The following is a 72,089-nucleotide window of genomic DNA, read 5'->3' on the forward strand; positions in this document are numbered from 1 at the left end:
ATTGGAAAAGGATGGTTATGGTGTTGGGCCATGTGTGATGTTAAGGGATGAGGGGGTGTTATGTTAGTAAAGGCCCTAATCAAATTAAAAGGTTATTTTATAAAATAATAAGGAATTGGGAATAAGAGAAAGGAATGTGAAAAGAGTTTGGAACACGAAGAACGTGAAAGAGGAGCAATGGAGGGAGAGACCAATCAAGAACTCTTGGCTAAGGTAAGGGGGGACTCTTCCGGTTAATTTCTATTATGTGATTATGGGTAATAGGATAGATTAACGTATGATTCGATTCGATTGGGCATATTGGGATTTGATATTGTTAGGTATGTTATGATTTGGGATAATTGATGAATTTGTATAGATTGTTGGTTATTGATGTGTTGTTTTGATGTATAATGATGTGTGATGAGAAATTCGATGATTATATGCCTGTCTGCTATGTCTGGAATCGTTTTTGGGTGAAAAGGATGTGAAATCGCAGAGTCTAACGCAGACCCGTAATTCTGCAAAATTGCCAGGTCGCGCCGCGTCCATGTGTTGGCGCCGCGAAGGCGTACTTATTTTCTCGTATCGCGCCGCGTCCATGTGTTGGCGCCGCGAAGGCGTACTTATTTTCTCGTATCGCGCCGGGTGCATGAGTTGGCGCCGCGAACGTGTTTGTGTGGTTCAGGTCGCGCCGCGAACGTTGGTTGCGCCGCGTGCTGTAGCGTTAGTTATTTCTTGGGAAAGTTAAATGATGTGTAACTTTCGAACCGTAGGTCTGTTTTTAGTGTTGTTTTGAGTACGATGAATCTTATGAGATAGCCTACGTGTTTAAATGATGAAATGAGGTGTAAATCCAATTGTTTTTAAATATGATTTTATTTCTTGGTGAATGATGTATTGTACATATATGTGATGAGATGTGTTAAATACATGCTATGTTGAAATATTAATCATGTGACGATTTGTGTAAATGGGATGATGTATTGTTGACATGTATGATGAAATGTGACAATATAAGATGTTGTTTGAAAACATTATGATGTGATGATTGTTGAGAATTATATGATGATGATTGATGACTTGTGAATATTAATATGCTGTTAATATTAATATGTTGATTGTGGTGAATGTATGTGAATGATTGAATGATGTTGGGACATGTACATACTTGTTTGTGATGATATTGGTGAGATGAAATGAGACGATGTTAAGCATCGGATCGGTGATGATATAAGTATGTGATATGTGTGCATTCATTCATAAATCATTTACATTGGATCCCGTTGATGAGTGGATCGTTGGTGGCTAATTCCCACTGTGCGGAGATTAGTAAGCAGTCATCGTGTGCCCATGGGGGTGTGAGCGATGAGGTTAGTCGTGTGCCCAGGTGGGGTGTAAGCGACTGAAGGGCAGTATCGCAGAGAGAAGTCCTGTGAATGTGATTCACGAATTTTGGTACCACATGCATAGTGTCAGTTGTGTCATATGCGTTTTGTCATAACATGATTGTATGGATTTCTGTGTTGTGTTGTAATCTATTATTGTGTGAATTGATGAATAATAGATGTGGATCTGAATATATGACAAATTGGGTGAATGATATATTATGATGTTTTGTTGCTTATGAATGCATAACATTGATTAATTGAGAATGAGACTCACCCTTACTTGTTGACAATTTTCAGATTAAGGATAGCTGCTTTCGACTTGGTGAGGATTAACTCATAAGTCGGTTTAGTTGTTGTGTCGGTGTCATGCTCTGATAGATGTAACACTGGGGACGCGATGTTTTGAGTTTCGAATTATAACTCTATTGTTTATTTTATTTGAAGTCTGATACATTAATGATGTAATGTTGACTTGATGATTTGATTCCGCTGTGTAAACATGATTTTTATCTATGAGTTATAATTTCAGATGTCTCAGTGAATGCATGACATGTGCCGAACGTGTGTTTTCTTTTATTTTTGAATTGTGACACCTTTTGCATGTTTACTCTGATTTAATTTTGTTAATTGTCGTGGGGTATTAGAGGGGTGTTACACGTGAAACCCATTAGTTGCAAATGGATTTTTAAGACCAATTGAGATTCTAACGGTAATGTGGAGAGGTGTAAGGCTCGTCTTGTGGATAAGGGTTATACTCAAAAGGAAGGGATTGGCTTTAAATAGACTTTCTCCCTGGTTTCATCGAAAGACTCTTTTAGAATAATCATGGCTGTTTTTGCACATTATGATTCAAAACTTCATCAAATGGATGTCAATACGACATTCCTCAATAAAAACGTTGATGAAACTGTCTATATGGTGTGACCTGAAAACTTTGTGTTGGGAGACTCAAAGAAAATGGTTTGCAAATTGACAAAATCCATTTATGGACTAAAGCAGACTTCTTGTTAGTGGTACCACAAGTTTTATGAAGTAATTCTCTCATTTGGTTTTGAGGTGAATGTTGTTAAAGATTGTGTGTATCACAAATTTAGTGGAAGAAAATACATACTCTTAATCCTGTATGTTGATGACATACTGCTTATCACCAATGATATAGGCATGATGCACAAAACAAAGAAATTCATATCAAGAAAAATCGAAATGAAAGATCTTCGTGACGCTTCCTTTGTATTAGGAATTCAGATACACCGAGATCAGTCTTGAGGTATTCTAGGATTATCACAAAGGAGTCATATCAAAAAGGTACTTAAAACATTTGTCATGCAGAAGTGCAAACCGGGGCATTCTTCAATTGCTAAGGGAGATAAATTTAGTCTCGGCCAGTCCCTAAAAGGAGACTTAGAAATTCAAGAAATGAAAAAGATTCCTTACTCGTTAGTTGTAGGGAGTCAAATGTATGTCCCAAATTGTACGTGTTCAGATATTGCATTCATAGTTGGGGTGTTAGGCAGATATTTGAGCAATCCAAACATGTATCATTAAAAAGCAGCAAAAAAGGTTATGAGGTATTTAAAGAGAAAAATATATTATATGCTCACATATAGGAGGTCAGGCCACTTAGAGATCACTGAATACTCTGACTCACATTTTGCTGGATGCCAAGATAGTAAAAGATCCCCTTCAGGCTATATCTACATGTTGACTAGTGGTGCAATTTCTTGGCGTAGTGCCAAAATAATTCTTACGACTTCATCCATCATGGAAATGGAGTTTATGGCATGTTATGAGGCATCCAGGCATGAGATTTGGTTAAGGAACCTTGCCACCGGGGTGTGAATTGTGGATGGAATTGAAATACCACTTAAGTTATATTGTGATAATAAATCATTCATCCTATATTCCAACAATAATAAGAGATCCGCCAACTCAAAACATATTGACATCAAGTTCTTGGTTGTTAAGAAATGGATATAAAGTAGAAAGATTTCTATAGAACATTTAGGGGCAAACTCCATGGTAGCAGATCCTCTTACAAAAGGTCTTCCACCCAAAGTCTTTCATGAGCATACTATTGGGTGTTTTAAGGTTAGAGGAATCTTTAGTTTAGTGGGAGTTAGTCATTTATGAATTTTGTGTTCTATGTTCTATGATTTTGGATACTTTCCAATTAATAAAGTTTGATATTCAGCTATTTACATTTTGTACAATAAGGTTATTGAATGATCTCACTAAAGTAAAGTAAGACCAGTTGAAAATTGACATGTACAAATCAACTTCATGTGATTTTCATGCTATACATTTCATGATGAATATATGTCATTTAGTTATGTCACTACTAGTGGACAAGATAATTTTGTATGCTTAGAGAATATAATGATAAATTTTGAGCTCATAAAGTCTAACACATGTGTAAAGTTACATATGTGACCAATAAAATATTATTAGAATTTTTGGATATGCTGAAGAGTGATGACATTAAAGAGATAGTTGCTACCTGCCTGGAGGTGTACATGAAGAGGACGAGAGGTTGATTGTGTCTGTTTGCATTTTGTAGTGCTTTAGTGCTTTCCTTTTGTTTGTTTAGTGCCTGAATCTGCGGATCGGCTTTGTATTGACATTGTTTTTGAATTAATATATATTCTATTTTCTCGAAAAAATATATAATTCAACAAAAACTCAACAAAATTAAGCATGTGTTTTATACATGAAACAAAAATCCATATATTGCTTTATTCAAACTTATTTTATTTCCAAAGGCAAGGTGGATTTTACTAATTTTTGGGTTTATGTTGAGTGTAGATATAATCCAGATGTGCCATTAGTGTCCTTCTTGTCAAACATTCTTGCTCTCTTTTGATTCCTTCACAACTCTCATCGTCCAAATATACACTTGATACCTTGCTACCAACAATATCCTAATTCAATTCTAACATGATAATTATTTCTCAAAACCCAAAACAAATAGTAATAAACTTCACAAGAAAATGATCAAATAAGATAAGATCCAAGATTAGGACGAGAGGCATATGTTAAACTCAAGCTTAACAAAAGAGTAAAAGTGAAGAGGGTGCATAATTTTGACATAGTGATGAGTTCACTTATTTTTATTCTTATCAGCTAGATTCTTTGAGTTGAGTGGAAGACACAGAGTGTACTCTTTTATATATAGACAAAAATTGAGATTCATAGAGTATGTTACAAGTGTGTAAATGTCACAAACAAATGTGTTCAAACTTCAAAGCTTAAATTCTCATCTTTCATATTTTGTTGACTTTTTGTTACCATGGTTTTGTATATTATTTAATGTTTGAAATTTTTTTGATGAAAGGGCATACATGATGGGATGCACCAGAGTCTAAGATCCATGAAGAGTGATTATGTAAGACATTACCTTGATGTGCTATACCTGAAATGATTGCATCATCGGAGCTGGATGGCTTGGTAGTATCCTTCTTTGATTGTTGAAGTAAGAGCATGAGTTGTTGATAGTCTGCCTTTGAGAGAGAAAATTCTGTGTTTGGAGTGGAACCTTGTTTAGCCTCTGCAGTAGATTTGGAGTTCTTGGAACGGTATCCATGAGGGAATCCATGCTTGAAATAACAATTTTCAATGGTATGGTTTGTCTTATTGCAGTTGGTACATAACATAGGTGTTTTGGAGGGTGGTTTTCCTTTAGGTTTAGAATTGGAATGGGCAGCAAGAACAGTGGGAATAGCAGTAGAAGCAAATGGTTGTTGTTGTGCGATTAGTGAATATACTTTGCTGATGTTGGGTAAAGGATCAAGGAGGAGAATTTGGGTGCGAATGTTATGGTAGGTGTCGTTGAGACCCTTCAGAAAGCATGTCACATATTCCATGTGTTTATACATTCGCACCGCCTTGGCGAGGTCGCAAGAGCAGGGTATGGAACAAGAACAGGATGGAGTTGGACGAAGATCTTCCAATTCATCCCAGAGGATCTTGAGGTCGGTGAAATATGTTGATAAGGATCTGTCTCCTTGCTGAATAGAATGTAGATCGCGTAAAAGGTCGGAGAAACGAAAGTGATTACCTTTGGTGAATCTTTCTCTGAGGTCTTCCCAAAGATCGTGAGCAGATTCGAAGCAAATGGTGCTCTGTGCAATATGCGGAGAAAGAGTGCGGTTAATCCATGAAAGAACCATGCTGTTGGCACGATCCCATAGTTCAAAATCCGGGTTGGTAGGTGAAGGTCGAGGGAGGACGCCATTGATGAAAGAGAGTTTATTCTTTGAGGTTAACGCACGCCGCATAGATTTGCTCCAGTTGTGATAGTTGTGATCATCCAATGGAGGAGCAACGATGGTGGCACCGGGGATTTCTCCACGATGAAGGTAATAGGGGTTTCTTGGATTGAGACTCGGGTCGTCGATCTTGGATGGGATTTCTGTGGTTTTGGGTCTTTCTTCATCTGAGGAAGAAGACATGATGAAAAAGAAGTGCAGAACGGGAAAGGAGTGATGGGAAAAAAATGGCGGAAGATGAATGTTAGGGTTTGGTCACTGATACCATATTGCAATTGGGGAAGAAGAAGGTGTAGCCATATTGGCGCTAACACCGGTTTGAATTTACAGAATGGAAAAAATGTATATTATTTCATTGTGTCAGTTTACATAACCTTGGGCTTCTATATATATTGACTATCCTGAACTATATCAGTTGGGCCCGAATAAGTCAAGTATATAATAGGCCCATATAATGCTAATACTCTAATATGCAAGTCTATAAAATTTGTTGTCGATCCCCTATATGCTTTAGAAGTGGGTGAATGTATGTCACATATTATATTATATAGATTTTTAAATTTTTTTTATTAAGAGAATTAAAAATTCAATTACTCAAAGTAAGTTATTTATTTATTTATTTACTGGCTTTGTTATATGTCATAAAAATATTACTATTAAATTAGGAATAAGTTACTTCAAAATATGAAGAAAAAATATTATAATTTATTTAATTAAAAAAATTTAAATTAAAGAATAAGGGTGAAAAAATTTAAATAATACAATTTATTTTATTCCCAAAAATATATATACACATATATAATCAGCGAAGAAACTTAATTTAAAGCATTGGGATTTTTGCTTGGAAAAGCAGTAAAAGAATTTAATATTCCATTTGATGTTAAAAATTCCATTTGTTTTAAGTATCATTATTCAAACCAAATACATAGTGCTGCATTAATTGATTTGTGTTGTGATGTGATGCATATTGAGATACTGAGAGTTTTATATTTTCAAATACTGTTTGTGTCTTTCTACTTTACATATTCTTAGTTCTAACTATACTAATTGGATTACTAATTTTTTTCAGCTTCAAATTCCTAATTCGTTACTTAATACTCACCCTTTATTATTTCTCATTCAAAAACTAAATTAATACTCAGCCTCTTGTTGGAACTACACCATCTTATTTTTCTTCCTTTGAGTTATTGCACCTAATAAAACTATTTATTTTTCCACATTCAGAATATTACTATATTTTATCAATTTCGCACAAATTTGAATTTTTAATTAGTTTTGTATTGAGAAAGATAAATTATTATTTTACTTTAAATCATTATTCTTCGTTAGTTTATGAGAATAAATATTTTCAAAAAAGTATTGAAATAAGATATAGAGTAATAAAAAGTAAATAAATTATATATAATTAAAATATATTATCAATATTTCGTTATATGAGTGTTTTTATTTTCTTTGCAAAATTACTAATTATTTGAGACACGTGTACTAATAAATAGCAAATAGTATTATAGAAAAATAAATGTTAACTTTTTATTATTTTTGAAAAATAATTTCTAATTTAAAACATTTTATCTTTTAAGAGTTACTTAGAATTTTGCTAGCACTCTAGACTAAATATTATTTCGTTTGAATTGTGTTCGGCTGGATTTAGTAAAAGTGATGTCGTCCATGCAACGCCCGCAATCAATCTATTTTTCATAAGAATGTGTTCTTCCGATACACAATTATCATTTGCATACTCTTCTCCACGTAAATCACATTCCGTATTTGACTTACATTTGCTAGAGATAGATTGTTGGACACTAATTGTTTTATAAAGCTTCTATTTATACCAATAAAACAGTGTGCCTATTAATCTCTACCATCCCTTTCTTTCCTCGAGCCCTTTCACTTGTTAGATACTCATTTTGACACATATTCTCATTTAGCTCTTTAAATTTGTCTTCATTCTTATTTCTTATAGTACCTCCAACTGAAGCATCAAGGAACATTCTCATGGTATGTCAGATTTGAACCATTTAATACGTTTAACTTTTATTTTAATAACTAAATATGCATGATTAAGTACTTTATCTTGTGTACCCGATGTAAATATGTATGATTATTGGGTTGTCCGTGTAGCCATTTAAATATAAGGTACGAATTTGTGTGCATGACATAAATATATATTTGTTTCGTTTTGTCCATATAGCAATTTAAGTATATTGTATGAATTAATGTACCCAATGTAAATAAATAGTTTTTGTTTTTGTCATGTAGCCATGTAAATATACATCTTAACATTATGTATCCGATGTAAATGTGTATAGTTATTGGTTTTTCCGTGTAGTCATTGTCGCTTTGCAAAAAAACACTGAGTTGCCACCAAACTTTATTTATTTCAAAGGGAAGGGAAAATATCGATAAAACCCCTGAAAGTGATGGTGGAGATGGAGTGCGATCAAGACTTATAGAACCTCCCAACTCTTCTTCCATTTGTTTTCTTTTTTCATCAATCAAAATTTTTTAAGTCTTTGATATCCTCCACAAGACAGCCTTTGTGGATAGATATTTATAGCTCAATTTTCCTTTCTTTTTTGACTCTTTGCCACGAACTTATCAGTGTGGCGAGACTCTGCAGATTCCTCCCAAGTAGCTTGATCTATAAATGAATTTATCTCGCATGGAGATTGTTCTTTATTTACTTCAGTTTTAATATAATCATGGGTGAGTTGTGTCTTAAACCCCTCCAACGCTCACCATAATAAGCAAGCATTTTCTTTTTCACGTTCTTATCATCTGGAGTAAAAATGAACACATCTTTTATTTACATAATAAAGATGTTATTAGTATTGAAAAGAAAAATATACTTGTAAAACAAATGATAGAATACAAAAATAAATACTGTAATATTGGTCCATATGTCGTCTTTCAATGTTTCATCAACAACATGCCAACTATCTATCAAAATACCCACTTTACTTCTACCTTATAAGGCAATGTAACCCAAAAAATCATCAGCATGTTCACCATAAGCCCTGCCGGTTTGGGCATCAACTATAACAGGGTATTGAATACCAGTTTCGTTGGCTTTGTTCACATTTGTATACATCGTGGCACCTCTAGTTTTTCTTTTACGTTTATTGACAAGGTTTGCTACATATGTTGTATGGGAGGTGCTAGTCGAATCGACCATGACTATCAAGATGAATCAAACAATAACGTTTCAATCAAAAGAAAATGGTCAATAGACAAACTAACAAAGAAACCTTAAACAAAATGATAAATAGACAAACTAACGAAGAGACTATTTCAATGAAAAACTAACATTAATGAATATACAAAATAACGCTTCAGTGAAGAAGAAAACTACGTGCGAAAATGACGTTTGATGAATATCAACTTGAAAATCGCCTAGGTTTTTTTGTAAAATGACGAACTAACATTTGAGTGTTGATAGATAAAATAAAATAACGCCGTTGCCGGGCATCAAACCCGGGTGACAGGCGGAAATACTTACCACTATACTACAACGACTTGATGTTCAAAATTCCATTTCTTTTAAATATCATTATTCAAACCAAATACATAGTATATTTTATGCTGCATTGTGTTGTGATGCATATTGAGATACTGAGAGTTTTATATTTTCAAATACTGTTTGTGTCTTTCTACTTTACAGGAATTTACTAATTGGATTAGTAGTTTTTCCACCTTCAAATTCCTACCTAATTCATTGTTACTCCGCCTCTTGTTGGAACTACAACTTGTTATGTTTCTTAATGACTTATTGCACTTAGTAAAACAATTGATTTCTACGCATTAAAATTATTATTATTTATTATTATTTTATCAATTTCATACAAATTTAAAAATATAGTAGTTGCTTTTGTATGAAAAAAATATATTATGAGTTACATTATACAATTATTCTTTATTAATTTATGACAATAATCATTTAAAAGAATTGGATGAAGAAAGAGAGTAACAAAAAGTAAATAAATTATATGTAATAAATTTTTTTATTATTAATATTTAAGTGATATATAATTTGAGGGTTTTTATTTTCTTTGCAAATAAATATTAATATTTTATTGTTTTTGAAAAATGATTTATAATTTAATACTATTTATTTTTTAAAATTTACTTATAATTTATCTAGTCCAATAGATTAAAGGTTATTTCGTGATGTCGTTTATGCAATGCTCGTGATCAATTTAATTTTGATAAGAATGGTTCATTGTACAAGATGTAATATATTAATATCTAATTCATAAATATTAATAAGAATTTAATGAAAAAGAAATTTAAAAATTTACTCTCTATTTATATTCAAACGTTCTAATTATTGATCTCCATTCAAATTGAACATTCTTAACATGTTATTTCCACAATGGACACAACAGACATAATATATGGAGTTTTATTCTGACATAGTACTGCTTGGTAATTACATCTATTTTCTTATAATGATCTTATAGCATTAAGATGAATTAACATATTCATAATTCCCAGTTTTTTCGGAGCATTAATTTTTCAAGTATAAATAATTTTGGTGTGATGCATGCTTCATTTTCTAGTGAGTAATGCTTATTATAATGCGAAATTGGCATCCCAAATGTGTCACGAATTACATAGAACAGTTGTAATATATTATTTAAGTAATTAATTATTTATCTTATCACTTCAAATGATAAGTTACTCTCCAATATTATTTCACGTTTACAAAACCACAACCTCACACGACCACTTTATCCATCAATAATAATTTCATAATGGCTGTCATTGCATGAAAACCAGACTCACCTTCCATGGATTTTTAAATTGTTACTACAATGTTTATGAAATTTCATTTAGTTGAATTAAATTGATGATATAATTTCACATAATTTCAACTGGAGTGAGCTAAACGATCGTGCATAATGCTTGTAACGATGGTTTGGCGATGGATTCTTCCATTTTTCATCTAATAGCAAGTGGTCCTGATATTTACGTGAAAAAGTGTTCGCTACATATATCATCACTCTTTTCTAATTCATTTTATAGTTTGAGATAATGTTGATGTCTTTACGTAACTAATTGGATTAGTGTTTTTTCTTTCATGAACTAACGACAATTAACATATATGTTAACATCTATATAGACAATGAATGTGTAACGACCATTAGCAACATATGTGTTAACATCTACATAGACAATGAATGTGTCTCGAGAGTTAAAACAACTAGATACTACGTATTTCTATTAAGATCCATCTTTTTTCGATTTTCTCCTTTGTAAATTGATTTATCTTTACAAGTTCATCCTGAAACTTTTCAAAAATAATTCATGTATAAACTAATGATGCATGCTCCTCAATTTTTTATTTAAGGACAATGCTAACGAGTGCCCCGGGGGCACTCGTTAAGGATCATTAATTACATCTTGAATGCATTAATATTATTTAAAAAAAGAGTTTAATAATAAGACAAAAAGTTGAGACGTTATAATAAATTATTATATTTCCTATTGCTAATTGTTGCTGCATATTTGACTTGCAAATTTTTAATTTCAAAATACATTATTAGTTATTTTCAAATTATTCTCATACTGATTTTTAATTTCAAAATACATTATTTGTTATTATCAAATTATTCTCGATAATAATATTGAAATGATATTGTAATATTTAAATCCCAAATTTTATTTAATTTCACGTATATAAATTTTGTAATGTATGAAAGAGAAAATGAGTGAATGAGATAATTTAAGTGAATCTAATAATTAAATATATTTAATTATCATTTTTTTTATAAATAAAATTATAATTAAAGTTCATTTAATGCTTCTTATCCAGTGCCCCGGGCACTGGTTAGCAGGACCCTTTATTTAATATCAAAGATACGTGATTTGTGTCTTAATTCGAAATCCTCTCTTTTTTGTCTTCCATACCGACTATTCATCTCCTTGTCAAATTTCATTACAAAATCTTGTATGCAATATAGGAATTAACAAAATAATGCTCCCGCTCTTTTGTGTAGTGTTTATCCCAAAAAAAGAAAGTGTTTATATTATAAATAGGTATCCACAAGTGTCTCATATTGTACGATCGATGAAGCCACTCATCCTCCTTCAAATCATAGTCGATCGTTATATGCTTAGAATTCTCTTCAAAACTTCAATGGATGGTGAATCATGAATGGATGATATCAAGTCACACTCACAATCTTATTTTTTGTAGTGTATATATATATATATATATATAAGAAAACTTCTCATAAAACTTTTTGAGGATGTGCCACAAGCATAATCAGTGACGAGTATTTATAAATACCTTAACTATTGCAACTTGCATTACTAAATCTTGATATATTATTATTGACACGAGACTTTTTCCATTCATTGCCTCTAGCCAAGTTTGAAATTGTCATTCAAAAAGATTTCTATGTCTCGTCTTGCAACAAAGTGCATCCAAATAAGATAGATTAGAAATGAGAATTCAAGGGAACAAATGGCATGATTTACTTGTTAGTTTTATATGTTGTATCAAATGTAAGAACATATCAAAAAATATTGTAACCCATTTTAGATCTTTCATCCACCAAAAAAAATTAACCGTTCTATCTTCATCATCACATTGTATTACATTAAAAAATTAGGATTCTCAACTAGCTTTGTCTTACAAAAGTTGAAAACAACTTGAGCATCTCCAATATCCAGAGTCGTCTCAAACTTTTGAGAGGCCCTGTGTAAGAAGTTGAAGTTATCTACAATTAAATCATGAAATTTTTTTAAGGGGCCCTATTTAAATGTAAATTAGCAGTGAAATATATAATCGGAGGCCCTTTTTGTCATAACTTAAACATGAAAAGTGTGAGACCCTGTGCTGTAGGTCGCCTTGCACGCCCTCAAAGACGGCCCTGCCAATATCAATATTTCTAAGATAATTACAATAATATCTATTAGAAAAATACATATCATCACCACTATTTAATATTGCAACAACCTTTCCAGACACTTCTTGATGAAACTGCTCAACGAGACTTTTAGCGGTCATACTCATTTTGTTATGACACCGAAGATGACTCACACTCTTAAGGGGCAAACATGAAATGATTATGGGCATTATTGAAGGTTTTGATAATCCATTTACTTCTTTTCCATGCTTTTAGAAATATATGTGATAATCCAATTCTAAAAGTTACGCATTTTTTATTTGTTTTTCCCATGAAAACATCATATTATTCTTAATGATACTCTTTATTGTATGTTTACCTTCATTAGAATATATATATATATATATATATATATATATATATATATATATATATATATATATATATATATATATATATATATATATATATATATATATATATATATATATATATATTATTTGGTTGTACGAGCACGAATTTCAAATTCTTCTTTCTTAGCAAATGAAGTATAAAATTCCTTAACTTCACTAGGGGTGTCAAATTTCATTCTCACACAAGGATAGAGATTAGAATGTTCATCTAAATTTGACTCATGTAATGAAATGTTTTCAAAAGTGGTTTTTAAACCATTAGACATAAGATCTAAAATGCTTTGATCTTCCATTTCTTCTAAATACTACAAAACATAATCACTGCTTGCAACTCGGGTGTCCATGTGTCGGTGTCTGTCACGCGTCAGACACTCGTACGACAAGTGTCAAAAACAAAGACAAGTGTCCAAAAAAAAGAAGAAGACACATAATGGACTAGTGAGAAAACAATTTTAAAGCCCATAAAAATATTTCATGGGTTAAAACATAATTTTGAAGAAAAAAAAGAAAACAATGTAAATTAAACATTGTCGGCCCTAATCTGAATAATCTCTTCTAAATTTTATTTTGTGTCTTTTGACATTAACGCTCACCAAGTTCGATTATTCTTAGCTATTTTTTCTTTGTTGTGTAACATCAAAATGTATTTTGCTTATGCATTTCTATCTGTTTACTGCTTCTACGTTTTTATGTAAATTTGACATGAATTATTTAATTAAATAATAAATAATAATAATATAAATTCAACTTTAACATTTGAAAATAAAAATTTTGTGTCTCAAACAAAGACAATTGTTAATTATATAATGAATAATAATAATATAAATTTCTGTCAAAAAAAAATATAAATTCAATTTTGACATTTGAAAATAAAAATTTTGTATCTCAAACAAAGACAATTGTTAATTAAAATAAAATATGTATTTTGCTGATAGTGGCCCTTGAAAAAAATAGAAATTTTGACATTCGAAATTAAAAAATTTGTGTCTTAAATAAAAATAACTGTTAATTAAAATAAAATAGATATTTTGCTCATTGTGGCCTATGAGAAAAATAAAAATTTTGACATTTAAAAATAAGAATTGTATGTCTCAAATAAACACAATTGTTAATTAAAATAAAATAGGTATTTTGGTGATAGTGGCCCATGAGAAAAATAAACATTTTGACATTTGAAAATAAAAATTTTGTGTCTCAAATAAAGACAATTGTTAATTAAAATAAAATAGGTATTTTGTTGATAGTGATCCGTGAGAAAAATAAAAAAGTTGACAATTTAAAATAAGAATTCTCTGTCTTAAATAAAGACAATAAAATCGGTATTTTGCTTATAATGGCCCGTGAGAAAAATATAAATTTTGACATTTGAAAATAATTTTTTTAATAATCATAAAATAATTATGTTTTCGGTTGAGTAAATTTTTATGTGGTGCTCTTCGTTCAATTTAAAAGATTCAATTTATTTATTTTTATACTTAGAAAAATAAAAAGGGAAAGAGAAAATAGAAAAAGAAAAATTGAAATGAAAGTGAAAAAGTGTAGGAAAGAGAAATGCTGAGTGAAAGAGTGAGAAGTGAAGAAAAAATTGAAAGTTGAATAAGTATAAAATAAGAAATTGACACTTGGTAGCATTTGGTTCAAGTAAGAGCATCTCAAATGGTAGTATTTTCCAGGGGTGGACAGGTTTGAAGATAACCGTCCGTATCCGTCCGAGTCGTGCTACCCGAATGCAAGCGGTCGAGTCAAATACGGATGTTCGGGTCAAATGGGTTTGCTAACCGGTTTCTCTTGGGTGAAGCCGGTTCGGTTCGGTTGGTTGAATCCAACCCAAATAAAACTGAAACCGACAGAGTAGTAGTCTTTTTAAAGTGTGTTATATACATTGAAAGTGGGCTAAACTAAATTATTTTGAAGCTCAATAAACAAATCCTGTTAACATAACTTTCATCTTCATCACGTGAAACCCTACCGCCGTTTCATTTGGAAAATTGTCTCTCTCTTTTCTTCATGTCTCTGTCATCGGTAAAAACCTGTGTTCACTAATACTTCTCACAACTTAATTTGTCTTTTTGTTTTTGTTATGAACTAGTAACAAACCCGTGCGTTCGCAAGGGTTCTGGTACGGGATGCGCTTTTGTTTTAAATCTATAGTTTTTAATAGAAAAATGTCTGATACCGGTAAAAAAATAATTGAATGTATAGAATAAAATTTGGTACTCGTGAAAAAATAATAATTGAATGTATAAAAAAATGTTTGGTATCCGTGAAAAAATAATAATTAAATGTATAGAAAAATGTGAGACCTGTAAAAATATTTAGATTAATAAGATCATTTTATAAAAAAAAACTCAGAGATTTAACTAAAATGACATATATTTTTATAAACACGTTTAAATTTCTATGAAGTGTACATTATATATATATATATATATATATATATATATATATATATATATATATATATATATATATGCATCAATTATACAAACGATAATAATTAATTTTTATGTATACTTATAATACAAGTTGATATCCAACTACCATCACTAAAGTAATTCATTCGAGAGTATTGCTTTTTATCCCAGAACAAATTAGATCATTTTATCTACTCATTTAATAAAAATAATAAATTTATTATAAAAATTGTTTTAATTATAAGGAAAATTTTGAAGATAAAATTTTTCTCTCCTTTGTCGGTATAACATAAATCTATTTAAGTTAATGATATTTAATATTTTCCCTTGAAGATAAAGTTTTTATCTCTTAAACAATTTCTCTTTATCAACCTGAAAAAAAAAATACAATTCTTGTTTTGTCATCCTCAGCACACTTGTCTATGGCCATAAACAAAACTTTGTTCATTTTTTTATAATTCAACCACTACAAACTTCATATATAGTAACCGTTATTTACCAGCAATAACTTAATATTGATTAAATTAAATGCTTGAAAGTGTAAAATCAAAATATCTCACGGGTTCTAGTATGAGAAAAAAATTATAATTGACTAAATTTAAATATCTAATTAAATAATAAATTTGAAGAAATATGTGAAAAAATATTTTTAAGACTAATTATAAAAATAATAATCGAGCAATCAGACAAATTTAGTTCAAATATATACTCTTAAGAGTTTTAGCTTTTTTATTTTCAACTTCACTAAACAAAATTTGTTGAAATCAAAATATTTTATTTCCATAATTATAAAATCAAATCAATTTTAAAACTAATTATAAATATAGTAATTCAAAAAGCAAACATGGGAAGAAGCAAACATGAGAAACATAGTAGAAAAGAGAAAAGGGGAAGCTGTAACAAACAAATATTAATCTTAATTTGTAGCTATTGAAACTAATTTAGAATCTAATTTGAAAATGACAAAGATAAACTAAATTATTAATATAAATAATTAAAATCAAAATTAAAATTTAAAACTAATAACTACAAATTATTGAAACAACATATTTGAAATTTATAAATAAATATATGACACATATTTCTAAAATATGTATTTTAATTTTTAAGAGATTATTAATAACATATATTAATTTTTTTAGATAAAAATAACATATATTCTCAAAAACACTTTTAAATATTTTAAACTTTTCTGTCATTTTTTGTATTTGCATCAATTATACAAACATTAATAATTACTATCGTAATTACGATAGTAATTATTATTGAATACTATAAATGGTATAAAATGATACTACCATCTCATCATTCTTTTTACAATTTGATATTATTGAATATATGTGGACCAAATATTAGCTAACTTTTATCCGGGTACTTATCAATCATTTATTTTTATTTATTATAAACAATTTTTAATTTTTAATTATAAAATTAATTAGAGAAGTTTTTTTGTGTTTTAGTATTTTTGAAAATAGATATGAAAAAGTTGATATAGTATAGTATTGGTTTTTAGTTGGTGCCTTTTTAAAAAAGAAATTAAAATGTTATGTGGTAATCCCTGTTTTATGTTGGAATGTATAGATTAGAAAGAGTTAATAGTTTTGTCTATGAGTGAAAAAAATATTGAATATATAAGATGCACATAAAAATATACTAAAATGTGTGTTGTCTTGTCACACACTTTTTGAATAGTGATAAAGTTGGATAGAGTTGTACAGTTATTGTGGCAGAAAGACTTAAAGTAAGATTATTATTTTCCATACCTGCAAAATATTGTAGAGAAGAGATGAGACATGAGAGAAAAGAGAAGAAAATGATTGATGTGACGTGTCTGAAAAGATTAAAAAAATATTGTGTAAAAGTAAATCAGATTTTGTACCATTTTAAAGTTATATACAGAATAAATTGAAACTTTATTGATTTTAAAATGGTACAAAACCACTGGATCTTCAAATTCATAATCTTTTTGATACCTCTTGAATTTTGATACCCTTCTTCCATTGTTCCATTTCACAATCCTATTCAATACATATAACAAATTAAAAATCTCAAACATAAATTTTAACTTTTAAGATAAAAATTAATGTTGAATTTTACAACAATACAAACTTAAAAATATTTACAAAAAAAATAATTATTTGACAAATCTTTGCTACATTAAAATTACAGAAAAATAATTAGGATCAAAATTTTATAGTTGCTGATACAAATATAAATTAATTTTAACATATCAATTTATTCAACAAATAACTCATTGGATTGGCTACCCAAATATAAAAAACAATTGCACACTTACAAAAGGCTTTCTAAAGTGAAAAAAAATACAAACTTACTTTAAATCAGGGCCAAAAATCGTAACAGACAAAATACAAAAGTTGAGCAAGGTGAAATTTAAAAGAAGAAAATGGCGAGATCTGAAAAAACACAAAAGGAAAAGAATCAAAAAACCGCAACATCAAAGTTTCAGCATTGCAACACACACATATTGCTCACAGTTTGACCTTGAACACGATAAAATCGAAAATAAAAGCATAACCTCAGAACACAACAAAACATGGAAAACAATGGCAAAAGTGAATATACAAACCTTGTAAGTATGAAGAAGATGAGAGTTGATTTCAAATCTGGTGGTTTTGATATCAGATCCAGTGATTTCAATTTCAGATCCGATGTTCCCGACCCGTGGTTTCGATTTCAGATCCGTTGGAAGCCGTTTCAATTTTACACGGTCTCATTTCAGATCTGAAAGTTTTTTGTTTCATCTCATTATAGTCAAGATCTGCAAAAATTAGCACCAAAATTATTAGTAAAATGCAAACAAAATAATGTTAAAAAAACGAATAGAAGAAATGTTGCATTTTAAAAGACAGCATTTTTTATAAAATGTGTGTGGAAAGGTGTAAAAGAATTTTTTTTATGAGGTTGTATAGAAGAAGAAGAGGAAGTGGAGAAAGATAGAAGACGTAGAAGAGAGGATAATAAAGAGAGAGAAACATAAGCCATAAATGAGAAGGTTAGAATATTAGGTGATATATTAATTTGAGATTATATTAAAAAGCAACTAAAGGAAGAATAAACAAATGAACAAAATGAGAGCTTAAAGCAAAAGTCATCCACGTGGCCAATTTTAGGAGTAGAGGGGTAAAATGGTATTTGGCAGAACATGTTATTTTCTTATATTGTAGATGACTATAACAATAGGAGTAAAATAAGTTAAAGTCTTAACTATATATTTTTTAAACTATTTTCATAATGTTCTGATTTTTTTTACTTTATTTATTATTTTTAGATACCATTTCATCTTTAATCTCAGATTATAAACTTTTTTCTCTTCCTAATTCCTTGTAAAAGCAGCTACAAGTATAAAGCAAAGTCAGTCAGCATTCAAAATTGAAAATGTCACCAACAACTACTTGAAGTCACCAACACCAGCTCTAATTTGACTATTTTATTTTTAATAGTGAGTACATGATTAATTTTAATTTTGTTATACTAGATGATTCTAATCAATTCATTATCATAGAATTTATGAACTTTAATTTTGTATCTGTTTATAACTATGAATAATTGAGTTTTATTGGTTTGGCCTAATAAATATTAAACCGATGATATCCACCTGATTCAACCGCAAAATCGGCCTAACCGAAACCGATGAAAACCGAATTTTTACTGGTCGAAATCGGACCTTGAGATTGGAACCGTGGTTTAAGCTGGATCTAAGATTTAGGCCCGAAACCAACCCAAACCGACCACTGTCCAGCCCTAGTATTTTCCTTTGAGTTCTCCAGCTGAACATCAATATAATAATTAAATTTTGAAACAATTTGTCATGTCATAGTACAGTTGCATTGCAATGTAAGTAGTAAAAAATTGTGGTACCCAATCAAATTAATTTATAAGGTAAAGTTGTGGGACCCATTAGAATTACACCAATAAAATAAAAATTAAATAAATTATTTTGAGATGATATGGCTGGTGGGACCCATACAGAACTCAAAAATGGGTGCAGAGATTAGGGGTGGCAAAACGGGCCGCCCGCCCCGCCCGCCGCCCGTCCCGCCTTAAGCCCGCCAAAAAACGAGCGGGGCGGGCATGCCCGCCAAGTGAAATGGGCATAAAAATCATGCCCGCCCCGCCATGATGGCGGGTTGGCGGGCGGCGGGCTTGCCCGCCTATTTTAATTTATTATTTTTTTCATTTTTTTAATAGATTAATAAGTTTTTTTTACCTTTTAATTAAATTTTCACTTATTTTTTAAAACAATTTTTTATAAAAGCAACTTTTTAACAAATTTTACTTAAAATAATATTACATATATTTATAAATAAATATATAAAATAAACCATTAAGAATTGAAATTACTAGAATTAACTAAAAAAGAGGGAATTTTGGAGGAGGGGCGGGCTTTTGCGGGCGGCGGGCATTGGCGGGGCGGGCATGGCGGGCGGCGGGTTTTGGCGGGACGGGCTTTGGCGAGCGGCGGGCCTAAATTTCCAACCCAACCCGCCATTTTTTGGCGGGTGCGCGAGCGGCCCGGCGGGCCACGGCCCGTTTTGCCACCCCTAGCAGAGATGGTCTAAGGTGAATTAATTGAGAGAATATATTTTTACTATTTTAACCTTTTGCAAGAGACTTTTTAACCTTTTGATCCAAGTTTGCAAAATATTACAAGATACTTTTTAGCAGTCCATATCTATAGAGTTGCTTTAAAGTTTACCTTTAGAGTATCTCCATTGGTGATCTTCTTGTAATGGTTCTCAATGGGTTTCATTGTACTATGTCATTTTAAAATGACTCTTAAATTTTTTACTCCAATGATAAACTTCATCAGAACTTTATATCAAAATTAAAAAAAAAAATATTATATTCTCCAACTTTAATCCATGAAACGTTGTTTCAGTATGATACGGTAGTACCAGTTGGACAACTCCAATGGCTAAAATTTAAAAAGTTGAGTTCGTTCTTTGTGGAACCTTTGAAAAACCTCCCGCTGGAGGTGCTCTTGGTAGTTGGTACTAGTGTTGTGTTATAACTCCACAACATAGTAGATTGAAGAAAGACACTATATAAACTTTAATATACACTAAATAGTGGCAGATCCATAATTTCTTTTTTGTGGGGACAACAAATTAAAAAAAAAAATATTTATAATATTTTTCAAAATAAAAAATATTATAAGCTTTTGCATAATACATAGTTTAATGATTAAAAAAATTTAAATATTAATATGTATTTTTTTTCTTTAAACAATATAAAAAATATCATATTGTCTTTCAACATAACTTCAATAAAAATATATATTTATTATAAATTAAAATTTAAAGTTAATTTAATAAATGAATAAAAAATATAATTTCAATAAAAATACATGATAATTTTAGTTTTGATAGCTTTCAATATTATTATAAAAGACACAAAGTTAGTTTAATATGAAAAATAAAAACTTCCATATAAAATTAGTGAAGGAGATGTTAGGATATTAAAAACGTTGTGAGTTTTTACTAGAGTAATCAATATATAAATATAATATTACTGGGGAGCAATTTTTATCGGTTTATTAAAATAATATTTTTTTTATCTTGTGGGGGGCAAGAGCCCCCTCTATGTAACACAAAGATCCGCCCCTCACCCAAAATTGGCTCCAAAAAAGAAATACAAGGTAAAATATTTAATATTGAATTCATCTCTATTTATCATTGTTATAATCACTAGCGTTCAAACATGCATTCTCGTGCCCGCTTGGCCGCTCTTTTTATTGTATTCATCTCTCTCTCACACACACACGCACATAGACTCACATTTTTTTTTGAACCAATGAAATATGATTTGGTTAATTCAAAAAACCAGAAAAGTACAAGGCGATCTCAATCGATCCAGCCCCCAAACATCAAAACACCTAATTACAACCAAAAACAGGATCTAGCACAACCTTATACCATTAAAGAAGCTATGTGAGGCCTGAGCTTTAAGTACGCCCAACACCTGTAAATTATAATATCTATGATGTCCCTCTCAATCCTATTATTATTCACAGTGTTTCCATATATTGTATCATTACGAAGCTTCCAAACAGAATAAATTGTTTCAGCAGCTGCACACATAATGATTCTAGCTCTCCAATTCTTTCCTTTGCACCTTTGAATAAGCCACTCAAGTTCTCCATCCCAAGGCTTTGGATCATGCTGGATTTTCAGCCAGCCCAATACCTCTTTCCATATGTTCTTAATCCTGTAACAATCAAAAAGCAAATGATGTATAATCTCTTGCTTATTACAGAAGCAAAAGTTATCATCAGCCACCATACCAAATTTTTTAAGTCTGTCCTTGGTAGCCAACCTACCATTACATGCAAGCCAGAAAATGAACATGGCTCGTGGTCTAGTAGTGTTGTGGTAGATTATGCTCTTCCATCTAACTCTACTATTATGCCTCTGCAGAAGTTTGTATGCCTCTTTCATCTTGAATCTGTCCATCATAATCTGCTGCACCTGATTATAAAGGTCTTTCAGGTTAATCATTTGATTCATGACCCAAGAGAACCTAGCTTTGCTCTCTGCCTGCATCACATTGTCACCTTTCAAATAATAAACATGGATCCACTTAATCCAAAGATTATCTGTTTTATTACTTAAATTCCATAAGAGCTTTAGCAAACAGACTTTGTTCCAAATTTCCAGATCCACAATGTTCAATCCCCCATAGATTTTTGGTGTGCAGACCCTCTTCCAAGAGATAGGAGATTTCCTCGATGTAGAGTTAGCACCTGTCCATAAAAAAACTCCTACAAATACCATCAATTTTGTGAAGAACAGCCTTAGGAAATGGCAAGCAAGTCATCCAATAATTCACCACGGCAAAGACCACACTTTGAATAAGTTGAAGTCCTCCTGCATAAATGAGCATCTTTGCACTCCAATGGTTAACTCTCTGCATTATCTTATCTATCAGAGGCAAGTAATGTTTAACAGCTAGTCTTTTGCTTGTAAGAGGAAAGCCAAGATATTTGAAGGGGAGGGCACCTTCCATGAAACCAGTCCTATCCTTAATTTGCTTTTTGGCCTCGTCATCAATAGCACCAAAGTAAACAAAACATTTCTTTGAATTCATTTTGAGGCCAGTGGACTTAGAGAATTGTTCAAACTGCTTAAGCATTAAATCAACTGAGCCAGGATCTCCTCTAGTAAAAAGCAGTGGGTCATCTGTAAAAGACAAATTGGTGATGTTAAGTTTATCACATCTAGCATGGTAGTTAAAATCAGGGACATTTTTTAACTGGTGCAGAATTCTGGATAGGTATTCCATGACAAGAACAAAGAGTAATGGGGAGATGGGATCTCCTTGTCTTATTCCTCTCTTGGCTTCCATTATCTTAGTGTAAGCACCATTTATGTTGAATCTATAATTAACAATACTGATAGTCAACATAATCCACTCAATAAACTTGCTTGGAAAACCAAATTCCCTAAGGATATACTCAAGAGCTCTCCAATCCACCATATCATAGGCTTTTTGGAGGTCTATTTGCATCATACACTTGGGAGCTGCATTCTTCTTATCATACCCTCTCATCAATTCATAGACCAACAACACATGATCATGAATATGATGCCCTTTAACAAAAGCAGCTTGATTAATATCAACTAAGGACTTTAACACCATCCCTAATCTTGTAGTTAAGATCCTAGAGATGATCTTGTAGACTGTTGTGCAGCAAGATGTAGGTCTGAATTCCTTAATCATATTTTCCCCATTTTTCTTAGGAATAAGTGCCACAATTGTGCAATTAAACCCTCTGTGCAGTTTACCTTTGATGAAAAAATCCTTCACAGCAACACACACATTCTCTCCCACTATGCTCCAAGCTGACTTAGAATTTTTTGAACGCACTTACCCGTCCACGCCAGGGGTTTTATTATCTCTTATACCTTTAAGAGCATCCTCAATTTCCTTTGTTGTAACAGTCTTTAGAAGGAAATCCCTTTGGTCAGAATTCAACTGTCTCCCATTTCTCATGGCTGCTAAGTTGATACCTTCCAAATTCTCTTCAGTAGTACCCTGCAGTGACCCATAGAAACTAAGGACCTCTAGTTCAATATCAGCATGAGAGTTAAGGATAGTACCATCTTCTTTGATGAGAGTCCCAATGTGATTTTGTTTTTTCCTGGTCTTGATGGAGGCATGAAAATAAGCATTGTTCCCATCACTAAGCCTAAGCCAATCCAACTTAGCTTTTTGTCTAAGATCCATGTTCTCGATGTCCCTCCATTTTAACAATTGATCTGTCCAATGCTTAGCTTGTTCTATAATACAAGGGTTCATTCTATCATCAACAAGCTTGAGCTGAGTATCCTTTAGTTATTGTCTAGCCTCCTCTATTTTCCTTTGGATATCCTGTAAAGGCCTATTCAATCTCTTTAAAACAGGGATTAGCCTGTTCAATTTCAACCACAGAACCTACATAGAAGATCCTGTACACGATAGATTCCAGTTTTGAGCCACAGTAGCAAGATAATTTTCCAGCTTAGTAGTGGAGTTCCTAAACTTGAATTGCCTTTGTGGTTGTATGTTAGGAGTCAGACTCTTAAGGTGTAAGATACCATGGACAAATACACTTGGGGGCCTCACTGTCAGGACTATATCCACATATTTAGTCAGCCAATCTATGTTCCCTAGGACCCTATCAATCCTAGAGTAGATAGTATTGTCAACTTGCTTATTTGACCATGTGTAATAGTCACCTATACTATCCATCCCTGCCAGCCCAACATTCTCCATCATATTTTCCAGATCAATATACTCTGCCTCAGTCACAGTTCTACCACCAATTATGTCTTTTGCTCGAAGAACATTATTAAAATCACCCAATAAAACCCAAGGCCCTTGTTGATGTTGGTGAATCTGCTCTATATCCTTCCATAATATCCTTCTTTGATCTGGTTGATTCTTTGCATATATTGCTGTAAGCCAATATAAAAATCCTCCAGAATTATCATACACCCCACAATGAATGAGCTAGCTGGTACTTCTCTCATGTCTAATGTCATATTTAGTATCTTCCCACATTAACCAAATACGACCATTCTCATGCTTGTCATAGTTGTCTAAGAACACACCCTTAAATTGTAATTTATTACTCACTACATTAGCTTTATTCTTATTTACCCTAGTTTCAAGCAAAATGACAATTTCAGGCCTAAGATTTGAGAGGCATGAGCTTACCCCTAATATCTTGCCTGCTTTATTAAGCCCCCTGATATTCCAAGATAGCATCATGTGTTGTCATTGATCACCAAAGCGTCATTCAACAGACTAAGTGATTCAAAAACATTCTGGCTCAGGAGATTTTCAGATGTACTTTCTTTAATTATCTCTTTTCCTCTTCTACTTCTTTCAACTGTTGTCCAACTGGGTTCTTCAACAGTAGCTGTGTCCTCTTTATTCTCCACCCCAGTGTCCTTTCGCTCCTCCAGTTTAGCTTCCTTGGGTTTCCATTGTTTTGTAACCTGTTTTGGTTTATCATCACAGTTATGGCCTACCTTTTGACATCTTTTACAGAACTTGGGCTTCCATTCATACTCAACTGGCTGCTTCATTTTGTTCCCCTCAGTATCTCTAATAGTTATCTCTGTGGCTGGAGTTTGAGTAATGTCGATTTCCACAAGTATGCGAGCATAAGAAACCCTCAGCCTATTTGTTGTGCATTCATCAGTGACTATAGGAGTTCCCAGAGCACTTCCTATCTTGCTCAAGCTACGCTTTCCCCACAAATAGAGAGGCAAGTGAGGGAGTTTCACCCATATAGGAATTATACGCAACATATCTCTCTGCAAGTTGAAATCCGATTTCCAGTCCCTCAGTAGCATCGCCATATTACGAATAGTATAGGGTCCCTTCATAAGCACCAGATCCTTGTCATCAACTGAATGAAATCTTAGGATAAAATAACCCTCATCATTGTAAAACATATCAGGCATCTTTACAAAATTCTAATTCTTTATCATATACTGCTTGACTGTGTTCATACTCAAATCACTTCCTATCACATACATGATAAGTGCAGATTCTCAATACCTCAGTTCGCTCATGATATCCTCTTCCTCAATAGCTACCTCAATTTCACCATTGACGAGCTGCGGTGCTACAAACTCAATTTGCATACCGTTGGAAGGATTTCTATTTCCACTAATAACATCCACCCAGAGTTTCTGGGGCGTGACCGCCGCTTCTTTCCCCAGTGGAGCTCTCGACCATGAGCGACAAAGGGAGGGGACGACCGAAGAAGGTGGCTCCACCGACGGTAACCCATGGCAATCAATCATCCTGTAGTGGTACGGTGAAAGTGAATAATGACAATGGAGGCTTTAATTCAAATGGTAAAAGTGTACATAGACTCACATTAATTACATGTTGATTCCGTGTCCAATAAAAATATTTTTATTTAATTCTTATCCTATGAAATAAAAATAGAATAATGAGAGTAAAATATCTGTTATACTCATTCTAAGTTATACACATTAATATCAATATTAAATATATCAAAATTTATATTTTAGTTCCCTCACATATACGCAAGAAATTATGTTCATTGAAAAATTCTAAGTTATTCAAAAAAATATGCATGATTCAAAAATATATACATACTTAAAATTCGTTCTTCTTTGTTTGTTTCTTTGATCTCAATGCATGTATTTTCTTAACTCATATATAGTAACTTCATTTCTTGCATTTGGTTAAGAAAGAGTATACAAATTAGAGAGAATCTTACGATTACTTTTTAATGTATGAATGTTTTGAATAGAATGAGTGGTAATTATGAGTAAAAATAGCCAAACTAAATGAATGGTTTTTCTTTTTGGGCAGCAAGAGTATGGTTGTGTGTTAGAGTTTTTGTGAGAGGAGTTTGAGAATAAATAAATGAGAGAAGTAGATGGAAAGCAGTTAGATTGATTCTTAAGAAAGTAACTGATACTTGTGTTTTGAAATATGTAAGTTATTAAATTCAAATGCTTGCCATGGATAAGTTATCAATTTTTAATTGTATTTTTGTTATTTATTAGAAAAGAAGATAAAGGGTATTTTGGGAATAAAAAATAGGTCAGCCAAAAAACATGTATCTTCTTTATATATAATTATAGATTATAGATAATTACTTTTTAATGTACTTTAGTTATTTTATTTAATAGGTTTAGACTATTCAAAGACATTTACTTCATTCAAATGTGTTGGTGAGGATATGGATGATGATGATATAATGTAAATATTATTGTCGGCTAATATCTAGTTTTAGAATAATTTTTGTGTTTGAAGATATGGTTATGTGTTTAATATTTGTAGGACAAAGAAAGTGAAGCAAAATTATGGAATGATGATGAATACCTCATAAGAAAAGTCAGAAAGATGGAGATGATATCATAATTTTCTTGGATAATTGTTTAATATTTTTTCGTTTATTTATATTAAATTTATCCAAAGTAACTTTATTTGTATAGTGTTGATGGATAACTGCTTTGATATTTTAGATTATCATCCAATTCTATTTTGCTATGCATTATGGAATACTTATCAGCAGTTCTTTTTGTTGAATATTTGACAATTCTAGTTTGTTACTTTTTATATACATTATGGGATATATTGGTTATGAGATTTTGTATGATTACGCATGGTAGCAATAAGTTATGTTGTATGTTTTTTTTTGACAAAAAAATATTAGTAATTGCAAGTGCTTTTGCAATTTTTTTTGTTACTGATGCAATATGCGTTTTTTTTTTAAAAAAAATGAAAGATGCAAAATATATGTATTTTTTTAAAAAGGAAAAAATAATGAAATGTTAGGGTCATAGTTTTAATCGAAAATTATAGATTTTTTCAAGATTCGATGTTCATGGATCTCTATGTGTATCGTGAGGATATGTGGGAATGGGATAGGAAAAAACATTTCTTAGTGGCGGGGATCGGATACAGGGAAAATTGGAGAGTAGTGTAACGCCCCAGATTGCTTTCAAGATTATCGATTGACTCCATTAACTAACACGGGTCTTTTCAGCATGATTTGTCCTCACTCACACGCTTTCTGAGAAATTTCTCAAAAGGTTACCCATCCAAAAATTGCTCCAAGTCAAACACGCCTAACTGCGGAATTCTTATGGAACAGACTACCGAAAAGAAGATGTATCTTGTTGGTATAGGTAGTACCTATCAATCCTTATATGCATTCCTTCAACTATGCAGTCCCTTCCATGCATATCCTTAGGATCCCTTTCAATCTGATGTGGCGACCACCCTTGCCCCAGCCCTCAGGTCTTACATACGGTGCAACCACTCCTTACCTTCTTCGGCCTCGGGTGTTACATGCTCACCAGCTTTCGCATGGTTCATCCTCGAACCACATTGTACTAGGAGAGGTCTGGCTCTGATACCATTTGTAACGCCCCAGATTGTTTTCAGGATTATCGACTGACCTCACAAACTAACACGGGTTTTTCAGCATGATTTTTCCTCCCTCATACGCTTTCGGAGAAACTTCCTAGAAGGCCACCCATTCCAAAATTTCCCAAGTCAAACACACTTAATTGTGGAATTCTTATGGAACAGACTACTGAAAAGAAGATGCATCTTGTTGATATAGGTATTACCTATCAATCCTTATATGCATTCCTTTAACTATGCAGTCGCTTCCATGCATAGCCTCAAGATCCCTCTGATTCCGATGCGGCAACCACCATTGCCCCCTTCGCCCTCAGGTGTTACATGCCCACCAGCTTCTGCATGGTTCGTCCTCGAACCACATCGTACTAGGAGAGGTATGGCTCTGATACTATTTGTAACGCCCCATATTGCTTTCAGGATTATCGATTACCCCACAAACCAACACGAGTCTTTTCAGCATGATTTATCCTCACTCACACTCTTTCTGAGAAACTTCCCAGAAGGCCACCCATTCCAAAATTGCTCCAAGTCAAGCACGCTTAACTGTTGAAAATTTATGGAACGGACTACTGAAAAGAAGATGCATCTTGTTGATATAGGTAGTACCTATCAATCCTTATATGCATTCCTTCAACCATGCAACCCCTTCCATGCACAACCTTAGGATCCCTCTCATTCCAATGTGGCGACCACTATTGCCCCCTTCAGCCACAGGTGTTACATGCGATGCAATCACTCCTCGTCTTCTTCGGCCTCGGGTGTTACAAGTAGGGCGGGAAGCCGAGAAGCATCCTTCCTGCATTTGATGCCCCGTTGACATCCCTAAGAAAGATAGTTGACCTATAAGGTTAACACTCGAACACATAATCCAATGAAAGAATGAGAAGTAAGGTGAAAGTGGGATTGAATCTGAATACCTAAGAATGATGTGTTTTCTCTATTATATAATGGGAGCACTTAAAATCGTATTCAAGGATTACGTTACATAGTCTGGACAACTGTCTAATTAATTTGGAAAATTGATGATGTCTATGTGTTGGCAAATTCTTTAAAAATTCTCTCTCCCTCTCTCTCTCTCTCTATATATATATATATATATATATATATATATATATATATATATATATATATATATATATATCTTTCTCTAGGTCCCCCGCTTTCTAAGTGTTCAGGGAAATGTAGGCTTTAAACACTAACCATGGTCTGAGTTCCCATTCTCCTTTAAGTCGGGCACTATCTATTTTTTGACCTAATTGTGACCAATGTCCCCTGCTCCCCGGTCTCTCGCTCCCTTTTTGGCCAAAATATAATCTGCATAGTTTATATAGGGTTGTGGTCTATTCAGTCAACCACTTAGGCTACAAGCTTCTTTGAGCACTAACTTTTTGCGGAATATATAGTTTTAACTCTATCCTTTCTTAAACATCCAACACTTTAATCCATCTTTTATGCCTCCCATTGCAACTGCTACTTTTGTGAAACAATTTATGTTTTTATATAGGGTTTCCTTCTTTCGCTAAGTGACCTCACTAAGTACGATCATGCTCGTGGGTTGCTGCTTTAGGGCGGTAAACCAGTCGTTGAAGGCACCACATAGATCCTTTTATGAGTCAATCGTGGCTTCCGTTAGGGTTAGTGCGAAGATCTTGCACTTTATGGCTCATTGAGTATGGTAGTAGCCCATTTAGTTATCCATAGGCTCAACATGCTTATGTGGATCCACGATTTAACTATAAATATATTGCTTTGGAGGCTTCTATGCAGACCTTAGAATCCTGATATCGGGGATACAAGCAAACATTAGGTTCTTTTTCTGCTTTGGATCTAAAACTCTTCATTGTACTTTTCCCTCGTTTAAGGATGCAACACTAATGAATGATGAGGACGACAAACCTTAAGTGAGGGATGGGGAGTGTGGCTATCGCCCATCCCTTCAAGGTTAGGTGGACGATTTTTGTGTCTTTGATGCGCCGCTGAGGTTGGAGACCTTGAGGTTTCTCCCCGTGGTGATGTTTCCTTAGTGGAGATGGCATCAGGTACATCTACTTGATTGATTGAGATGCCGTTATTTTAGAGTGTTATTCTTTGGTGTCACATGTTACAGACTCTATTCAATTATGAATAACCTATATGTTAAGAATCGTGAATTCTATTGGTGCACCAACATATAAATGTTATTCAACAGCTCGATGAAACCCTATTTTCCAATATTAGAATGAAACAATTAAAGATAAAATAACATTTCTTGCCTAAGTATAACTGGCGGTGGATGAGGTTGATTTGATGATTCTCCTTAGTGAATTTTTTGTGCATATATGAAGTACTGGAAAGCTTGAAATGCTCATTGGCTACCTCTCGGTGGAGCAGGATCTTGTTGCGTTGGGTTAAAATGAGAAGCCACCACAACTAAATTGCTTCCTACACGAGGGGGAGGAGAAGGCCTAACACTCATCAGCGGTTGCAGATGCAACTTGCAATTGAACGAAAGATCAGGTAGATTTGGATGCTATAATGCTTGATGAATATGAGTATGTCTTTGGCTAAGGAATATGTTGAAGCATCAAGGAGGAAGATCAAGATGGAAATTTGGACCTTTAGAAAGAAGATTGTAAATTTTGGATTGAAAGAAATATGAAAGCAAAATTTCGTGGGAATCAGAAGTCAATTCTCACATACAGGTCTACTATTCAGGTTAGAACTATAAATGATTAGTGAAATAACATAATAATGCTTGTTGCAGTGAACTTGAGCTTCTAATACAGTGGAAAGGGGGCTAACCTGCAAGATTAACACTTTCTCTCTTATTTAGTGAGAGTTGTTAAAACCGTCTGCGAGGAGTGTGACATATAGTGCAAACAATCGCCTGATTGATTTGGACAACGAATAATACCTCTAGGGGCGTAGTTCTCTGCCTAAGGTAATTATGAAGAAACACCTATTTCTCATATTCATTTTCTTAGCATTTCGCTTTAGGCCTTGAGGATTTTATTTATATATATATATATATATATATATATATATATATATATATATATATATATATATATATATATATATATATATATATATATATATATATATATATATATATATATATATATATATATATATAGAGAGAGAGAGAGAGAGAGAGAGAGAGAGAGAGAGAGAGAGAGAGAGAGAGAGAGAGAGAGAGAGAGAGAGAGAGAGAGAGAGGATGGTTATATTTACTCCAAGAGTAAGTTATTATAACTTACTCGACATCTTGACCATTTATTATTTTCAATCTAATGGTTACAAATAATAAGTAATTAAATGTGGAGAGAGAAAAATATTTCTTATTATTTTTAACCATTAGATTGAAAATAATTAATGGTCAAGATGTGGAGTAAGTTATATATATATATATATATATATATATATATATATATATATATATATATATATATATATATATATATATATATATATATATATATATATATATATATATATATATATATATATATATATATATATATGGTATATTTGATTTGATTTGCTTTAGTTAAAAGTCAGGGGGTGTATCAGAAAAGATGAGGTGGAAAAAGATACCTAATTCAAGTTGTGTGACTTATCCAATATTGTAAAGCCCAAATAATGAAGAGAAAAAAAAAACTCAATAAAATTTGTTGTTCGTTATAAAAGAATCATCGTTATTTCTGGTTAGGGTTACCCAGTGCGGCCGCTTCAAACTTCCCGGTGTGAATCAAACCCTCATCAACCAGCCATGGCGGAGCAAGTGAGTCACCTTCAAATCAACTCTCCTTCTTTGTGCCTGTGAAAAATCTCCGATTTTCTAATTGATTTCTGATTTTGAATTTGCAGACTGAGAAGGCTTATTTGAAGCAACCCAAAGTGTTTCTATGGTAATACTGACAAACTTTCATTTTTAAATATGAATGTTGTTATTGTTTCAATTTCAGTGCTGTGAATCTGTAATTTTTTTTTTATGAAGCTCGAAGGTATCTGGGAAGGGGAAGAGGCCTGGTAAGGGTGGGAATCGGTTCTGGAAATCTGTTGGACTTGGATTTAAGACTCCCAGAGATGCCATTGAAGGTTTGTTTATTCTGAATTTAAGAATTATCTGTGATTTTTGATATTCAGGTTAGTGTTCTGTTAGTGATTGTTTACTCTGATAAAATTGAGTGTATCCTGAAATGAGGATCAATGTTTTAACTCTTTATGTAGTTGGCATTTTGTTGTTAGAACCATAGTTAGATAGATCGGTATGTCTATGAACAATGTTATGCTAATGTTATTATTTTAGTTATAGAATGTAGTGATTAATGTAATCCTCACCGTGTTCTAAGAATCATAGATAGATAGATTGGGCTGTGTATAGACATCAAGAGATTTGTATATAAGAAATTGTTGTTAGAATGTGTATCATTCATGTCTTATGAACAGTGTTATCAAATATCCATGGCAGTACTATGTATAGCAGACATACATGACAGTTTTTGGGCTCGCCGCAATTGTTAATGTATATTGCAGATTTCTGCCATGGTGGGATTTTAGCTATCTGCCATGGACAACACTAGTTTGGGATAATTGTCTAGTCAACTAAGTATGTTAGTTTTAATTGTTTCCTTTAAAAGCCAATCTGCGGTGCGCAATTAGGTGAAGAGCCTTTTTTTTTTTATCTCAATTTTTAAGTTTGAACACTTTCTTATGAAGCATGAACTAAGTATCTAATGTACTTATGTTTTATTGAGTCACATCATCGCTTTTATCTTATTATTATTTGTATATAAGATCAGTTGTGTTTGTATTGAAGGCCTTTTTCTAATGTTTTTGATGCAGGAACTTATATTGACAAGAAGTGCCCATTCACTGGCAATGTTTCAATCCGTGGTCGTATCATAGCTGGTACCTGTCATAGTGCCAAGATGAATAGGACCATCATTGTTAGGAGAAATTATCTTCATTTCATCAAGAAGTATCAGAGGTATTCATGACCCTTTCTTACTAGTGTGAGCTGTTTTGATTTATCTGTGTGCTATAAGTGTGTAACTATTTGTTCTGGTTATTTGTTCTTACTAGATACGAGAAGCGTCATTCTAATATCCCTGCACACGTTTCACCTTGTTTCCGAGTGAAGGAAGGAGATCATGTTATTATTGGCCAATGCAGGTTAGATCTTCGTTGAAAAACAGTTTTTTTTTTAGATTATTGAAGCAACAAGTTATTTGTAGTGTGTTTAAGCCCCCTATTTACATTTACTACTACCATGTTTACAGGCCACTTTCAAAAACAGTCAGGTTCAATGTATTGAAAGTTATCCCAGCTGGATCTTCTAATCTTGCAAAGAAGGCTTTTACAGGAATATGAGTTTGAAATTATCAGTGAGGATTGATGTCAATTGTACCTTAGTTTTAAGTATTTTAAGGTCATGACATTGTTATGATCCTATCAAAATTTGGATATGTTTAATTGTTTTGCATTGATTTGAGTAGCTAATGTTAAAGATTTTTGAAATACATATTATAGCTTGAGTAGTTGCACTTCTTTTTGGGCATAATGGTAGTGCTTGATTACTCATCTATATATTATTGAAATGTCTCTTTTTCTTGCTGATTCCATGGTTCAAGAATTCAGTTATATAGGAATATTATTTTTTTTTGTTTTTATTAGAGTTATTTTCTACCGCTGGGGTAGCTCCTATAGTTGAGAAGATGGTCGAAAAAAGACTCGAATGATTTGAGCATGCAGAGAGAAGACTTGTATATTCTGGTAAGAAGTCATATTCTGGTAGGAAGTCACATAATTAGGGTGAGAGGATGACCTAGATAGACCATAAGAGGAATTAAGAAAGATATCAAGGTCAACAATTTTGATAGAAAGATGGTCTTGGATAGAACATCAAGGTGTAAGTAGATCCATGTAGCCGATCCCACCGTGTAAGTAGATCCATGTAGCCGATCCCACCTCGACTTAGTGAGGTAACTCTTGATTGTTGTATTAGAGTTATTCGGTAGAATGAAAGCTTCATCAACAATTTTTATTCTATTTGTTTATGGATGCTTCTGAATGAAGGGGAATGATTGATAGTTAAGGAGATCGGTTTGGTATAGGCGTGGATTTGATATATGGCATGGGATGCAATTCGGCACCGCATCATCTATAAGATACATGCTGAGATCATAATGTTTTATTCAAGATATATTCTGAGATAATAAAGCTGAGATTTCGACTACATGGTTTTAATATTCTAAAAAGAACACAATTTCAACATTTTTCTTCCTAGATACTCAAGGTTTAAGGTGCAAAGAAGGATTGGTTGATGGTGATGAGGTGAGCTTCCGGTCACATTTCCTTTCTATCTCTTCTTTGAATTCTAAAATTTTACTAATCAAGTTACAAACAACTATTGTTCTGATTTTTGGTCTACTCCTTATATTTTACCCATTTTTGTCCGTTTCAAATTTTCCCACTTCATGATAACTTAGTTTTATCAAGTCCTTGGCACAATTAGAGATATTAAAGCTTAATAAAAAGGTAAATATGCTTATTAATTATTGGATTGTGATAAATGTATATAATTAATTAAATCACATTTACTGTTCTTGTCGATACAAACAAATTACGCAACAAGTCCAATACAAATCGAATAAACATAAACACTTGGTCTAATTATATCTCTGTCAAGGTGGAATTTGATTTTTCTCTATTTATCTATCCTTAAATTACTAATGAGGTGGGGAGGCTATGTTCGGTAAACAATTATCCTTGGAGAAAAATGTTCATAAAAGAAGGTTCTACAGATTCAAAACCATCTTATTTATGCCAATCACTAACTTAGATGTTAACACGCTTGAAACTATTCCTCAACCGTCAGACTAGAGCAGAATAGTTTCAAGATCTTTAAAATAGTTCACAAACATAATATTACTAAAGAGCTCTTTCTAGTCGAAGAGCTCTTTCAAGTCATATGTGGGTATAAGACAACCTCTCCACCCTTCCACGAGGTAAACACCTTTCTGGATCAAGGATCAACTATGAAACAGAGATGGTGATCTTCGTTGAGACATAGGAGCTAAAGTGGAGAACCTTCCACCCTTGATAAAGGAGTACAACAAAGATGAATGCTAATAATAAGGCAACGTAAAAAAAAAAAAATGTTGAAATAAATTAGCTTCTAATTGGAAGGACCATATTCGTCACCAACACAAGTGGAGGGGAATATATCCTTGAAACATTGATTATTTTAAATCGGTCAATTTTTAAGGTCTATTCAACCCCTTTATAGACCATATAATTTCCATATTTTTGCTTAGCCACCATTTTTAACTCGAAGAACCACCACTTGCATTTAATTCACCATTTTGTGCGAAATCAAAGTCCTTGCATTTAATGCACAGAGTGTTCTATTTAGAAATGAAGTTGCATGTTAATGGTGATTAGTCTCTTTGAATGCGTGATAAATTAGGGTTGTGGATGGAAACAATTTGGGGATGGAGTTTCTTAATATATCAAATTGAAAATTTCCCTAGTATTTTGATAAATATATTCTATCAAAAACACAAACGTAAACGAACTAATTTAAAATATAGAATATCAAACATACATTTTTTTCATTATGGAATTCAAACATACATCAACGCCCAAACTAGCCAAACATACGTCAATGATCCGGTCATCGATACCAAACCATCATAACATACAAAGATACAACCATAGTTCTAACTACTTAACATGTTTTATTTAGAATACATAAAATCTGATACTGGCACATCATGGTTTTCCTTATGTACCTATACTATTTTAACACAAATCCAGTTTGAACCTGAGGTTTCCATCAGAGCAAAAATCCTCAAATCTCAAGCATGGTTTAAGTGTGAAAATTTTAATTGGAAATGATGTGCATAGTCATTTAGCATCTAGATGACACAACGACGGTCAACAGAATAATTAGGTACCCAAGCAGCAGCCTTATTGCCAATGAAGTGGCAAACAGGAAAAGTTCCAGGATCAACTTTGAGAGCTTCATAAAGCAACTCAGGATTCATACCTCTTGTATCATGATGACAAACAGTTAAAGCCTTCGCTTTGGTTCCATCGGGTGCTACCAATGAGACCACGTAAGCCGTTGTTGCACGCACTTGGTGACAATTGAATACAACTTTTTCGAAATTCAATCTATGACACATCACTGCATTGTCACCAACTTTTTTGACTTCCTCCACCACATATTGGTCGTAATTAACATCAAAGGTACTTGAAATGGCCTTAATCTTTGTTGTTCCAAAATGTGAAATGACATAATCAATCATAGAATCTAGAGATGATACACAATGTTTGTGTTCTCCTTTAGCAGTAGGGCTCTTACAAAAGTCATCAAGACTTTGTTTATTTTTATTTTCCAGCCATAAGGAATCAGTGATACCTTGTATTGGCTCAGTGAATGGCCCCACCATCTTTGCAACTGAGTGAGTGTTACCCAATATGATTTTGTTTCCAGGATAGAGGTCATGTTGAAAAAAAAGTGTCGAGTATTGGTTTAATTCTTCGGCTCTAATAGGTAGGTTATTAGTTTTTCCATCTGCCATATGAAACATTTTAATTAGTTCAAAAACCATGATAAATAGTCTTATTACGAGGCAACATTGCATTATAAGTTTAATTAAAAGGGTAATAATTCATATTACTAACTAGGAATCAAAAGATCTGAAAAAGTATTGGGTAGAGGAGTGTTTGGCCAAACATATTTCCAATAATCTTCTCCAAATGGTATCGCACCAATTTCCACAAAAGCCAACTGTAAAAAAAATTCACATTTTGTATATTAGTGTTGAAAAATTTCTCCCACATTCTTTCTTATAAAGAAGGTCCTGAAGATTTCAAACAAAAACCAAATATACATTTGAAATATTAGTGTCAAGAAGATTTCAAACAAAAACCAAATAGATAACTTACACAAAACAGTGCCAGAACCGTGATGCGTGCAAACTCCATTAAGCTGGTTATAAAGAAGTGATAACTGTGAAGTGTTTAGTGGGTGTGTATGAAACTGATACAAGTTCCTCATTATTTATAGGTAAATACATACCTATAAATGCATGCAAAACTTGTCGTATTGATCTTATTGATTCCTCCAAGTGGTAACAAAGTTTATGCACATGGCATCCATGCAAAACAATTGCATTGTCTCCTCCAAATTTAATTATTGTCTCGAAAAGATACGAAAGATAACTTGTTTTCATGCACATCACCTTATTCCATGCAAAGTCTGTGTAGTTTCTGTTTCTGTCTAAACTTACAAACTTTTTGTACAAATGGCGTCCATGCATGAAGTTGCCATTAATTAGTATGTACAGTATCCAAAGTTTATGGTATCATTCATAGTGGTATGTAGTATCCAAAGTTTATACTTAGTATCCAAAGTTTTTGAAAAATTCCTACAAAGAATATATTTTTAAGGGTTAAATATTTTGATATTTTTATAAATATAGCAAATTTTAATTTTAATTTTTTTAAATTTTTTCTTCAAACAATGATATTCTCAAATTTTTAATCTTATTTTTTACTACTTTTTAATAATGGTATGGGTTTTTTTACAACTATCAACTATAGTTACTACGTTGGTTGGTAGTAGTAGAAATTTTAATCAACTATATATTTTGTTTAATATACTTTTCGTATCAATAAAATATTAAATTTTGTTTTTGTCCTATAAAAGAAAATGTTTTGGTCTCTACAAAATTATTATGCGCGTAGTTTTAGTTACTATTATTAAATCAATGTGTATTTTTTAATGATTATTTTGTCTACATGTTTAACGTTTTAAGAAATTCTTTAAAAAATACTCAAAATTTAATTTCGACGTCGAAATTTTCATTACTTTTATCATTATCTTTTGAAATTTAAAAAATTATATTTAATTTTTCTCATTTTAAAAAATTTTAAAATCTGATAAATAAATATTTTACGGTATGTATGAAAAAATAAAAATATAAAATTAATGGATAATTAAACCGTTTTCAAATTTTTTTGAAAATAGCATAGACTAAACTTGAATGCATAAAAATTTTATAGGGGCTAAAATATGTCATTTTTTAATAGGGAGTAAAAATAAATTTTGAAATATTTATAAAGTTAAAAAAAATTTAACCCAGTAAAAAAACATACTATCAAATGCCCTAAATTATCATTAGTGTTAATAATATTTACACTACATTAAAACAATTGGATAATTATCTAAGGAATTAATTATTTTCTTTCTAAATTAACTATAACTTGACAAGTGACAAAATTACTTTTCAAATTTCAAATTCCTCTCACCTTTTTTTCTTATACTTTTAAACTTTCATTTTAACTAGCAAAATATCCGTGCGTCCACACTAGTAAATTTATTTTATACGATATAAATATTATTTAGATATACATGTAAATTTAAAATAAAAATTTTAATTATAAAATAAATAATAATAATGTAAACTCAATTGTGTTAAATAATCATACAAATAAAATGGCCCCACGAAATGGAGAAACGAAAAAAAATAAATATTTTGACATTTGAAAATAAGAATTTTGTGTATCAAATAAAGTTAATTATTAATTAAAATAAAATAAGTATTTTACTGATAGTGGCCCGTGAGAGAATGAGAAATTTTGACATTTCAAATAAAGACAATTTTTATTCAAAATAAAATATGTATTTTATTAACAGTGTCTCCTAAAAAAGAGAAATTTTGACATATGAAAATAATAATTTTGTACCTCAAATAAAGGTAATTATTAATTAAAATAAAATAGCTATTTTACTGATAGTGACCGGTAAGATTTTTTTTTCTTGACATTTAAGAATAAGAATTTTGTGTTTCAAATAAAAATAATTGTCAATTAAAAATAATTGTCTTCAACAGTACAATTGTTACTTTGATTCCCAAACATGAGCAAGAAAATTAGGTGAAGGATTTTAGGCTTATTGCTGGTTGTACTATATTCTACAAAATCATCTCCAAAATCCTGACTAACAGACTAGGTAATGTGCTGCCAGAGATCATCCATCAGAGCCAAGCTGCTCTCTTGAAAGGGCAAGTGATCCAGAACCACATTCTGTTAGCTTTTGAATTGATGCGAGGCTATAATAGAAAAGGAGGAACCCCAAGATGTATGCTGCAGATAGATCTTCAGAAAGCATATGACATGGAATAATGGTCATCTTTAGAGACTGTTCTGAATGAGATTGGCTTACCTAGGAAATTCATTAAATGCATCATGTTGGGAACCTCTACTGTCAGCTACAGATTTAATGTGAAGGGTGAATACTGAGATTGTGGAAGCTAGAAGAGGCATTAGGAAAGGAGATCCAATCTCCCCTCTGCTCTTTGTGAAAAGCTGAATATAACTCATCTTACTTTTGCAGATGATGTCCTCTTATTTAGTAGAGGGGATACCCAATCCATTGAGATGCTCCTTGCAGCTTTCAAAAAATTTCTCTGATTCTACGGGGCTCATTGTTAATCCTAAGAAGTGCAAGGCTTTCTATGGAGGTATGGATCCTGACACAAAGCTGAAGGTGTTGCAGATTATTGGCTATGTTAAGGGCCAACTACCTATCAGGTATTTAGGCCTTCCTTTGGCCAGCAAAAAGCTGAGTGTGAGTCATTATTTGCCCTTGATTGATAGGATTATGAGTAGGATCAGGCACTGGTCAGCTAATCTTCTTAGCATAGCTGGCGGAATTCAACTGGTTAAGAGTATTGTTGTAGCCACTGCTCAATACTGGATGTCTAGTCTTTCCCAACCCGATAGTGTCATCAAGAAGCTGGATACTCTATGCAGGTCATTCATCTGGTCAGGAAAATCCACTCCTAGCAAAAAAAAGTCATGTGGCTTGGAAGAAAGTTTGTAGACTTATTAAGCAAGGGGGCTTGAATATTTTGAATATGAAAGTCTGGAACAATGTTGCTCTATTAAAGTGCCTTTGGAATATTTGCATGGAAGTAGACAACTTGTGGGTCAAATGGATTCACACATACTACTTAAAAGATTGTGATGTTATGACTGAGATACACACCAATAACTGCACCTGGATCCTTAAGTACATCATGGCTAGAAAAGTTGATATAAGGAGAATCTCGCATATATGGAACATCATGAGTACTCAAATAAAATTTAGTATGATGCAGGTGTATGTAGCTCTAATCGAGGACAATAATAGGGTCGACTGGTACCATTTGATGACTCACAATTTTACTAGACCGAGAGCCAAAGTGATTATGTGGCTAGTATGTCAAGATAGACTGCCAACCAAGACTCGTTTGAAGCACTTTGGGCTGCTGCAACACACCAATTGTGAGCTCTGCAATGAGGAAGAAGAAGATCTCGAGCACTTGATGTTCAATTGCAAAGAAACAACCAGTATATGGCATACAATTCTGAGCTGGGTGGAAATAAAGGAGAATATAAGAATTGATTTAATTGGATCAAGAGGAAAACTAAGGGGAAAGGCTGGAAAATGGGACTGCTTAAAGCTACAATAGCTGAAGTGTTCTATGATATATGTATGTGTAGGAATAATAAGATTTTTGGAACTGTGGGGGCATATAGAGATCCACGAGTTATTACTAGGAATATCATTGATTCTATAGTCTATAGAGGGTGGATGAAACCCAAATACAGAAACCATATAGTTAAAATACTCATGTAAATAGGGTTCAATTTATGTGGTAAATTAGCTTATGCCTGTAATTGTTCTTTGGAATAAATAAAATCTTTTATTTCAAAAAAAAATTGTTAATTAAAAGAAAATAAGCATTTTGTTAATAGTGATATGTGAAAAAAATTTGACATTTGAAAATAAAAATTTTGCATTTAAATTTTTTTTAATTAAAATATAATAGATATTCTTTTAATAGTGATCAATTAGACGGAAAGTTAATTGTATTTAATGTGTATGACTATTAAGCATTATCTAATTTCATAAAATAAATTCTTAATTTCATTAAAATTTAAAAATAAATAAATTAATATTTTTTAATAATAATAAATTAATTAAATTTATCGTAAAAACAACACTAAATGTATTCATATAGGGGTGGCAAAATGGGCCGCTCGCCCCATCTTATATTGTCCAAAAAAATAGCGGGACGGACAAGCCCACCAAATAAAAATGGGCCTAAAAATCAAGCTCCTCCGCCGAGGTGGCAGGTTGGCGGGCGGCGGGCTTGTCCGTCTATTTTTTTATTAATTTATTTTAATAATTTTTAATAGATTAATGAACTTTTTTACCTTTCAATTAAATTTTCCACTTATTTTTTAAAATAGTTTTTTTAATAAACATCTCTTTAACAAATTTTACATTAAAAAATGTTGCATATATTTATAAATTAAACCATCAAGAATTGAAATTACTAGAATTAATTAAAAAAGACGGACTTAAAGCGAGATAGATTGAACAATAGGCGAGGCGGGCCTAAAACCTCAATCCAACCCGCCATTTTATGGCGGGTGCGCAGGTCAGCCTAACGGGCCACGACCCATTTTCCACCCCTACATTCATACACCAATAACTATTAATATGATAACCATATACTATAATTAATTGGATGTGTATAATTATTCAAACGCGTTGTATAATCTTTTGGATGCGAACCAATGTGAACAACTTATCAAATAAGCACTTCTGGAAGCTGGTTTTTGGTTCTATCGAGGTCGTAACCGGTTACGGGAAATAGCGTAGCCGGTTATAACATGTGGTTACAACTTCTGGATTTCTATGTGTGTGGGCGTAATCGTTTATAGCATTTTGCATAACCGGTTACGGGCTCGAGTTTCAGCATTTTAGCTTATTTCCTTAAGTTGTTTTGATAGCTTGTATAAATATCCCTTTATTTTAACATTTGTTGTTAATGTCAATTCTACATCTCATCTCTCTCTCTCTCTCTCTCTCTCTCTCTCTCTCTCTCTCTCTCTCTCTCTCTCTCTCTCTCTCTCTCTCTCTCTCTCTCTCTCTCTCTCTCTCTCTCTCTCTCTCTCTCTCTCTCTCTCTCTCTCTCTCTCTCTCTCTCTCTCTCTCTCTCTTATTTTCTCACATCATCTTCTCCAATTACCATATTTTTTCAATTGATTCACCAAGATACCTTGTGTATGTTCCAACATTTTTCATCAAGAGCCTTGGTTGTGATCCTAAATCTGATGCAAAGATGACTACCGTCTCCAATGATCGAGTTCCCGTCAATCTTCCTACCCTTGATTCGAAGAAATATGATAAATTGTGCAAACAAATGAAGGTGTTATTTGGCTATCAAGATTTTCTTGAAGTGGTTAACAATGGAGTTACTCCACTTGAGGAAGAAGCTACAGATGCTCAGAAGACTACACACAAGACTAGGCCATACTTAGTAAGGACATAGTAAAGTAGAAAATTATAATTGAAATACAACAAAAGGTGATCTCTTAGGAGTTCACTCATGAAGGCCTGGTCCTAATAAGGGCTAACAAAGAAAAAAAAAAGAACATTGTTGAAAGAAAGCTAACTCCTAATTGGAAGGACCATAATGATTTGTCTCCAACACTAGTCGAGGGGAATATACCCTTGAAACATTGACCTTTTTAAATCAATCAAATTTTAAGGAGGTCTATTCCACCCCCTTCTAGTGTTTTAGTTATAAATGAAGTCGTATGTTAATGGTGTCATCAGTTGCTTCAGGTCCGAGATAAATTAAGGTTATGGGGGTTTCTTAATTTATCAAATTCAAAATTTTCATAAATATATTGAATGATATACTCTATTAAAAAAACAAATATAAACGAACTAATATAAAATATAGAATATCAAACATACATTTTTTCATTATGCAATTTAAACATACATCAAAGATTTGAGAATCGATACCAAACTAGCCAAACATACATCAATGATTCGGTTATCGATATCAAACTGTGATAACATACAAAGATACAACCATGGTTCTAACTAATTTAGAACTAACATGTTTTATTTAAAATACATAAAATCTAATACTTGCACATCATAGTTCTCCTTATGTACTTATATTATTTTAACACAAATCCAGTTTGAACATGAAGGTTCCATGACAGTAAAAATCCTCACATGTCAAGCATGGTTTAAGTGTGAAAGTTTTTAATTGGAAACGATGTGCATAACCATTTAGCATCTAGATGACACAATGACGATCAACAGAATAATTAGGCACCCAAGCAGCAGCCTTATTGCCAATGAAATGGCAAACAGAAACAGTTCCAGGGCTAACTTTGAGAGCTCCATAAAGCAATTCAGGATTCATACCTCTTGTATCATGATGACAAACAGTTAAAGCCTTCGCTTTGGTTCCATCAGGTGCTACCAATGAGACCACGTAAGCCGTTGTTGCACGCACTTGGTGACAGTTGAATACAACTTTTTCGAAATTCAATCTATGACACATCACTGCATTGTCACCAACTTTTTTGACTTCCTCCACCACATATTGGTCTTGATTTATGTCAAAGGTACTTGAAATGGCCTTAATCTTTGTTGTTCCAAAATGTGAAATGACATGATCAATCATAGAATCTAGAGATGATACACAATGTTTGTGTTCTCCTTTAGCAACTGGGCTCTTACAAAAGTCATCAAGACTTTGTCTTTCTTTATTTTTCAGCCATATGGAATCAGTGACACCTTGTATTGGCTCAGTGAATAGCCCCACCATCTTTGCAATCGAGTGCGTGTTACCCAATATTATTTTGTTTCCCGGATAAAGGTCATGTTGAAAAAAAAGTGTCGAGTATTGGTTTAATTCTTCGACTCTAATAGGCAGGTTATTAGTTTTTCCATCTGCCACATGAAACAACATATCAATTAGTTCAAAAACCATGATAAATTGTCTCTTTATAAGTTTAATGAAAAGGGTAAATTTAATGATAATGAGATCTGAAAAAGATCTGAAAAAGCCTCGGGGACAGGAGTGTTTGGCCAAACATATTTCCAATAATCTTCTCCAAATGTTATTGCACCAATTTCCACAAAAGCCAACTGTAAAAAAAATTCACATTTTATATATTAGTGTTGAAAAATTTCTCCCACATTCTCTCTTATAAAGAAGTTCATGAAGATTTCAAACAAAAACCAAATATACATTATGAATAATGAGTAGAAAATAGATACTAATAACTTACACAAAACAGAGCCAGAACCGTGATATGTGCAAACTTCATTTGGCTAGTTACGAAGAAGTGATAACTGTGAAGAGTTTAGTAAGAGTGTGTATGAAACTGATACAAGTTTGTCATTATTTATAGGTAAATACATACCTATAATTGCATGCAAAACTTGTCGTATTGATCTTATTGATTCCTCCAAGTGGTAACAAAGTTTATGCACATGGCATCCATGCAAAACAATTGCATTATCTCCTCCGAATCTAATTATTGTCTCCAAAAGTTATGAAACTTGTTTTACCTTGTGCACATGGCTTTCATGCACATCACCTTATTCCATGCAAAGCCTGTGTGTAGTTTCTGTTTCTTTCTAAACTTACAAACTTTTTATGCAAATGGCGTCCATGCAGGAAGTTGCCATTAATTAGTAGTATCCAAATTAAGTTTATGGTATCATTCATTACTTTGATTCTCTTTGAGCATAGTAAATGTAGCATAGCATGTGCATAATTTAATTTCCTGCATTATTTTAGAAATCTATTTTAAAGATTCCAATATTTTATTAAGGTGCCTCATGATATTTTTTTTTAATTAAATATGTGGTAAATATAAAATTTAAAGACAAGATATTATTTTCTTTTTTATATAGTTAAAGGTATTTAATATAAATCAGTTAGGTTTATAACTCATCATGTTGAGCCTTATTATAACCATGTATGAAGTGGTTTTATTTTATTTTTATATCACCTACCCATGTAGAGTTTGTCAACTTTAGTCATTAATCATTATGAATTACTATTAATTTAACACTGTTTTTTATATTCAATGAGACACTATTTTAAAAACGAAATAAAAATATCTTTTATAATGAACTATGCTATGTGTATACCATTTTACTACACCATTGCACTTTCCACCGTATATAGATACACTTGTTCTAGTGCTGCAGGCTTACCAAAATAGAAAAGAAATGATTAAAAAAATAATGAATATATTTTTGTTGTATAAATTACGGGTATGTGTACAAATAAGTATAAAAGTAGCATTTCCCTTTTATAATTGACGGAACTTATTTAGAGATTAGTAGAATATTAAATTCTACAAAGTAAGATGACAACTATAATCAAACACCTGATCTCGTTGAAGGAAATCTACTATATAAATCAATCGAATTAGTTGCCTATAGGACTCTACCTACCACAAAAGATTTTTATTTTTTATTTACTTGTATGCCTTGTTTTTGAAAAAAATCCTAGAAAAGAGTGTTTTTTTACAATTTTTTTTAAGAATAATTCTATTCATACACTAAAATATTATACCTACATTTCAAACACTGTTCACAAATATGTGAACACTGTTTTCATTTTTTAGACTTTTAATATTTTTTTTTAAAAAATTACATTGGTGAATGAAATATTAAAATTTGGTTAATATAATTCAAAGTTTGGTTAATATATATTTTGACATAAAAAATTAATATATACGATACAGACTTTGGTTAATCCTATCTATAAAATTGGTTAATACAGTTCATAACTTGGTTAATGAGTTCTCAAACATAAAAAATATTAAATAGTAAAATAAAGTTGGTTAATGGAGTGTAAATGTTAGTTAATATATTTATAATTTAGTGTCAGAATATGGTTAATAGTATGCATTTTATTGGTTAATAAAGTAGTGAAAGTGGTTAATGAATTATTAGTAAAATAATTGGTTAATAACTAACATTTTTGTGGTTAATATAGTTGTGAAGTTGGTTAATGACACAATTTTACATTTGTATTATAAAATAAATTTTGAAAATAATATTTTTTTAAAAAATAAAATATATTTTTAAAAATAATATTATTTTATTAAAAAAACTGTTCACCGTATAAATACGGTGAACAGTGTATACGGTGTAGGTATTGGTGTAAAAAAGGGGTGTAAGAATAACATTGCTGTTTTTTTAATGATATGTGTTTTTTAAGTTATTAGAAATATGGATTTGTTGGCTTACCAAAGAATCTTATTTTCCCATAAATGTTTCAAAGATTGAAAGTTAGGTAGCTTAAGGAAGGTGATGCTAACTCGGTTTTTCATGCTTCAATTAAAAGTAGAAGTAAAAGAAATTTGATCCTAGCTGTTAAGGTGGGTGATGGTTGGATTATAGGGGTGGTCGATATTCGGCAAGGGGTTTTTAGGTATTTTTCTAAGCGATTTAAAGAACCGAATGTTGATCGGCCTAGGCTTTATGTAGAGGACAATCTAGCCTTGACAAGTCCTTTCCTCCTTAAGAAACTTGATTGGGTTGTGTTGTGTCTGATTATAATGGAGCTAAGAGTCTGGGTCCTGATGGGTTTAGTCTATGGTTTTTCAAAAGGTTATGTAACTTGTTGAGGGAAGAAATAGGGATCAAGTTTGACGAGTTTCATCGTTTAACATCGTTTTCTCATAGCTTTGCCTCCTACTTTATGACTTTTATCCCTAAGATTAAGAACCCCTTTATGTTGGGATATTTTTTTGGCATATTTTCCTAGTTGGTTCTCTTTATAACTTGGTAGTCAAAGTTATGGTTAATAGATAGGAGTTGGCGATAAAAAATATTATCTCTCCTAATTAGTCAGCTTTCTTAAAAGGAATAATGTTGGTTAATGGAGTGTTGGTTGTTTATGAGGTCATTGATTTGTATAAACATTCTACAAAGGCGTGTCTCACTTTTAAAATTGATTTTGAGAAAGCGTGTGATTCAATTAGCCTAAGTTTTCTGGATTATATGCTTATTAGATTTGGTTTTAATAATAAGTGAAGGTTATGAATTAGAGCTTGTGTGTTCTTGTAATTTGGATATGTTGGTTAATTGCTCCCCTAATCCAGAGATTAGCATCCAAAGAAGGCTGAAGCAAGGTGATCCTTTGACTCGTTTTCTCTTGCTCTTAGTGGCAGAAGGTCTTATTGGGTTGATCAGGAGAGCTGCTCATTTAAATCTTTTATATGGGTTTATAGTAGGTTCCTGGAAGTTTCTCACCTTTTGTATGTCGATGATACCTTAGTCTTAATTGATCCTTCGGTTGAGAATATGTGTGTCATAAAATATATTTTGATGGGGTTTGAACTAGATTCAAGTCACATGGTTAATTTTCATAAGAGCACCTTGATTTTAATTATTGTTGACCCAACCTTCTTAGAGTTAGTGGAGGAATTTCTTCATTGCAAGGTTGAGTCTTTTCCGTTTAGGTATCTAGGTTTGTTAATAGGAGCTAGCCTTCAGATGGAATTTATCTGGGAACCTCTAGTTAACCGGGTATGTAAGAGACTTAATTCTTGGAATCATAGGTATGTTATCCTGGAGAGAAAGTTGTTCTTCTTAATGTTACTTTCAATGTAATTCCTACTTTATTTCGTTCCTTCCTAAAAATGTTTGTGAAAGTGTGGAAGAAGCTAGTCAAGATAGAAATAACGTTCTTTTGGGGATGTGTGAAAGATGTTTCCAAGTTCTCCTAGGTGAAGTGGTCGGATGTGTGGAAATCTTTAAAGGAATGAGGTTTAGGTGTTAGAGATTCCTGGTTGGTTAATTTGGACCTTTTATCCAAATATAGATGGTGACTAATTCTTGGTGCATCTATTCTTTGGTGATATATTCTTTATTTCCGATATGATGTCTATAGTGTCTCTTCCTTATGTGGGGGTAGGTCAATTGGGATGTTGTGTTTCCTCTGGATGGAAAGGAGTGTCCCTCCTCGGGTCCAAAAAAAATATGATCCTTCGAATTAGTTTAAGGATGGGATTCTTAACAAGATAGTGTCACTTTTTTAAACCTTCTTTTGGAAGGATGCTTAGATAAGGAATATACCTCTTAAAATTAGGTTTTTGAGACTTTTCACCATCTCCCAATTTCAATATGGAACTCTGGGTGAGATAGGTAGGTGGGAAGAGAGGGGGATTTCTTGGAAATTTATGCGGATGAGATAATTCTTATTCTATGAAAAACCTTTGGTCCCTGAATTCTTTTCAGTCCTTCAAGAGGTTTAGTTTAATAAGGAGAGTGATAAGTGGGTTTGGAGGCGTCATAGAGCTGGTATTTTTTTGTCTCTTATGATTATCAAGTCCAAGAAAATCTCAATTCTCTCTCCAATACTCATTTAGCAAGGGAGAATTCAAATCTCCTTCTTATTTGGGATATTTGGGCTCCTTCTAAGGTATTGGTCTTTTCTTGGCAGCTTTTGCAGGATAGGTTCTAGTCTAGAGAGTCAGTCAAGACAGACAAATTAAAGTACAATCATTTCCATAAAATTCATAGTCATTATACTAATGAGTGAATCCACCTAAAGTGTGAAATTGAGGAGCTAATTAAAAAAGGATTGCTCACTAGGTACACCCGAGATGGAGACCAGAGAGGCGACTGAGACTAGAAGAAAGGCCAAAGAGGACGAGATGAGTCTCCAAACAAGAAACAATCTTCTTGATCAAAGAAGAATTCTCCTAATAAGACTATCAAGGCTATAAACGTATCCAATTGGAATAAGGATAGCAACAATGAAGAGGAAGAATACTGGAATGTGAAACAAAAATGCATCGCTTCCATTACTATGAGTCTTCCTAGAGTAAAAAAAAATCCCTCCAAGGGGTGTATGAAGAAAAGGATTGATGAATTAATTGGAATCATCATAGAAGATGGAAAAACCTTTGACGAGAAGCCATGAAAGACAATCCTCGTGTTCTGGGATAGCGAAAAGGTAGACAGAATCCCGAACGAGACTTTCTCATGCTGATAACCATAACATGTACGTGAAACTCTTTGACAATCTTATGCTAAAAAGAGAAAAATGGTGGCCCTATGAAGTATGGAACCTAAAGGCCTTTAATGACATAGAAACCAACCCCTATAGCTACATTGATTTCACGGTAAACTTGGTAGAAGGAAGATACACCAAGACGATCAACCAACAATTCCTAGTGATTCCCTACATGAGTGTTTGGAATTGTATCATAGGAAGACTTTTCATGACATTTTTCGATGCGGTGGCCTCCCCGGTTTACCTCAATGTAAAGTATCATAACATCGATGATAAGACGGTAATAATTTGCACCGACTCTTCTGCACCATGGAGGATACACAAAGCCTTACAACGCAACTAGAAGGGAAAATATAAAGATTAGGAGGTGTAGAAGAAAACATCGAGTAACATTGGGTAATGTCGTATCAGCACAACTACAAGAGAATAAGCAGTAACCATGACACTTGGTTAAATTCTCCTTTGTCATATATTCATGTAATAGTCTTTTTTCCAAAATGAATGAATAAATTTTCATTGAATTCTCTTTTTTATGATTGTAAAGGACAGTTATGAATGAGGGATGTTGTTGCAAACACCACAAGCTTACTACTAAAGGAATCAAAACCCTACAATAAATGAATCATGGGTGTTGATGCAAACTGCATAGGCGTATGTTCAAATCAATTAAAACCATGTGGAAAAAGTTACACGGACAAAAACAATGAATCACAAAGTGGTAATTCAAACTCACTCCCTCTTGGTAACTAGCCATTCTTGAGGTAGAGGAAAGTCTCCACTAGGTTGACCTCGAACCAAGGTTAAACTTGGGGAAGGAAAATGGTACTGACCATTAGCTAGGCACACTTTCCAAAAATGTCCAGGAAACTTCTAGGCACAACCTCGAATGTTAGTGAATTCTCAGATAAACGAACTTATGGAACTAAAATAATAGTATAACAAGCAAAAATAATGTTAAACATACAAAATGAGATAATTCCATGGAGAAATAATCATGGGATTCATTTACAACAAATATTACAATGGACGGACTCTTCTCAGACACACAAAAAATGAGGCTGACTCAACAATACCGAAGACAAGTTTCCCGTCCACCATCTCCAGATCAGAATAGACTTGCTCTCGTGAAATATGCACAATGGGATAAAATAATTGCTTTTTATGAAGGACGTTCTCAAAAGAAACTTGCATAATATAGAAGTTGTCTTCAACATACTTTGCATACTTTTTGGATAACTAAAGGTTCTCATGATGTATCTTTTGAAGACCATCCTCAACTTTCTTCCAACCTTCCTGAGTCTCATTATGAGACAACTCCAAGTCCTCCACCATCTTATGAGAAGAATCTCATACTCGGTTTGCTTTTACGAGAGCGGCCTAATGCATGGAAAAAGTTGACTGGACAAACATTAGAGCTTCATCTTTCTCCTTTGTCTCCTCCACAACGAACCTCACCCTCTTAACCAATAAGTTGGGATGTTCAAAATTTTGCACTTTGAACCAAATATCCCTCAACAAGCCAATCAACCTAGTAAACTTCTCCAAGTACCAGTCTAAATCGATAGTAAGAGCAATGACACGTTCTTAAAGAGCTGTTTTCTTCTTCCAAATATGGTCGGGGAAGAAACATCCCCCTTCCGACACTACCAAAGGCCAAGACAACTTATGTTGTGTGAGTCTAATATGCAAGTTCAGACAACTCTTCTTGATGAATGATCTCATTCTTGCTTAAAAAATATGCATAATCCTCATCAAAAATAGAGGATCGAAACTCCTTGGCCGTGTGAGGACCAAAACATGCTAGAAGCAAAGGAGACAATACAATTGGTAGTAACTCTAGCAATGAGTATAGTACACGGCTCCCTCTAGCTGCAACATGTGACAAACGTATTGTGCTTTCTACCACAACTTGTTTTGAAGAATCCTGAATTTCCAATTAAAACAGGACGAGAAGAGTAAGCGAGATATGAATGGAGGAGGTCCATGTACACAGTGTTCTTCTCGAAGCCTGCCTAACATCACTAATCATTGGCAAGGGGACAAACCTAGACCTCCTTTTCATATGTAGCATCGTGTTATAGTCCTTTATCTTATATGCGAATCAAAGATAAGTTAAAAGACAAGGTAATAACAATCATCCAAGTAGCACCGGGAAAAAGAGAAAGTTTTCTACATTACTCACCAAATATAACCTTCCTCTCCTCCTTTGAAGCAAGCTCACAAACTATTATATATCTATGAATCTCTTCTTCTACTTCCTCGGTGCCACTCCTAAAATACCAACAATGTTAACTAGGCCCAGATTTCCAAATAAGGCTAGCGATTTCTTCTTCATATACTTGGGACAAGTCATCCTATCTATAGACATAAGACCCTCAATCCGCTAAGAAATGGATATGCGCCAAAACTTGTAGAACTAGTCATAACATTGATGAGGCGGTTCAGAATGTAGGTTATAGTTACAACCATGACCCACCCCAGTTAGTGGACTAACCATATAGTACTGATCCCAAATAAGCCTTAAACATCTTGTTAATCTGCATGCCCTCAGGCTTAATCACCCAAGCTTTGCTAGGCTTTAAAAAAATGGATGGAGAGGATCAAAGATGACACACCTTTATTGTACTCACACCAATACTGGAAGGCTTTGATATAAGCCCGACTCATCGGGTGCACTTGTGAAGGAGCAGTCACTAGAAGGTTCAGAATGTCCACTTTAAAGTCGTTGAAGGGGAGGTTGAAAGTTGTCAAAGAAAACAGACATTCGTGGAGATAAATGACATGTCCATTATACTTGTTGCAAATCCCCTTATCCTCTTCGAGAGGAAGCAGTCCCCAAGGAGGGAGCCACTTCATTAAAGGCATGGTCTAAGTCACCTTCACCAATGAAGGTGGAAACAATATCCAACATCTCTTGGTTCACTAACACTGCAGAGTTATCTTATGCCACTTTCTAGGTTCTAGGTTATAGGTTGAAAGTTATCTATGTCGAAAAAATCTTGTCAATGCATAAAAGAAACGATCGTAAGAAAATGAAAGGTCCTTAGGAAGACAACTTTGCAAAATCGTCTATAGAAACATAATTCAACAAAGCATGAAACAAAGGAAACTAAAGGACACAATTCTCATCTATAGAAAAGAAAAGAAAGTTCAGACTTAGGCATTATCTTGAGAAGATAAACTCAATAACCCAAATACTGAATATTCTTCTTGAAGAGATGACATAAGCATGAAGTAGCGAAAATGGGAGGAGATTGAGGAAGATTGTAGATCTTTCAAAATGCCACATATGGCAAAAAGAAGAATACGATAACCACAAGACTCCTTATATATTCCCCATGGAAAGTGAATTTTGCGATCTTCGGTATTGGAAAATGTAAATTGCATCACCAACAATCAAGATTTCAGCGCACATTATTCAAAAAACACTCAAAAGTCCTAGTACTAGGTATAAACATTAGTGTCAGACATATGGACATGTATTGAGTCGTACTTGCAAAATGTTGCTAATTACGATAAAAAATATAATCCACTTTCTCCAAAAGACATCAAACCCCCTCAAAGACTCTTTCGCTTTCTTCCACTAGAGCCCAAACTGAAGACAAACCCAGTAAAGCCCTTGCATTACGACATAGGGAAAAGGTCTTAAAGGACAACTGCTTTGGGTCGTGCACAAGCCCCACAAAAAAGGCCCAGGATAAGTGAATCCTCATCTCTTCTAAGGACATGTGATCACGCCCTCCGTCATGTCTCTCGATGTTGATATCTAATCGAACACAAGGCACTAGATCACACGCAGGCGGTTCTAACCATCCATACTATACAAAGATCAATCTGCATCAGCTCAAGTGTTCAATCACTTTCACCCGTATACTACTTTTCACTTAGTGACTGACTTAGACGTTAAAGTGCTAATTTTACATATTGACCTCTTCTCCGCTGTAATAAAAATTATTCAACTACTCCACTGCTTGTTTCTGATTCTTGAACAAAACTATTCCCAACTTCATAATCAATGTTATTGTTACCTAGCCAACTAATTATCTATCTCCACAGTGTCAATCTGTATCAATCACAAAGAAAACAAATGAAAGCAAATTTTCTTACTCATCACATTTTAACCTTTTATCCTTCGTTGACAAAAAAATTATTATGTGTCCAATATACTTTCTCTATTCTATATTATAAGTAAAATTTAACTTTTCAGATTCATTGAATAATTAATGTATATAAATTATTGTTTAGATACATTAACTATTCAATGAATTTGAAATCGTATTTTTTTTTATAATATTATAAGACGGAGAAAGTATTCTCTAATAAACATTCATCTTTGTTAAATGGTAGTAGATATTTCATATCTACACTAATATCTACCCATAGTTATTATAAAAGAGTGTCTTAAAATATTTTGCCAAACAAAGAATCATGATAAAAAATTTTAAAAAAAAAAAAGCTAAATGCATTATTAATTTAATCTATCACGAAAATTTGGATGAAAAGTAGAGTAATTTATTATTTAAGTCTGAGGGAGTATTTCATATATTCTCTCTCAAATTGCAAAATGTATAAAAAGCAAAATTAAATTTTAATATCGTGTATATTGAATACAGTAACAACTAGATGATTTTTCTATTAATAATAGGGAACATGGGTGACAAATTAGTCAAACTAAATTCAAACAAGTCTTTCTTAGTCGCCAACATGGGAAAGAAAGCCTTCTGCTCTTCTCGAAGCATAAAGCCTCCACACTTCAGTCCAATTATTTTCATTATATTTATAATAATTCCTTTATAATTCTTCACAGAGGCGTGCTCTTATATAAAAGCTTTTAAAATACAAATAGGGGTAATAAAAAAGACAAAATTATGTTCTCACATTTTCGATTTCACATTTATTTCATATTGATTCTTTAAGATTTTTTGGATTTGTATTGGTGAATTATATTATACTATTATGTTTTGCATCACTAACTTATAAAGTTAGGCTCATCTCACGTATTCATCTTAAGTTATAACTTTGATGTTACATTTTCTAATTGTATAAATAAGGGAAAATACTCTTTTTATCCTGTAAGTTAACATCGGGGTTTAATTTGGTCCCTTAACTTCAAAAAGTTCCATATTGATCCATTAACTCTTCAAAAGGTGTCATTTTAGTCCTTTTTGTCATATTAGCGACGGAAAAACTCAAATTGGTCGCTAAATCTGTCGCTAATATGCCAAAAAGGACTAAAATGACACCTTTTGAAGAGTTAAAGGACCAATATGAAACTTTTTGAAATTAAAGGACCAAAATGAACCCCGAGGTTAATATACGGGACCAAAAAAAAGTATTTTGCCTATAAATAATTACTTTTATTTGATAGTTAGTGAACGAACAATATTTAAGTGTTTATTTATCGCATCCTATGTTAAAAATATATAATTTATTTATTACTCTTGAATAAAAATTTGGATGTGAAAATTAGAGAAAATAATTCAAATAACTATTTTTTTTAACACTTAGGCTATGTTTGGATACATTAAAACGAATGGAGTGGAATTGAGTGAAATCGAGTGGAGAAAAATGAAATGGAATAAAATTATCATTCTAATATTTTGGTATTTCATGACGGAATAAAGTAATTTTATCATTCCACCCAAATCGAAAGGTACAAAAAGTGATGGAAAGTGATGGAATGAGATGTAATTCATTTCATCGGATTTCGCTCAATTCCATCCAAACTTAAGTTTATCTCTTGTTTTTCAAAATTTCAAAGGTAGTGCTGAAGGAATTGATTGCAATCCAGAGAGAATTCTTGTGGAACGGTGATTTGGATAAAAGATGTATCTCGTGGGTATCTTAGGCTGAGGTTTGTATTCCTAAGGAGGAGGGCGGGTTAGGTTTTAGAAGCATTGAGGCCTTCAACGAAGCTATAGTGAGCAAACGGAAGTGGCGATTCTTGGTAGATACAGATGCATTATGGAGACCACTCCTAGTTTTCAGGTACAGTGCTCTAGATAGTGCGGTGTTTAGAGGTATCGAAGTTGGGGTGTGGAGGAAATCCTCGTTGTGGTAGAGAGATTTAATAACAGATACCGCGAATTGGGTATCAGATTAATGGTTTTTGGATGGGATTTCATTTGGTTTAGGCTCGGGTAAATCCATAAGGTTTTGGAGAAATAGGTGGGTTAGAGGCACTCCATTGATGGTTCAATTCCCAAATTTGTTTAATTTACACCGAAATCATAATGCGACAATGGAGGAAATGGGGAGTTTCGTTCTTAATCAGTGGAATTGGTTGGTGATGGAGGAAAGGAAGGATATTGTTGGAGCAGCTATGGGGCAATTAAGGGAGCTGGAGGAACTTCTGGTGGAAGTTTCTCCGAAGGTGCGGGAGATGAATGTGTTTAAATGGCTTAGTGATGGCAAATATACGGTTTCATCTGATTATAAAGTTTTTGTAACATCCTTCATTGTTTTTCCACAGGTCGTGGTTAATATGGCAATAGTAGATAATGTTTGGAACACTTTGGTTCGGTCTAAAATTCAAGTTTTTGGGTGGAGGGCGATACGTGATAGGCTCCCTACTAGGGAGCAATTAGCAAAGAGAGGTATTATTACAGAGGATATTGACAAAGTGTGTGTGTTCCGCTCGCTTTCGATAGAATCTTTGAGTCACCTTATGGTTGACTGCATTTTTACAAGAGCTGTTTGGCAGAAAGTGGCTTTGTGGGTGGGTTTGATAATGGATAATCATTCTGATATGGTGGACCATGTGTCTGCTTTCTACAACAGTCTGGATGATTTGGTGGGGAATAGGAAAAGATTGGTGGTTTGGCTGGCGACATGTTGGGCCATTTGGTGGATGAGAAATGAAATAATTTTCAATGCAAAGGTCTTTTATGAAGAGGATATGATGAACAAGGCAATCTTACTCTCTTGGATTTGGAATGTATTAGGGTCTAAGGCAAAATGCAATTGTAGCTTCTATCTGAGGAACCATAGTCCATTGGAATTCCTAATATTATATTGATTATGGGTGAGTATCCCTTGTACTCTTTTAATTCAAAGTTATCTCATTGCCTATAAAAAAACCAATACAAAAAATGGATGATGCACCGACAAGGTAAAGTAATTTTACAGTGTTAATCAATTAAAAACATGTATTATGTCAAATCACAATGATATTTTGAAAATAGTTGTATGACTAGCATACTGATAGTTTTTTATTGGATGACAAGTTAAAACTATTTTACATTGTTAGCGCATGTTCATTATACCCATACCAATATACTTAACTTTCCATCATAATTTCTAATTTGCTTATCTTTCAAACAAACAAAAAAAAGTATATAGGATAGTTGACATTTGCTTCTATTTTTAAATAGGAGGCGCTAATTGAATTAACACTTTGTATTTTTGTAAATTTATTTATCTTTCTTATGGATTTTTGCAAATTTGACATTTCCTGAAGATTTACCTGTGTAACATTTTGCCTGCGGAAATAAAATATAATTTTCTATATGAAAATATGCATGAACCCACAAATATCCAGAAAAACAATAGGAAAAGCGCGCCAATTGGCACCTCTAATTTTGTTTACAATTTCTGCAGATTTTTCTACATACATGTAAAGTTAAAAAAAAAAATTAAAAAAACTGCAGGAAAATCCACGGAAAAGATAAATAAAATTTGAAAAAATACAAAGTTTCAATTCAATTGGCATCCTTATTTAAATATAAGAGCAAATGTCAATTATTCTAACTTGCCCATTTATTTTATAAGAAACATTGATATATTGAAAATTATGGTAGAAAGATGAGTATATTGATATTAAGTGTTAGAAAAAAGGTTATTTAGAAGAAAAAAAATTGAAAATTAGACCTTGAAATTTTAAAATTAAAGTTTAAATAAATAAAATAATCAGAAAAAATATTAATTTGACATTTTCACTGAAATTATCTCAAAATTAGAATTTCATACTTTTAACCAAATTTATAAAAAAAAGAGAGTAAAGATATGAACAAAACGTATCATAAAAAATCAATACAAAATAAGAAAAAAAAGTAAGTTCTTTAGTACTCATGAGTTTGGTTGGATACTAGTATTTTTAGTGAAAATTGATTTAAATAGATATCTAAAAGGTTTATGAGTATTCATGTTATGAGTCAAACATATCATCATTCTGATGGTCTGGTTTGTGTTACTCACGGGATAAGGGAGGTTGAAAGTCACATTATACGTATTTTAAAACTATCTTCTAGGGGTGAACAACAGTTTGGTTCGGTTTCGGGCCCAAAACATTGAACCGAACCAATTCTCGGGTGAGTTAGTAAGGACCAAATTTCGAGCATTTGTCTATTGGGTATTTTCGGATTCGGTTTAAACCAGTTCGATTTACAACGTCGATTTTTTTCGGTTAACAAATTTTTGGGTTAATTTAACTTTTAAGCCCAAAAACAAAGTGAATGAAATTTCATTTTTTATTCCAGGTTAATTAACTTAATTATTGGGCCCGTTTGCAATTCTAGCCCAAGAAAAATCAGTGTTTCTATTTTAAAATTTATAATTAAATTTTCTTTAATTAACTATTATATTAAAAAATTGAATTGTTATATTTAATTTTTTTATTAAAAATAAAATTATAAAACTAAATCTTAACTAAATTATTTTAATTACAACATTAAAAACCCTAGTAAAAACACAATAATATTATTACAACTTGACATTCAAATTTGATATCAATCCTATTGTGTGATAAAATAGATTCATCGCATACTTCATCCAACTCATTCTTCATTACATATTCCTATCATAAAAAATTTAAACAAGTTATAATACATATAACAGAAATAATAAATCAATAATGAACAAAATTAAATGTTAAATAAAACTTTGAATAGAAAATTTAATACGAATTCTATTAATTATTTTGACAAAAAAAAACAATCATATTAATATAAATTGATAGAGTAAATGACCAAAATTAATAATAAAATTCAAAAGTGAAACAAACTCATCGTTACTAATAATAATAAAATATATTCTATTAATGATTTTGTCAAAATAAATAGAATTCTATCAATGATAAATTAATATTGAATAAATGATTAATATTTGATTAGACTCGGTAACAATAAAACTCATAAATTCTCATAAATCATTCATTAACATATAAAAAAGAGAATGATTTATCAGCAAATTACACATTTTTAATAATTTAACATAAAATCAAGGGGCATGCTAACGAGTGTCCTCAAGGCATTGGTTAAACATTCCAAATAAAGAAAATATTCTAGATTCAATGCATTTAATATACACAATATTCTTTAAAAAAATTAATTATTTATGTTTTCATTGTATTGAATACACATATTTTGGGTAAAAAAACTTATCTTTTTAATCTATTAAATAATGCTCAACTTACCTTTATAATCTCTTAATCAGTACCCCGAGGGCACTCGTTAGCATTTCTCTAAAATCAATAATGTTGATTATATTCAGTATTACCATCGATACTCTCTAAATCCAAATGAAAAAAAATTATAAGTCATTGAAATAGGTTATAAGGATTTCACCTATTATGGAAAATGTTTCTGATGATTTCATCCGCTTGAGGATTTGATTCTTTAAAATAGGTTATGAGAAATAGGTTAAGAGAAATCCATTATATTCAACTGCAGAAAAATGGTAGGAAAAATATTATAAGGACTATAAGAATTAACATGCATAAAAACCATTCATACATCCTATTAACATGATAATATTAACATGATACATAAACACATAAAAAAGAGAATGATTTATTAGATCACAGTAAACAAAAACCATAATCACAAGATAAAAATCTATTTTCATGATGAATGTTAAGCAATTACATTTTCACAAAATAAAAATCTATTTTCAATAATAAGATTATCATATGTTAAAAAAAACTATAATATTTATGATTAATATGCTTAGTAACTCAAATTCTTCACATAGATAATCATTAAAATTATGAGTCATTATAAATCTCTATTTAGACAGTTACAACTTCTTTACCTCAACAACTGCTGCCCGAAACGGACCAACAACAATGAAAGCTTTTGTGCAACAGACACTATTAATGGAATCTATGCTGCAACAATCAGAACAACAACAATCAATATCAGTATATATAGTTAGTACACATTCATACATTAATATCAATAAAAGAACCTACAATTTTAACACAATACCAAACTAATATTGCAAAGATTGAGAAGAATATGGTAGCACCATTTCCACCAAAACCTGAAACAAAACAAGCATATACACATAAGGCCTTAGGCTTTCTTTAGAAACATTCACAACTGTAACTCCATGTTCAAAATAGTTATCTTGAAGTACAAAAATTATCTTGATTCAAAATAGTTAACTTTCAAGATATGAACCTAAAATATGTAAACAAACATGATCAAAAACCTTAAATCATTTAAGAAAAAATCTACCCTTAATCACAAATCATAAATATCGTTATAAATCAACAATAACCAACCTTAATCTTTATCTAATCTAAGATGATTGTAACGGCGACGACGGAGACGGTGGTGGGAGACAGAGCTTCATAGCACAAAGGCACCGAACTGTAAATTTGTGTGGTTTTAGTTTCGTTTTACTTCCAAACACATGACTCTGAACAAATTGTTAAAAGAAAGATAGGAAAAACTGAAAAAATGAAGTTGAAATTGAAGATTCAAGACTGAGAAAAGATAAAGAATGGACGTTACCTAACATGAGAAGAATCGACCGCCGCTGGGAGGAATTGCTTAGGATTTGCAACATTTGAAGTACCAATATATAGCATTCTAGATTGGGATGAGGAATGGATTAAGGTTAGCAAAATTGAAGCACCAAGATATAGAATTTCAGATTGGACTGGAATTGATTATACTGGGTTAGGAATACGTTGGGCCTAGCCATTACTAATTTTATCTTCGGTCGGAGTCGGTTTTCGACTGGTACAAAACCAATCTTCGAAACCAACCGAGTAAGCCCTCCTCAACCCTTTTCTCTGTTTCGACCTTACTGTTAGAATCCAAAAATGTGAATAATTGTTGATAACTTTTGTGGTATTTTGATAATTTTTCTCAACTCTTTCCATTTAATTACGGTTTGATATCGTGTAAATAAATAACATTTAGTTTGGTAGTAAATATATTAATTTTAAGCTTTTCTTTTGCTTTTTGTAGGTTTTATGCATTTTGGGAAGTATTAGGAGGTATTGAGGCAATTTGGAGCAAGTTTGGTGGCCAAAGGAAGAAGTTTTGTTCAGCAAGGACCGCTCAGCGGCCACTAAGCGCGCTTTCCAGTAGCGAGAGGAAAATTTGTGTTCAGCGAGTTCCGCTAAGCGGCCTCAGCCCGCTTAGCGGCCTCCAGCGTGGAAGCAGATATTTGTGATGACCGCTTAGCGGCCGTCATGGCGCTAAGCGGCGGTACTTTTTCAAGTGGCCACTTTTAGGCACTTAGAGATATTTTTTAGATCTTATCTTGTTATCTTTTCATTACAACAACACACACACTCTAGGGCAAGGGGAGAAGAAAGAAAAACCCATCCATATTCAAGATTTCTCAAGCATTTTTCTTCATCATCTTTGAATTTCTATGCTAGGAGGTCTTGTATTGATGTTTGTTGTTGAAGCTATGGAGAGCTAAACTTCTCATGTGTCAATATTAGAGGTAGTTAGCTTGTAGAGTATGTATTTAGCTTGATCTTTTGTATATGAACCTTGTTGGTGATTAATATATGGTGAATATCTTTGTATTCATGTTTATATGTTGTTTTGATACACTATTGAGAGATATGTTTCAAATCTTGACCAAAAGGGTATTCATCTATCAACAATCAAACTCTAGAGATAGATTTGTGAGTTGATAATCACTTGTATCAAACTTTAAAGGTTATTATGTCAACTGTCGGCATGAGAGATCATCTGGCGGTTAATATAATAACAATCACGACACTGCTTTAGAGATAAACGGTATCGAGAGGATACGTGATTGTATTAATCATTGATATGTTCATATACATGATCATCAGAATATATACAAAAGCAAGCTAACGAAAACTAATCTTGACACAGTTTTACTAAACCATTTTTTTTTATCTTAAGTTATTGTCTTTAATTTCTTTTCATGCTATTTATCTTTCATGACACTAAAAACATCCAGAACCTTAACTCAAAATACACTAAGCTGTAGAACGGCGATAATATTGAAAAGCGGTTGTAACTAGGAGTGGGAGGGTGCTTGAAAGTGAAGTGGAGAAGGAAGTTGAGGAGGAGGAAGTTAGGATAGAAAAGGAGAAAGAGGTAGAGAGTGAAGTAGAACCAAAGAAAAATGAGGGAGTCTTAGTTGAAAATGAGAGTGAAGAAAAAAGTGAGGAAGAAAAAGAAAAAAATAGAGAGAAAAAGAGAAAGATTAAAGAAGGAAAGAAGAAAGTTATGAGTCCTCCCGTTCGTAATTTACCTTACCCTCGTGCGCCTTCGAAGAAAGATAATGAGAGGCAATATGCTCGTTTTCTTGACATATTTAGGCAATTGCAAATTAATATTCCTTTTGGTGAAGCTTTAGAGCAAATGCCAAAATATGCCAAGTTTATGAAGGACATCCTCACAAAGAAAAGAAGTTACACTGAGCCCGAAACAGTTGTCCTAGATGCTAAATGTAGTGCCATCATTCAAAGTACTTTACCAAGGAAGGAAAGAGATCCAGGAAGAGTTACTTTGCCGGTTACTATTGGTGACATTCATATTGGAAGAGGTTTGGTTGACACGGGTTCAAGTATCAATTTGATTCCTTTATCCATGGTCAAGAGGTTAGGCATTGTTGATATGAAAAATACAAGAATGACACTTAAATTAGCCGATAAGTCTACAACTATGCCTTTTGGAATAGCGGAAGATTTGCTTGTGAAAGTTGACAAGTTCTTCTTTCCGGTTGATTTTGTTGTCATTGATACGGAGGAAGATGTTGATACCCCATTGATTCTAGGAAGACCTTTTATGAAGACGGCAAGGATGATGATAGACATTGATGATGGTTTGATGAAATTGAGGTTCCAAGATGAGGAAGTATGTTTTGATCTCTCGGAAGCAATGAAACATCCAAATGATACAAGTGATTGTTTTAGAATTGATGCTATGGAGGAAGTTATCATGAAAGTTGAAAGTAGAGCTCATGTGTTCAATCCTCTTGAGAAAACATTAACCAAAGCTCTTGATGTTCTCAATGAAGAAGAAGAAAAAGAGATTGAAGAGTGTTTGCGAGATCTTGATGTTTTTGAAGAGATAAGTCCTTTTGAAGCAAAGATGGAGGAGTTGAAAGATGAGCCAAAGGTGGAAGAAACCAAATTAGAATTGAAGATGTTACCGCCCCATTTGAAATATGTTTTTCTTGAAGAAGGTGGTAAGAAGCCGGTGATAATTAGTGGTTCATTGTCTAAAAAGGAGGAAGAGAAATTAATTCATGTGTTGAAAGCTAACAAGGAGGCGATAGGATGGGTTCTTTCCGATCTAAAAGGAATTAGTCCGGCCTATTGTATGCATAAAATTATGATGGAGGAGGATTTTAAACCGGTAGCTCAACCTCAACGCCGGTTGAATCCTACAATGAAAGAAGTTGTAAGAAAGGAAGTGGTGAAACTATTGGAAGCCGGAATGATTTATCCTATTTCCGATAGTGCATGGGTGAGCCCAGTCCAAGTGGTACCAAAGAAAGGAGGAATGACCGTGATCACAAATGAAAAGAATGAGTTGATTCCGACAAGGACCGTGGCAGGTTGGAGGATGTGTATTGATTACCGAAAGCTTAACCAAGCTACTAGGAAAGATCACTTCCCTTTACCTTTCATGGACCAAATGTTGGAAAGGTTATCGGGTCAAGAGTTCTATTGTTTCTTGGATGGTTACTCCGGGTACAACCAAATTTCGGTCAATCCGGAAGATCAAGAGAAAACGGCGTTCACTTGTCCCTTTGGAATTTTTGCTTATAGGCGAATGCCGTTTGGATTGTGTAATGCACCGGCCACTTTCCAAAGATGTATGCAAGCTATCTTCTCGGACTTCATAGAAAAGACAATGGAAGTTTTCATGGATGACTTCTCCGTTTTTGGAGCTTCATTTGATCTTTGTTTGAAGAATTTGGATGCCGTGTTGAAAAGATGTGTTGAAACCAACTTGGTCCTCAATTGGGAAAAATGCAATTTCATGGTTACCGAAGGCATAGTTCTTGGTCACAAAGTTTCTTCCAAAGGAATTGAAGTCGATCGAGCAAAAGTGGAGGTTATTGAAAAGTTACCACCGCCAACAAATGTCAAAGGAATTCGAAGCTTCTTAGGCCATGCGGGATTCTATAGGAGATTCATCAAAGACTTTTCAAAGATTGCAAAGCCTTTGAGCAACTTGCTCAACAAAGATAAGTCTTTTGTTTTTGATAATGCATGCCTTTTAGCTTTTAATGAATTGAAACAAAGATTGACCACCGCACCCATAATCATAGCGCCCGATTGGAAACTTGATTTTGAACTAATGTGTGACGCTAGTGATTATGCGGTAGGAGCGGTGTTGGGTCAAAGAAAAGGAAAAAATTTTCATGCTATACATTATGCTAGTAAGGTTCTTAATGAAGCACAAATTAATTATGCAACAACTGAAAAAGAACTACTAGCTATTGTATATGCATTAGAAAAATTTAGGTCCTATTTAATTGGTTCGAAAGTTGTTGTTTACACTGACCATGCAGCAATAAAGTATTTGCTTACCAAGCCGGATTCAAAACAAAGGCTCATCAGGTGGATATTGTTGCTACAAGAATTCCACTTAGAGATTAGAGACAAGAAAGGAGCGGAAAACTTTGTGGCGGATCATTTATCAAGGTTGGTGAATGAAGAGGTAACAAACAAAGAAGAAGAGGTTTTGGAATCATTCCCGGATGAAAAGTTGTTCATGGTGGAAGAAAGGCCGTGGTTTGCTGACATGGCTAATCATAAGGCATCAGGTTGGATGCCGGAAGATTGGAGTAAAAGTGCAACAAAGAAGTTTCTTCATGATGCCAAATTCTATGTGTGGGATGATCCATACTTGTTCAAAATTGGTGTGGATGGTGTGTTAAGAAGATGTGTGACAAGGGAAGAAGCAATGAGAATCTTGTGGCATTGTCATAACTCACCTTATGGTGGACACTATGGTGGGCAAAGAACGGCGGCAAAAGTTCTTCAATCCGGGTTCTATTGGCCGACGTTATTCAAAGATGCCTACTTGCATGCACAAAGTTGTGACAATTGTCAAAGAAGTGGTGGAGTGAGCAAAAGGAATGAAATGCCATTGACAAACATGTTAGAAGTGGAAGTGTTCGATTGTTGGGGAATAGACTTTGTAGGACCATTTCCTTCATCTTTTGGTTGTGAGTATATATTGGTTGCGGTTGATTATGTTTCAAAATGGGTGGAAGCAATAGCTTGTCCAAAGGCGGATGGAAAGACCGTGATCAAGTTCTTGAAGAAAAACATTTTCACAAGGTTTGGAACACCAAGGATTCTCATTAGTGATGGTGGCTCACATTTTTGCAACACACAACTTGAAAAAGTATTACAACAATATGGTGTGAAGCACAAAGTAACCACGGCCTATCATCCACAAGCTAATGGTCAAGCCGAAGTCTCCAACCGAGAAATCAAAAGAATCTTGGAAAAAACTGTTTCTTCATCAAGAAAGGATTGGTCACAAAAGTTGGATGATGCTTTATGGGCTTACCGTATGGCATACAAGGCACCGATTGGTTTTACTCCGTTTCAAATGGTTTACGGGAAGAGTTGTCATCTACCCGTAGAATTGGAGCATAAGGCATTTTGGGCCTTGAAGTTGCTTAATTTTGATCCTAAGGCAAGTGGTGAAATGAGAAAATTGCAATTGCTTGAGATGGAAGAATTGCGATTACAAGCCTATGAATCCAACAAAATCTACAAGGAGAAAGTGAAGGGGTATCATGATAAAAAGATTGTGGAGAAGGAGTTCAAAGAAGGTCAAATGGTTCTATTGTTTAATTCAAGGTTGAAGTTGTTTCCGGGAAAATTAAAGTCGAAGTGGTCGGGTCCGTTCCGAATCAAGGAAGTAAAAGACTATGGAGCGGTTGTGCTTGAAAATCCGACAACAAATGAAAGTTGGACCGTGAATGGCCAAAGACTCAAGCCGTATCTTGGTGGTGAAGTCGATCGAAGTTCGGAAGCCGTTCCGATTTTTGATCCGTAAAGCCACCTCGGACCGTCGAGCTAACCGACGTTAAACAAAGCGCTAGTTGGGAGGCACCCCAGCATTGTAAGTATTTTATGCTTTGTGTGTGTTGTGACTGTTAGGAAAGTCGGGAAAAATCGGGGCTTGGGGGACTGTGAGAATTCTGCTGAAAAACAACATTTTACTGATACCGCTTAGCGGCCATCACGCCGCTAAGCGGCCAAACAAAAATGCAGAAAAAAAATAATGTGGGCCAAAGGGTCTGACCCGGCCCAGTTCAAAAGGGAAACAAGTTATGAGGGGCTGAGCGGCCAGAAACCCTAGCCACCTCATTTCTCCCCAAATTTTCAAGTTCCAAGTTCCCTCTTTTCCTCTTTCAACCTTTGCATCCATTCTTGGAAGGAATTTCTTGTTTTCAATTCATCTTCATCAATTCTCTTTTTCATTTGGGTGTGCAAGGTAAATGTTTGTTATTTTCTTTGAAAAAGTTTGTGTAAATTGAAAGTAGTAGTGGGTAATGTTTAGAATTGTTTATATTTATAGATTTTAGGTTTAGATTGTGATTAAGTTGTTGTTTTTGTGAATTGATTTCTGGAATTTGTGTGTTAAAAACCCTAGTTTGTGTAAATTAGGTTAGTTTAGTGATTAGGAGCAGAGTTAGTATTGCATTCATCACTGGTAGCCATGTTTGTTGCAGAAGGAGTGAAGAGAGTATAGGAGTTAGCAAGTGTTAGCAGCCTGCATTTCTGCAGAATTTTTCTGAGAAATCGCAGGGCCGCTAAGCGGCCATAACCCCGCTAAGCGGCGGATGCTGATGACAGAAAAATGTTTCTGTTTCTGGTTCAGTTCAGTTCAGGCATTCAAAGTTGGGTCCAGCACCATTAGTTAGCTATGTTTAACTGCAATATTATGTGTTTAACAGTGTGGTGTGCTTTTTGTTGTAATGTGCAGATGACTTCTCGCCAAAGCCGAAGCAAAAGAGGACGATTCCCAGGCTCTAGTTCTGGACAAGCTCCTGTTCCCGTAGCACCCCAATTTGACAGTGCAAGGTTTTAGAGTGCTGAGCACCAAGAGTGGTTTGGACGGCTGTGCGGCAGAAAAATTTTACCGGAGAAAATCTTTGACCTCAAGCCTAATGGGGAGTATAGGCAATTTGTGGAAAACATGCATCATCGTAGGTGGGATGTTCTTTTGCAGCCGAGTGTCATACCCCAAAATTTACCTTCCACACTTCTCTCATAACAAGGTTTAAGAGCAAACTCCAAAACCTTGCTCACTCAAATGATCCAGTCAACTGATTCAAACTTAAAGGTCAACTACATATCAAAGCATGATTCAAACCATGATCATTGGGAAAACATCAAGTATGGGGTGCATAATCATCATTTGATCAAGAATTGATCATGATTCCATTAATAGAAACTCAGAGATGAACAAATACAAAAAGGTTCAAATTAGGGTTTCTTAGGAGAAAGTCAACCCAACTTTGACTGGGCATAACTTTCACATGGAACATCAGAAATTCCCCATCCAAAGCCTATTTTGAAGGAAATTGGATTTTCTACAACTTTGTGTCTCACAAGCCAGGGCTAGAAATGTTTCATTTAAGAGATACAAGGCAAAAGATTACAGGTCATTTTCAGGCATCCTTCAGAAACAGTTTTTTCCAAAGAGAATATGGTCAAGATAAAAGACTATGAGGAATATGTCCCAAAGTGGCTTGTAGAGGACCTCCTGAGGTTTCTAAAAAGTATTAGATCTCCTTCATATCTTAAAAATTGGGTGGGATATGCTTGATCAAAGTTAGGTGATTTTGAAGGACCAAATGTGAAAAAGGAGGGTTCAAATTGAGAAACTTTGCAAATGGGCCTATGGTTTTTTTTGATACAATCTTGGTCTACAAGCTATCCAAAACATATGCCATAAATTATATCATTTTATTTGATTTTACATAATTTTATCTCATTTAAAATCTATTTTTAATGATTTAATTGAATGGAAAATCAAATATTTGGTAGAAAATATGTTTTGTTTGTTTTTTCATCACAATTAATGTCCAAAATATATTTAATTTCGTGCATACATGGATTGGGAAAGATTGACACAATATTTGGACCAAAATAGTAGCTTGGGATTCAAGAAACAAATCAAATTTCCTAACTATGGCAAGATTTGATTTAAGAGATTCTAGGGTTTCTCTTTTAACCTAATCCATTCTAGTATAAGTAGAAAAGATAAGGGATCAAATTAGGGGACGAAAATCTGAGAAGAGAGTCACTTGCAAGAACCAAAAAAATCACTCAAGAACTTGAAACTGATTTTCGAGAATTCAGAGGTTTCAACAAAATTCGAAGATTGCAAAAGCTTCCTTGGATCATTTGGAACGTGTCTGGATCATCATACTTCGCCAACACCCCCAGAATTTCTCCAAACAGGCCCAGGTATGTCACACTGAACTTAGCGTCGATTAGGTTAATTCTTGCATCATCATGTGAAATTGTTTGTATGTTGTGCATTGTTACCATGTGAGGATCGTTTCTGGATCATTAGATTGAAGTTTGGGCGGTCGGAACTCGTTTTGCCATTGTCGTCCGTTTTGAGCTTTTAGGGTTTCAATTTGGGGATTGTTTATAGGGGTTAAATTAAAGTAGATTAATGATATAACCTGATTCGTATGGTTGGGACGAGCGAAGTGGTGAGGTCGCGAAAGATTTATATGAGCATACGCTCTATTCGCTATTTTCGTATTTGTTTGGCTACGAGCAAAGCCGTAGCAATTTCGTAGCTAAGTTTGCAGGTTCATTGTGAATTCTGTGAAGAAGATGATGTGTTGGCATTCCCCGGTTGGTTGATTTGAATTTCGCGCGCTTAAATTTCCATTTAATCCCTTTGTTTTTACTTAATGAATTAGAGGTATATTATAAACAAGACGCGTTGCTGGTTGGGTTGGCAAGAGGGGAAGTTGAGTGAGCGAAGGGACGAGGGTTCGATCCCTCGCTCCCGTATTTCTTTTACAACCAAGTTAATCAATAATCCCATGCGTATGCAGCCCTGTGGTTTACCATGCACCTTCCAGATCTCACCACTGAATCTCCACTAACCTAAGATCCAGCGCCCCATAACTCAGTCCCATACTATACACCCTATTAACAACCACATAAAATCAAAACCTTAATAAAACTAAAATAAATTTAAATTATTTGTTTTTTTTTTAATTAAAATACTTATTTTTAATATATATTAATTATGTTATAATTATTTCTTTAATAAAATAAATACATAATGATTATATTGAAAATTTTCAATTTGTTATTCGTGCCGATTAAATCAATTGATCGCTATGGTTAACAATGATTTTAATTAAAATAAAATCAAACTATATTCGATTAAATGGTTAACAATGATTTTAATACTATTTAATTAAAATAAAATTCAAACTATATTCGATTAAATGGTTGCAATTATCTTATTGATTGTGATTATTAATCTCGCATTATTCTAAATCTAATGTGTTATTATTTGTAACCGTATTAACCGGTTATGAGAGGTAACAATGCGAAACAAAATTCATAAAATAATAAAATACAATAAATTGTTATTAGTGATAATCGAATCAATCGATTTGAATTGGTAACAATGCAAACCCTTAATCTTTTAACTATGGTGATTAAACCTATTGATCATTGCGGTTAATTGTGCCAAATCAGGGTTGTACGCCCCAAACCCTAAAAATCATTCTAAAATCCATTCAAAACTACGACACAATCAAACTACGATAGGCTATCCAAAAAGCCTCTCAAAAATACATCTTCAATCAGATTCAACTCTAAAGGGCGTACAACCCTTCCCGAACTACGTAGACTCTGATCCTCCCTAAGGAGGTACGTAGGCACTTGGCAACAAGGCGAGTCCCCCTCTTCAAAATCTTAATTATCTCATTAAAATCCTGTTTGCCACCTTTCTTTACAAATCCTGCCATGCAACCCTAATCTTTGAACATTAGCCTTTAGGAAAGGGCTGAGGGTGCCTAACACCTTCCCTCAGCCTGATTATAATAACTTACCCTCAATCTCTTATCTGCGTAGGGTTTCCTATTCGCCCTTCAGAATAGGTGGCGACTCGAAAGCTGAAACTTTTATGGCAGGTTGCTACAGCTGGCGACTCTGCTGGGGACAACACTATTAGGTTAATTATTATGCTCCTAAGGCTTGAGTGGGTTTAGGTTTATGGCTCGTGGTTTGTGGTTTAGGGTTTGTGGCGCACTTTAGGGTTGGCAAATTGCCACATTTAGGGTTTGGGGGAGGTTTATCTTTTAAGAACATTAAATTATTTATTTGTTTATTTGTTTTATATTTTTATCTGCCTGAAAATATTTGCCTTTTATTATTATATATTTTGCTCTATTTTCATGTCGGTTAAACCTTAAGTGTGGGAGTTAACTTTGAGACCAAAAGGGGACATGAATCGCCTTACGAATCTCACTGATAACTCCACTCGGAGTGGGTTAGGTATTTGGAAAGGTCCGAAACGAAGCTTGACTTTGTGGAGGGTTGGACTGGATACTTAGCTGATCTCTCCGGGAACCTACCCCAAAAATTCGAACCTCATGGATAAAATGAGTTGTTCCAAAATCCGAAGAGACGAAAAAGTCTCGGAGGCTACGAACGACCCCATGAGACCTTCTAGAACCCCCATAAAAAGGTTGGCTCCCAAGAGCCCCCTACGTCGAACCTATGAGCCTGGGTTTTTTGAAATATCATGTTGATTGTTTTTTTGTTTGGTTGCGTTTTATATGTTTGTATTATTTTCTATTTTTTATGTTTGCATGCATCATCTATCATTTGCATTCTCATCATGTCTTATCCACAAAAAATAATACACATATATATATATATATATATATATATATATATATATATATATATATATATATATATATATATATATATATATATTTGGTAAGATGTATTTTGTTGGTGAATATGTAGGAAGGATGAGTACGAAGAAAGCAATTGTCCACTTTACCGTTTCTACTCCAGATATCAAGAAATTGAAGATAATCAAAGAGAAATTACCATCGGGTGCTTTGGATAGGTTTGAAATCCGCTATGGGAATATATTGGATTTGCTAAGGGTAAAAGTACAAGAGGAAGCTATCACCGCTTTGGTACAATTCTATGATCCACCTTTGAGATGTTTTACTTTCCAGGATTTTCAGTTAGCTCCTACCTTAGAAGAAATGGATGCTATGTTGGGTTTCTCGAGGATAAAAAAGGAATTCTATACTGGTGTGGGTAAGGAAGTTGACTTTTCAGATCTAGAAAAGGCTTTGGGAATGTCCGCTGCAGAATTAAAAGCTAATTATAAAACTGAGGGAGAGGTGCATGGGATCAAAAGATCTTATTTAAAAAATCAAGCGTTAATGTTTGCTCAAGGGAAACAATGGGACATTTGTGGACATGTGTTAGCTCTCTTGGTTTTCGGTGTTGTTTTATTACCAAAGAATATTGACTATATTGATCCTACCGCTATTCATGCTTTCACTTCTTTTAGGCTTTTTGACAAAGATCCAACTCCGACTATCCTCGCTAACATTTACTATGCTATTCATATGAGGTATGAAAGAAAGAGAGGAGTGCTAGTTTGTTGCGTTCATTTGCTTTATTCCTGGTTGACTTCCCATCTCTACAAAGCTAGTTGCTTTATCAAAGAATTGACTAGAAATGATTGGTCTCAAAAATTAAGGGCTCTTAAAGCGGACTCTATTCTATGGTATGCAAGAAAGCTGAATTCAGATAAGATTATTTACAAATGCGGAGAATTCAACAATGTGCCATTAATAGGAACTCTTGGTTGTATTAATTATAATCCTACTTTAGCACTACGTCAATTGGGCCATTCCATGGATAAGGAACCTTCTGAGCAACGTATAAAACAATTAATTTTGCATGACAATGGTAAAGGTGAACCAAGAACATGGAAAAAAGTAATTCAAGCTTGGAGCAATGTGCAGAGGAGAGACTTTGGGCCAAAGAATGTAATTGCAAAAGCATCTTATACCGCCTGGGTTCAAGAAAGAGTTAAGAAAGTGTTGCTTCCTTTTGTTGTGGATCCCGCCTACAAGCCTGAATCTCCTGATCTTGTTCCTTTATCCATCGAAGAGATAGAAGGAATCAGGGCTGCCCTAGAGGCGTCCCAAAAGGAGAAAGAGAAATTAGAACTTGATTTGCATCAACTTACTAATGAAAGGAGCCAACTATGCTTTGACCTTAAAGAAAAAAATCAAGAACTCCAAGCGATGAAGGAAGAAAATGATAGGCAAAGGAGTAAAAGAAAGCGTGCAACCGAGGGAGTTCTAAGCGCTAATTTTAATCTAGAATCACATAATGAAAGGTTGGCACAAGCGGATATAGAGATTGCAAGATGGAGGAGGCGTTATGAAAAGGCATCCCATGACAAAGCGGAATCCGAGAAAAATCTAGAAGCTGTGGTCTTTGAATTAACGGATAGAACTAAGGACCAAGAAGTGGAAATAAGGGATTTAAAGTTTGATCTTCAAGAGGCTCGCAATGCTGGACAAGAAGAACGCACAAGAAGATTAACCATGGAAGAAGCATTTTTACAGCGCACCGAGGAGTATAATAGAGCATACCAAGCCATGGTATCACTTAGGGAAGTGTTCGCAAGAGAGAAAGAAGTGCATGAGGCAGCCCTGAACGAAAGAGACTATTGGAAAAGACTCTACACAATTGTTTCTACGGCAAGTGAGCATGTGAGCATGGTTCCTAAGATGCTTGAAGACTATGAGAAATGTCGCAATGACTATGATAAGCTAGTCTTCTTGTGTAATGATTTGATCTTAGACATTCCAAAAAGTTTGGCAAAGGCGGAGTCATCTCTTGTTATCCTTCCTAAAGAGGTTAAGGAGTTTATGGAGCTTTGTAGAGTTATGGTGGACAAGTTCAAAGAAGACATCCAAAGGCGTTCTTAGCTTTAGGCTTTTTCCTTTTATTGCATTCCAAGTATTTTCAATTTGTTATTTCAATTTCTATCTTTGTTAACCAACAATGGAGTTTTTAGTATTTTCTTTCAATAAAGTGTGTTTCTTTTTCGTTACTCATCGTTTCTATAAATATTCACCAACCTTGTTTACCTCTCTAAAAAAAGAGAAAACATATGTGTATATACATGTACAAAAAAAAG

General features: G+C 33.3%; 5 protein-coding genes and 1 long non-coding RNA gene across 6 annotated transcripts; 3 read left to right on the forward strand and 3 right to left on the reverse strand.

The window, feature by feature from the left end:
- Positions 1–16,963: 16,963 nt before the first annotated feature.
- On the reverse strand, positions 16,964–18,282 carry LOC131594120 (uncharacterized). Its single transcript, XR_009281280.1, has 3 exons — positions 17,904–18,282; positions 17,290–17,334; positions 16,964–17,079 (listed from the first exon to the last, which is right to left on the reverse strand). It is a non-coding gene; the product is annotated as an uncharacterized LOC131594120 (long non-coding RNA).
- Positions 18,283–31,388: 13,106 nt separating this feature from the next.
- LOC131594121 (small ribosomal subunit protein uS17-like) lies at positions 31,389–33,248 on the forward strand. Its single transcript, XM_058866215.1, has 6 exons — positions 31,389–31,505; positions 31,592–31,632; positions 31,722–31,822; positions 32,570–32,714; positions 32,810–32,899; positions 33,007–33,248. Exons 1-6 carry the CDS (start codon positions 31,494–31,496, stop codon positions 33,095–33,097), a joined length of 480 nt encoding a protein of 159 aa, XP_058722198.1. The 5' UTR covers positions 31,389–31,493; the 3' UTR covers positions 33,098–33,248.
- Positions 33,249–35,316: 2,068 nt separating this feature from the next.
- Positions 35,317–36,799, reverse strand: LOC131596466 (embryonic abundant protein VF30.1-like). Its single transcript, XM_058869120.1, has 3 exons — positions 36,683–36,799; positions 36,419–36,524; positions 35,317–36,308 (listed from the first exon to the last, which is right to left on the reverse strand). Exons 1-3 carry the CDS (start codon positions 36,719–36,721, stop codon positions 35,647–35,649), a joined length of 807 nt encoding a protein of 268 aa, XP_058725103.1. The 5' UTR covers positions 36,722–36,799; the 3' UTR covers positions 35,317–35,646.
- Positions 36,800–39,137: 2,338 nt separating this feature from the next.
- LOC131598570 (uncharacterized) lies at positions 39,138–39,623 on the forward strand. Its single transcript, XM_058871156.1, has one exon. The coding sequence runs from the start codon at positions 39,138–39,140 to the stop codon at positions 39,621–39,623; it is 486 nt and encodes a 161-aa protein (XP_058727139.1).
- A 2,919-nt stretch (positions 39,624–42,542) lies between these two features.
- Positions 42,543–43,933, reverse strand: LOC131596467 (embryonic abundant protein VF30.1-like). The gene is made up of 3 exons (XM_058869121.1): positions 43,895–43,933; positions 43,658–43,751; positions 42,543–43,565 (listed from the first exon to the last, which is right to left on the reverse strand). The coding sequence occupies exons 1-3, from the start codon at positions 43,931–43,933 to the stop codon at positions 42,892–42,894; spliced, it is 807 nt and encodes a 268-aa protein (XP_058725104.1). The 3' UTR covers positions 42,543–42,891.
- Positions 43,934–54,892: 10,959 nt separating this feature from the next.
- LOC131598571 (uncharacterized) lies at positions 54,893–55,669 on the forward strand. Its single transcript, XM_058871157.1, has one exon. It carries the CDS (start codon positions 54,893–54,895, stop codon positions 55,667–55,669), a length of 777 nt encoding a protein of 258 aa, XP_058727140.1.
- The last annotated feature ends 16,420 nt before the right edge of the window (positions 55,670–72,089 follow it).

This window comes from Vicia villosa, linkage group LG4 (genome assembly GCF_029867415.1).
Source record: "Vicia villosa cultivar HV-30 ecotype Madison, WI linkage group LG4, Vvil1.0, whole genome shotgun sequence".
In the NCBI taxonomy this organism is placed as follows: Eukaryota; Viridiplantae; Streptophyta; class Magnoliopsida; order Fabales; family Fabaceae; genus Vicia; species Vicia villosa.

Coding starts and splice junctions, on each gene's coding strand:
- LOC131594121 (XM_058866215.1), top strand. Junction 32,715..32,809: donor TTCATCAAGAAGTATCAGAG/GTATTCATGACC, acceptor TGTTCTTACTAG/ATACGAGAAGCGTCATTCTA. Junction 32,900..33,006: donor GTTATTATTGGCCAATGCAG/GTTAGATCTTCG, acceptor CCATGTTTACAG/GCCACTTTCAAAAACAGTCA.
- LOC131598570 (XM_058871156.1), top strand. CDS start 39,138: ATGTCCTCTTATTTAGTAGAGGGGATACCCAATCCATTGAGATGCTCC.
- LOC131596466 (XM_058869120.1), bottom strand. CDS start 36,721: ATGGAGTTTGCACGCATCACGGTTCTGGCACTGTTTTGT. Junction 36,525..36,682: donor CGGTTCTGGCACTGTTTTGT/GTAAGTTATCTA, acceptor TTTTTTTTACAG/TTGGCTTTTGTGGAAATTGG. Junction 36,309..36,418: donor TTCAGATCTTTTGATTCCTA/GTTAGTAATATG, acceptor TTCATATGGCAG/ATGGAAAAACTAATAACCTA.
- LOC131598571 (XM_058871157.1), top strand. CDS start 54,893: ATGGAGGAAATGGGGAGTTTCGTTCTTAATCAGTGGAATTGGTTGGTG.
- LOC131596467 (XM_058869121.1), bottom strand. CDS start 43,933: ATGAAGTTTGCACATATCACGGTTCTGGCTCTGTTTTGT. Junction 43,752..43,894: donor CGGTTCTGGCTCTGTTTTGT/GTAAGTTATTAG, acceptor TTTTTTTTACAG/TTGGCTTTTGTGGAAATTGG. Junction 43,566..43,657: donor CCCCGAGGCTTTTTCAGATC/TTTTTCAGATCT, acceptor TTGATATGTTGT/TTCATGTGGCAGATGGAAAA.